Source organism: Macaca fascicularis, chromosome 9 (assembly GCF_037993035.2).
Source record: "Macaca fascicularis isolate 582-1 chromosome 9, T2T-MFA8v1.1".
In the NCBI taxonomy this organism is placed as follows: Eukaryota; Metazoa; Chordata; class Mammalia; order Primates; family Cercopithecidae; genus Macaca; species Macaca fascicularis.
In genome coordinates, this window is record NC_088383.1 from 31,430,213 (window position 1) to 31,502,104 (window position 71,892).

The window sequence follows — 71,892 nt, forward strand, 5'->3', positions numbered from 1 at the left end:
CCATCCTTTTGTTACCAGCTGTGTGATTGTGGGCAGTTAATGTCCTTTTCCCTTGCACCTCACCGTCTGCATCTATGAAGTGGGGATGAGAAGACCTCATAGAGTTGCTGTGGAGATTGTCATTCACCAGTTCGTCCATTCCATGAGCATCTGAGACCTGCTGTTCGCCACACATAGCTTTGAGTGCCGAGGAGATGAACATGAACGAAGTTTCTCTCTCCAGAGGCTGTCACATCCTAGTGAGGAAAGAGGGCTGTAACGGAGCGGGCGGTAGGGATGATGTTAGTGAGACCACAGATCGGGGAGGGCCTCAGAGCCACCGCAAGGGCTTTGGGTTTGGCGCTACTTGATATGTGGAGCCAAAGGAGGGTTTCAACAAGAGGAATGATCCATCTGCCTTACAGTTCAAAGTATTACGCTGGCTGCTAAGCGGAAGATAGACTTTAGGGGGCCAGGATGAAACCAGGTAGAATAATGAGGGGGTCATCCTGGTGACATAGGTGAGAGACGGTGGTGGCTTGAACTAGAATGATGGCAGCACAGGTGGTGGAAAGAGGTTATATTTTGAAGGTAACCAGGAGAACTTGCTGATGAGGTAGGGGTGGGGTTTGAAAGAAACAGAGGGATCAAAGGTGAGTCTCAATTTTTTGGCCAAGGCAACTCACAGCAGAGATTTGCCATAGGGAAGACTCCAGTACAAGTTGGAACAGAGGGAAGTTGAAAGTTCATTTTCTGGATGTGTAAATTTAAGATGTCTATTAGACATCCAAGTTGAAATGTCAAGAGCACCTGGGGCTCTGTATAGTGGGGGTGGGGAGGAGAACTCAGCTAAGAAGGCTGATGAGGGAGGTAAGAGACAGAAGAGGGGGGTGACGAAGTATCGACACTGCTGCACGACTCAGAAGTGGCTGCATTCTGCAAGATCATGGCTCGCAGCACCCAGGAGAGCCTGTGCACCATCAGTATCTGCTTTAGGCCTCTCCTCATCCCTCTCTCTTTTCCGTTTTGGATGGCAGATAACCTCACCCAAATATATGCAGGAGCCAACCTCAAGGATCCTGAAAGCCTTACTTGGAGAAATCCTTTCCTAGACCACTCCGCTTTACATGTACTAAAGACAAACTCAGGCCCTCCTGGTGAGGCTGGACTCACCCTGCTTAAAATCGCATGACTTCTGAATTGGGTGTCCATAAGTATTATGTCTTCAAAACACAAAAAGAGAAATTTGTAAACTTTCTGTGCTGTGTTGACTATGAAGAAGGAAGAAGATAAGAAGCAAGCATTTTAAAAGGCTTATTATGTTCTAGGAATGATACCTTCACATACATTTGTTTATTTCTTATTTATTTATTATGTTTTAGATACAGAGTCTCACTCTATCACACAGGCTGGAGTGTGGTGATGCAATCCTAGCTCACAGCAACCTCAAACTCCTGGGCTCAAGCAATATTCCTACCTCAGCCCCCTGAGTAGCTAGTTCTACAGACACGTGCCACCACGCTTGACAAATTTTTAAATTTTTTATAGAGATGGGGTCTCGCTATGTTGCCCAGTCTGGCTCAAACTCCTGGCTTCAAGAGATCCTCCTGCCTCAGCCTCCAAAAGGGTTGGGATTACAGGAGGCATGAGCTACCACACCTGGCCTGTTTGTTTCTTACTACATACAGTTGTATTTATTTTACAGATGTTCCTCATCTTATGACAGAGTTGCATCCCAATAAATACATCATAACTTGAAAATATTGCAAGTGAGAAAAATAAAGGAAACATTAAGTCAAAAATGCGCTTAATACACCCAACCTACCTCAGACATGCTCAGAACACTCACGTTAGCTTGGATTTGGACAGAGCCATCTGGCCATGCAGCACACTGTGGGGACGGGTCGTTCCCCCCACGGTTGTGTGGCTGGTGGCAATCTGGGAGCGGCGGCTCACTGCCTCTGCCCAGCATCGCAGGGGAGCGTCACACCACATACCACCAGCCCAGGAAAAGAACAGAATTCACAATTCTAAGCACAAGTGCTCCTGAATCCCTATCGCTTCCACAACATCTTAAAGTCAATAAATCTTACATTGTAAGTCTGAGACTGTCTATATACTCAGACTTTGAGTATTCTCCACCCTGGCAGTAGTCCTTTGGTTTTTGGCTGGTTCCATATCTCAGGTGTAACAAGCAAATGGAGTCCAGTAAGTCCCCAGTGTCTGTGTGGGATTTCCATTTTATAAATACTGACCCAACATGCTTCCACAAGCCCCTGATGGAGTTTGATGGTGATGCTGACCAAGTTTTATTCTTGCCAGTGAAGGTTATATTCAAAAAGTTGTACTGCACTTCGTTTACAAAGCCCTCTATTATACGGAAAGCGTTCAGCCTAAACATAACCCTGTGAAGGCGGCAGATTCGTTATGGGAACTTGATGTCATTTCTAACAGCAGGCGTCTGCTGGCCCCTCTTCCCTCTGCACGCTGGACTGAGTTGCGCTGCCTTCGTTCCTGGCTGCGGGTGATGTGCCAAACTCTTCCCATCAAATAAAAGTTGAGAAATTGGACCCTTTGTAGTTGGAAATGAAATGGCTCTAGATACAGCTTCACTTTTTATTTGCTGTGGGCAAAATTGATGTGATGCAGAGGATTGGGAGGTGGGGTGATAGTTTTAGGAGTAGCAAGGCCGGAGGATCTTACTGGAGAAACAGATCAGTCCAAGCCCAGACTGAGACAGAGGTCAGTACAATAGCGGTTCCTGATACCTGCCTGTCTCCTCCAACCAAAACTCAAACCAAAATGATTTTAGAAAATTAATTGATTATAACTCTTATTTTCTTTTAGAAATTGCTTTGAGCTGGAATGTGTTTCCAGCCTGGTATTTAAAAACTCTTGCCGATAGGATCATAAGATTTTGAGTTGGTAAAACATTGTAACTAGCCTGTAGAATTTACTTTTTTTTTTCTTTCTAAATTTTAAGAAGAGACAGGGCAGTAATCTGAGTGTTCCTCCTGTGACTTGTTCCACGTTGTTAAAACAACGTTGTCCTTACCCATGATGTTTCGCTAAAATACCTTCAGTCTGGCATAATTACTCGGTCACATTCCGCATGGCGTCATTACTCAATTGTGTGTCAAGAAATGAATGTGTGGATTGTATATTACCTTGACTACCTGTGGTATAAGGTTTTTAATGGCTGGGTTGATTTCTGATTCATCTTTGTCCTTCCTTAGCTTATTACTTGCACGAAGTAGGCGCTCAATAAACATCAGTAGAACGAACCCGAGTTAGTACTTGTAACTCTTGCGTTGGTTGCATTACTCAGTGATAACTATAAAAGGCAAGTGTATAATAGCAACTAAAATATAATCTCATTGAATTTTTTAGAATTTACTTTTATTATTCTCTTTATTTGAAATGTGTTGTTTTACATGGATGCTATTTTTATATTAGGTTATTTACCCATCTGCCTCAACAAAACTTAGGGAAATTAAGTTTCCTTTTATTTTTAGTCAGCTACTTACAAGAGAATATCCTGGTATTTTTGGGCAGAGTGTGATTATAACAGACTCCTTTATAATAATTTAAAATTACTTGGGAAAACACATGATTTACTGGCCTTAGATACATTTATTTCCACCTCTTGCTTTTAGTAGTGAGTCGAGTCACATGTCCTGGATATTCCATGAAGCGAATATAAACTCTATGGTAAAATGTGCTTATACATTTTCAAAAACCAGGGTTATTCTTTTATTTAATAGCATAATTTTTTTTTTAAGTTTTGCTTTAGGTTCAGGGGTACATGTGCAGGTTTGATATATAGGTAAAGTGCATGTCACCAGGGTTGAGGGTATGAAATATTTCGTCACCCAGGTATTAAGCACAGCACCCAGCAGGTAGTGTTTTGATCTTCGCCCTCCTTCCTCTCTCTTCCGTCAGGTGGGCCTTCTTGTCTGTTGTTCCCTCTTTGTGGCCATATGTAATCCACGTTTAACTCCCACTTATGAGTGGGGATTATTCTTTTTTTTTTTTTTTTTTGAGATGGAGTCTCACTCTGTCACCAGGCTGGAGTGCAGTGGCTCGATCTCACTGTAACCTCTGCCTCCTGGGTTGAAGCGATTCCCCTGCCTCAGCCTCCTGAGTAGCTGGGACTACAGGTGGCCCCCCACCACGCCTGGCTAATTTTTGTATTTTTAGTAGAGATGGGTTCTCACTGTGTTAACCAGGATGGTCTTGATCTCCTGACCTTGTGATCTACCCGCCTTGGCCTCTTTTTTTTTTTTTTTTTTGAGACGGAGTCTCGCTCTGTTACCCAGGCTGGAGTGCAGTGGCGTGATCTCGGCTCACTGCAAGCTCCGCCTCCCGGGTTCATGCCATTCTCCTGCCTCAGCCTCCGGAGTAGCTGGGACTACAGGTGCCCACCACTGCGCCCGGCTAGTTTTTTGTATTTTTAGTAGAGACGGGGTTTCACCGTGTTAACCAGGATGGTCTCGATCTTCTGACCTCGTGATCCGCCCGCCTCTGCCTCCCAAAGTGTTGGAATTACAGGCGTGAGCCACCGCTCCCGGCTGAGGATTATTTTTAATAAAATTCAGCCTTTAGATTTTAAGTTATAGTAAAATCTATGTGTATGTTGACATTTTAATAGAGATTATCTGTTTTTTGTTGTTGTTGTTGTTTTCTATTTTGTACACAATAGTACAGGGAAACCCAAACATGACTGGTTTCTCCAGAAAGATTCCGAAGGGGACACACCTTCACTTATCACCTGGCCGTCCAGGTACCCGCACGCTGGCCTCTGGGGTGTGCGTGCATGAGTGTTGCTTCTTCCCGCCTGACCTGCGGTTCCACACATCAGCTGACATCTGCTCTCCTCTTGCCCTTTTTAATACTGGTGCACTTGAAAATCATGTGGAAGTTACTTTCAAATCATTTGCTTTTCTCCTCCACATGCCCTAATCCATGCTGATAGTATCTCTCCTTCCTCCTCTTTTTCCCGCTTTCTTGATTGACAAACCTTTTATTTCACCTCTTACTTTTCCCTTCTCACCAACTCACATAGGACTGGCCAGTGAGGGGCAGTAGTGAGCGCCCAGCCAGGCCCTGGGCTGCTTTCCTGAGCTGACTCACACTCTCCAGCCGGCGTCCCCTCTGCTCAACTCCCCACTGCTCCCAGCCCTTCCAACCTCCTTGCTTTCATATCTCCTCATCTCTAAACCAGAAGTTAATTTTCAACAGTTAAATTTAGGGCATGTGGTTTTAAAAGCAAACAAAACCCCCTATCATTTCATTTTTAAGACTGAGGGCAGGGAGAGGCGGAAGGAGTCAGAATGAATAAGTCATGGAAGGACAAAGCTCCCCACACAGAGTTTCTGACAGTTATTTTGTTCTCAGCTGAGGACAACATGCAGATTGTCTCTGATCAGAAGTGCGCATTCCACAGGAGAACTGGAGCCGCGCTTCGGTCTCCTTTTGATTTTTTTTTTTTTTTTTTTTTTTTTTTTGAGACGGAGTCTCGCTCTGTCGCCCAGGCTGGAGTGCAGTGGCCGGATCTCAGCTCACTGCAAGCTCCGCCTCCCGGGTTCACGCCATTCTCCTGCCTCAGCCTCCCGAGTAGCTGGGACTACAGGCGCCCGCCACCTCGGCCGGCTAGTTTTTTGTATTTTTTTAGTAGAGACGGGGTTTCACCGTGTTAGCCAGGATGGTCTCGATCTCCCGACCTCGTGATCTGCCCGTCTCGGCCTCCCAAAGTGCTGGGATTACAGGCTTGAGCCACAAACGTTTTAAGTATGAAAAACTCCAACACTGGCTCATCTCTGAGAAAAATAACAACTCAGAATGTTTTCTTTTCCTGAGTTGTTCGTAGTCACCACCTATGTGTGTGTCTGTCTGGATTGTCCTTTAATGACGCATATATAGATGCCCTGCCTGTTATGTTAAAAAAAAAAAAAAATAGGAGTTTTTATCAAATTTAGCAGGATTCACTTGTCATTCAATAAACTATTCTTTTCCATACAGTGCACGTCATAAATAATTACTTTTGCCAATTAAGCTTAGGTAAAGTGTCTACATTCCTCTCCCCACAAGAAATCCCTTTTCCCACTCCAAAAGCCCTCTTTACTTTTAAAGCTGAGCCCTAATCAGTTTTCCATTCTCAAGTAGTTGGAATTGTGTCTCCTTTCCCACTATATGGTACTTCAAAAAGCAAAAATAAGAACTAGATAACACTATTAAATGTTTACTCTTTGCTCAGCACTAAGCCATGTGCTTTGCAAATGTCACATTACACTATGTCACTATTATTTCCATTTAAAAGGTGAAGAAACTGAGGCTTACTTAGGGCAAGTGAGTTGCCCAGCACCACCCAGGCCAATCTGACTGAGCCAGGATCTGAGCAGAGAGGTCTGACCCCACCCCACCGTCAGAGCTCTTGCTTTGTTTGTTTTGCAGTAATGGAGAAAGGTCTGTAGCTTTTGAAAAGGTTGCCAGTTTTGCTCTCAGACGTTTGAATAACTCTAGAAACAACAAGAGCAATCTCTCTTTATTTTTTTACTTTATTTTTGTTTATTAGGGACAGAGTCTCTCTCTCTATTGCCCAGGCTGGAGTGCAGTGGTACAATCATAGCTCACTGCAGCCTCAAACTCCTGGATTCCAGTGGGCCTCCTGCCTCAGCCTCCCAAGTAGCTGGGACAACAGGCACACGCCACTGCACATAGCTAATTTTTTGTTTGTTTGTTTTACTTTTGTAGTGACAAGATCTCACTATGCTACCCAAACTGGTCTCAAACGCCTGGGCTCAAGTGATCCTCCTGCCTGGCTGCCCGACCTCCCAAAGGCTGGGATTACATGTGTGAGCCACAGCGCCTGACCTCTCTTTTTGGATTTGTTTTTAACTAAGAATAACAGCAGTCCCTGGGAGTGGGGGGTGGTGGTGGGAAATACTCACTTCATTAATTCTTTCAGCAAATATCTTTTCTCTAACATTCTTTTGGTGCTAGAATTATTCATAATGATGCCCAAACTGGCCACTTGCCTTATGAATGAATGAATATACTCTGCATTGCATCAAAAGACTTGTGAATGTCTAGTTGAGTGCTTTAAAAGAGAGGCGATTATGGCCAGGTGCGGTGGCTCACGCCTGTAATCCGAGCACTTTGGGGGGCCAAGGGGGGGCAAATCACCTGAGGTCGGGAGTTTGAGACCAGGCTGGGCAACATGGAGCAACCCCATCTCTACTAGAGAAGATACAAAATTAGCTGGGCGTGGTGCACATGCCTGTAATCCCAGCTACTTGGGAGGCCGAGGCAGGAGAATCGCTTGAACCTAGGAGGCGGAGGTTGCGGTGAGCCAAGATCACACCATTGCACTCCAGTCTGGGCAACAAGAGCAAAACTCCGTATCAAAAAAAAAAAAAAAAAAATAGAGAGAGAGGCGATTATTGTATCTTGAGCTCAATAAAAAGCATAAATAATCACAAACTCCCTTACATTTTCAGGCAACAATGAAATTACCGCGTTTGGTCATTAGGTGTCTGTATGCCAGGAACCTGAACCACAGTCGGTGTTCCAGGCCTGTGCATGAGGAAAGCTTCCTGATTCAAGGGACCAGCCTCATTGTGCCCTAATGCATACTGGTGTTGTATATTAATGCATTTTTATGTGGCTTCTGGGTATTTATTTAGTCAGAAGGGACCCGTTCTCCCCCAGGATAGCACCTGACCTCTGCCAGCTTTTACAGGGGTTACAGTTAGTTTTGCACCTCCCAGGCATACATATGCAAATTGGAAAGTCAACTCAGAAGCATCTGACAAGTAGTTGGTTTCTAACATTAGACACCAAAATGCTTTTTCACAAGTTATTCTCTCTTGAGGTCGGTTTCCATTCACTGGTAATCTGTGATCACGCATGCTTTCCTCCTGTGAGGCTGTTACCGCACTTTGCAACTTAAATCCTTTTTCTTTCTTAAAGACTTAGAGAAAAATTGATGAGAGGAAAGTGCTCGAAACAGCCCTGAACTCGCCTCAGAGTCGGTAACTCAGAAGAGACACCAGCCAGCACCAGTCCCTTACCTGTCATTTCAGTCTGAGCACTCAGGCTTTGATAGGGTCCCCAGCAAGGCAGCAGGCTCTGCACGACGGCCAATCCGTGGCTATGTCCAACCCGCAGATACCGGTCACACCGCCAAGCTGGTGACGCCAGAAACCCCAGAAAATGTATCTGAGTGTAGCTGGGTAGCATCAGCCACCCAGAATGTCCCCAAACCTCCTACCTTGAAGGTTCTAGAAGATGACAGAAAGGATAGCCCAGTTCTCCATATCTGCAAGTCAAAAGCAGCAGCAGAAGAAGGAGGAGGAGGAAGAAAAGGAGGAAGAGGAGCATCAACTTTAGGTGATGCTTCACACACCCTCCAGCTGTGTCACTTGCACGTCCCGGGCAGAATAATTCACTCCTCGACCTGTGTTGTGTTCTGCATTGAATCATATTAGCTTAGCTCACAAGTGTGTGCAGGGCGACTATGCAGAAAATGGCTCAAAAACCACCACTCTGCTTCTGCCTACTAATGGGGAACTAGCGGATTGGGTCTCTGGAATGTCTCCTTCCTTACCTGCATGGTAGAGGCATGAAGAGGGGTTTGGCGGTGTCTGTGCCTTGACTCACAGAGATGCATAATCCTTTGCTGTCTTCTCTTTCTCTGTCTTCGTTTGCCTTCCTTATACTCTCTGCCCTTTGATTCTAAAAGCAAATCACGGGTGGAGAGGTCGGCCGAAGGACCTGGCTTGCCCACCAGTGTGGAACGGGAGAGAGGGTCCCGGAAACCAAGACGCTATTTTTCTCCTGGTGAAAGTAGAAAAACTTCCGAGAGATTTGCAACCCAACCTGTAACTTCAGAAGAACGAAAGGAATCAGATAGGTAGGCACGCGTATGTGCGGTTTCCTGGTCCAGGAACATGGCAATGACACGGGAGTTTTACCACACTGATGGCCTTGATGCTATTTATATAGGATGTTGGCGATTCCATAATTCTTCCATCTAATCTATAAGCATTATTTATTTGGCTTACTTAAAAGTCTTTTTAAAGAATGTTAGCCTTTACAGTGGTATTATGATACATACACAATTTTACGTTGCATTCAGATAAGAAGTAAGAAACATTATTTTTCTTCATTTAATGGTTTTAATGTTTTTTACCCCCTTGTTCAATTAGATTCCAGATTGCATATTCACCAGATTTTACAGTGAAAATAACTGAGGAATTTTATATTGGTTTTATAAATGTCCATCTACTTGTTGTATTTGAGTTTTATACTAAAGTGTCATATACTATTGCATAGAAATGGTAAGATTTATCTAGAAAATTGTCATCAGTGGTGTTTAATAAGTTGTTCTTGTGCCTGGTCTCTCTCCACAGGGTGTGTACTTAGCTGGGATTGTGTACACACACGCTCCAGTGTCACTTCACAACTGTATGTGTGTTTTCACAACTGGAATTGCTACCAGGAGGTTATTTCTTTTCTTTTCTTTTCTTTTCTTTTTTTTTTTTGAGACAGAATCCCCCTCTGTAGCCCAGGCTGGAGCACAGTGGCATGATCTAGGCTCACTGCAAGCTCTGCCTCCCGGGTTCACACCATTCTTCTGCCTCAGCCTCCCGAGTAGCTGGGACTACAGGTGCCCGCCACCACGCCCAGGTAATTTTTTTTTTTTTTTTTCGTATTTTTAGTACAGATGGAGTTTCACCATGTTAGCCAGGATGGTCTGGATCTCCTGACCTCGTGATCCGCCCGCCTCGGCCTCCCAAAGTGCTGGGATTACAGGCGTGAGCCACTGTGCCTGGCCAAGTTATTTCTTAGAAGAATTTAATTGTATTTTTATTTTTACTTTCAGTATGGTGTTTTGTTTCGATCTTCTGCTCCCACCTACTAATGTATTATTATTATTTGCTAATGTCTTTCCTAGGTGCACTTCACATTCAGAAATGCCAACTATTGATGGCAAGTACCTGTTTCCCTGTTTTTCATTTGTCTTTATTATCTCATCTAGACTGGATTTAATAATAAGGTTTTTGGCTTTTTGAGAGAATAACATGATGGAGCATCTTGTCTCCCTTTGCTGCAGGTTTTCATTCTGTGAATATAATAAAATCTAGTTGAAAATTTTCAGATGAGGTTTCCCTTCTTTCTGAGCGCAGTTAGAGAATCATACAGTGACCAGTATAAAAACAACTAATTCAAACCAAAGGAGCAGGTTCTTCTTGTTGTGCTGCTGCTACTATTTAAAACTATAAGAAAATGCCTCCATAAAATATATTCATGAAATATCGATCAGACAAATGTTAGAGTAGAAATCTCTGGACAGAGTTTGCTTTGGTTTGGCTGGGTTGAATTGCAAGGGAAATCAGTACCTTTTCACTGAGCAGAAAGAATGGGCTCCCTGCAAAGGGAAACTACCACCAATTCTTATTTTGGTGCACCTATTCTTGTACTCAAAGATTTCCAGGCCAGCCCTGAAAGACTTTTTGGAGACCAAACTTACCTTTTCTAATGATGTCCAGTTTTTAATTTGTGACTTTTTACAGATGAAGAAAAGGTGGATAATTGAGCCAAGCTGAGCATCACCCCTAAGAGGTTGCTTTTCAGGGTAAGCTGTACTAACATGCTTGAATAGAGATCATGACCCCTGGTGCAGTAATCCCAGCTACTTGGGAGGCCAAGGCAGGAGGATTACTTGAGGCCAGGAGTTTAAGACCAGCCCGGGTAACATAATGAGACCACATCTCAAAAAAAAAAAAAAAAAAAAGTCATAAGCCTTAGCTGGGGAGACTCTCATGGCCCCAGCCTACTTAATGCACCTCTGGGCATGCTAAGGCCCTCCCGGCTCTGGCCCACCTGTTGTTCTCTTCCTAGTCTTTGGCTGGTTGTGGCCACCTCATGCACACAGCATGAGTGTACGCTTCTGACAATGATACGAGGCTCTCATTAGTGGCCCCTCCTGTAGGTCCTGTTGGAGAACAGAGGGGAGACTTTTTACTGCCCCCATTTCCTTTCCTTGAATTTATATTCTTTATTTATTTATTTATTTATTTATTTATTTTTTTTTTTTTTTGAGACGGAGTCTTGCTCTGTCGACCGGGCTAGAGTGCAGTGGCCGAATCTCAGCTCACTGCAAGCTCCGCCTCCCAGGTTTACGCCATTCTCCTGCCTCAGCCTCCCGAGTAGCTGGGACTACAGGCGCCCACCACCTCGCCCGGCTAGTTTTTTGTATTTTTTAGTAGAGACTGGGTTTCACCGTGTTAGCCAGGATGGTCTCGATCTCCTGACCTCGTGATCCGCCCGTCTCGGCCTCCCAAAGTGCTGGAATTACAGGCTTGAGCCACCGCGCCCGGCCTATATTCTTTATTTTTTTAGTGACAGGTCTTGCTCTGTTGCCCAGGCTGGAGTGCAATGGCACAATCATGGTTCACTGCAGCCCCAACCTCCCCTGCTTAAGTGATCCTCCCGCCTCAGCCTCCTGAGGAGCTGGGACTACAGTCTACACCACTATGCCCAGCTAATTTATGCATTTGTTTTTAGAGATGGGGTTTTACCATGTTGTCCAGGTTGGTCTCAAACTCCTGGGCTGAAGCAATCCTCCTGCCTCAGCCTCCCAAAGTGCTCAGATCACAGGTGTGAGCTACTGTACAGGGCTAGTTTTTTGTTTTTTGTTTTTTTAATTGTTTATGTGCTTGCATTGGACACATAGATATCCTTCCTGAAAAAAAAAGTTCATCCCATTAGGTTACTGACATCCCAAAAGGACTCCATGTCAGTGCCCCGTTCTATGGACCTGCTGTTAGATCAGCTGCCTGCAGTTCCTCCTCCAGTTGCTCCTCAGTTTCTTGGTGCATTTGTAGCTAAGTATATCCTTGCACTCTCTAGGAACTCTTTGCAAATCAGTTTTATTTTTAAGTAAATATTTGAATGGTGTAAAATAAGAAGTAGCTACCCATGGGAGCAAAGCAGTAAATACATTTTTTAAAATCTCCTTTTTAGGCTCAATAAATCTACTTTGATGTGTCTATAGATTTTGTAAGGACACTGATACTTTAAAAAATTAGATTGAAAACCATATTCTAAACTACAGACATAATCTACGGATTTGCATAAAACAATACAGTGTAAGTTATAATAAGGGTTTTGGTTTGTGAGTATAGCACATTTGAATGTTAAAAGTATTGTTTTGGAGAATTAGAATCGTTCAGGAGTAAATGGTTAAAGCTGACTTTCTGTGTCTCGCATACAGGAGAGAAACCAATTGCCACGAAGCATTTTGCCGTGTGGGTAACCCTCCGGGAAGTGTAGCGTGCTGCGTATTTGCATAAATCCCAGTGGATTGGGTCACCTGCCTTGTGCCCACGGCTTGAACTCCCAGAGCTGCGCTGCTGGGGGCGAATCGCTGGAAGAACGTTCGCCTGAAGAGTTCAGTGCTGATGCTGCTCTTTTCCTTCCCAGGGGCAGAGTTTGGGGAGCCCACTTCCGAGCAGACGGGGACAGCTGCTGGGAAAACTGTTGCTCAAACCGCAGCCCCGGTGTCCTGGAAGCCCCAGGGTTCTTCGGAACAGCCACAGGAGAAGCTCTGCAAGAATCCATGTGCGATGTTTGCTGCTGGAGAGATCAAAACGCCGACAGGGGAGGGCCTTCTTGACTCACCCAGCAAAACCATGTCTATTAAAGAAAGGTAATGAGATTTGGTGAGCGAAAAGTAATTCTCTCGGGGAGGAGCTTACAGCTTGCTTTAGAAAACGATCTGGGTGATGGGCAAAGAGATGAAATCACACATTCAGCTTCTAACAGGGCTGGGCTGTTGTCTTGGAATAATTTGGGGAAGCTGAGGTGTTTGAGAGTGAACTGCCTTTGCTCGTGAGCCTGGTTCGGTAATGATAACAGGGCCGGTTCCAGACTCAGATGAGAAAACAAACAGAAACAGATTTCTGCTTTATTTATTTGCTTCCACTGTCCCAATGTCTTTTATAATATTAAGTTCTTGGACTATCTAGTGACAGGAGCTGAGATCTTGGCTCTTCCACTTTTAAATACACAGGATTCATATCGAATCCACAAACCACTTGTGGCTTTGTGTGAAGTATGTGTAGAGGGAGTGAAGATAAATGTACATACAAGACATACATCTTTGGGCTTAGAATCCAAGTTTTGTTTCCTTTACAGATTGTAAAATGGATGACTTTTCTGAACTGCGTTTAGAAATTGTATGTCAGGTAATAGCTTGAAAGATTGCATTTCAGCATCAAATAACACAGTAGCCTAATTTCTTTCAAAATAATGATGTAGGGTGCAGAGGAATATATTTAAATGAGACAGATACAGAGAATTGGAAGTAAATTACCTTGGGGGTATGTTTTCCTTGTGAACTTTTAACCACAGTTCAATTAAGCACCAAAAGATACAATAGTGGAAATAAATTCAGAGTTTGATAGCAGAATAGGGTGACTAAATAAAAATGTACTGTACTCAGGTGATGGACACAGCCTGAATACCCTGACTGGGTCTCTACACATTACATAAGTGTAACAAAATTTCTCATGTACCACATCAATTTGTACAAAAAGGAAAAAGTCTTTAGTAGGAAAAAAACATGATGGAATAGTGACAGGAAAACTGGGTGAAGAAAAGTCATGTCAACTCCATATTAGGAGAACCATTTCCAACACCTTTTCCCACAGTTCTGCCAGCCTCGACCCTTCCTTACACCGGCCACCACACAGAAGTCTGCGTGCTTTGTTAGGCACTGACCATGGTTATTTTTCTAGATACATTTCAGACTGCCTAAGACTATACCAAACCACAAAGAAAAGACTTTTCTTTTCTTTCTTTCTTTTTTCAGAGACAGGGTCTCCCTCTGTCCCTCTGTTGCCCAGGCTGGTGTGTAGTGGTATAATCACAGCTCACTGCAGCCTCGAACTCCTGGGCTCAAGTGGTCCTCCTGTCTCAGCCTCCACAGTAGCTGGGACAATAGGTGTGCACCATCATGCCTGGCTAATTAACAACAACAACAACAACAACAACAACAACAAAAACTCTTCCTGGAGATGGGAGTCTCACTATGTTGCCAAGGTTGTTCTCGAATTTCTGGCCTCAAGCAAGCCTCTCACCTCCGCCTTCCAAAGTATAGAGATTACAGATGTGCACCACCATGCCTGGCCCTTCTTTCTAGTTTTAAGCCAAGCTTCTTGAACATTATTTATAAAATAATAGATGCCATCTTTTTCAACTGACAAGTTAATAAGATGGTTAAATCTGATTGACTTTCTCCTTTACTTACTTAAGATTCATGAAAAGTTAGACCTGGCAGGCTGAGGGGCCTAAGGAAGGGGCAGAGGGGTCAGTGCAGTGAGGCAAAGGATGTCTTCAGTCAGGGAAGCAGTTGGGCCTATTGAGGCTTGAAGTTCTCTTCCACGAAAACGGGGCTCGAAGAGAGTTTCATCCCAGAAACCCAAGTGTTGATAACTGGTTTGGTGAGGAAGAAGGGAAATCATTTAAGGAAATTAACAATAAATGTCACTCATACACAAGTTCTGATGCTTTACACATGAGAAAATATCCCTGGGGTATTCCCCAGTGGAAAATACTAATATTATGCCCCCTTCTTTCAAAGGCTTTTAAAGGAGCCTTCCCATCTTTGGGAATATTCTGTCCATCAGGACTTAGGACTTTTGATGAAGAAGTCCTGTGTCTACCCACTAAGCAATAATTCCTGATTTACTTGCCTGTTTTTTGGTAAATTCTAGTTGATCTGTGTTTTTCTGAAAGTTTTAATCTTACTGTAAAATTCTCATTTTTAAAACTGAGACACTGGAAAGATGAAGCTTCTTAGCTTGGGCTTTGTGGACATCTGAGGCTTTCAAGGGTGGCTGTAAAGTTTCTGTGAATGGCCCGGAAGTGCATTCAGAATTGAATGCGTGAGCACGCACACCTGCCGGCTAACAGAAGCCATAACTTATCCTGGTCTCCAAGAGATCCCTGAGCCCAGTCTGTTCAGAATCATGATAGAAAGGAACGCTTGATTGATATTCAGCTATTCAGTTTGTTAAAATATGTTTAAGAAAGGACAAGGGACACTTTATTTAGCAGCTATGTTTGTAACAAATTACACTAATGCAAAATATATTGCCAGTGATCTTTTCCCACTTACCTTGACAGTACTTTTATTTGTACTTTGCTGGAAATAACTAAACTACATAGTTTATTTATATTTATTTATTTATTTATTTTTTGAGATGGAGTTTCACTCTTATTGCCCAGGCTGGAATGCAATGGCACAACCTCGGCTCACTGCAACCTCCGCCTCTTGGGTTCAAGTGATTCTCCTGCCTCAGCCTCCCAAGTAGCTGGGATTACAGGCATGTGCCACCATACCCAGCTAATTTTTGTATTTTTAGTAGAGACGGGGTTTCACCATGTTGGCCAGTCTGGTCTGGAACTCCTGACCTCAGGTGACCACCCACCTCGGCCTCCCAAAGTGCTGTGATTACAGGCGTGAGCCACCATACCCAGCCTAAACCACATATTTTTACAATTTATCTATGATAGCTTTTTCCTAAATGAGACTTTAATCTCTCCCTTTTGTGAAAATGAAATAATGAAGCTTAAACTATTTAAAATAAGAATGCTATTCCTACATTTATTTGGGCTTTACTTTTCTTTCTTGAGGAAGAAGTATATAAAATCATAGGACTTCCAGACTTTATTCTACATACCTCTGACTGCCTCATTTTACCAAAGGAGGGATTTAGCTCCAGTAGCCTCCAGGGCCATGTAGTGAATAGAACTGACCTAGGAGCCATGTCTCCAACTCTCTCCCCTGGTCCACGGCAAAACTGCAGTGTGCTCAGATTAATGTTAGAACAGCCAGCCCTGTGTACTCTATCCAGGAGAATATGGTAAGAGGACAGAAATTCCAGCTAGACAGCAGTGTTAGAAAGACACACGCTCTTTCTTCATGAATTTTCTCAGTGCACATGCTCTTAACATCGCTTATTCAAATTACACATCCACATTCACATTTCAGAGTCTAAGAAATAGAGCCTGGAATTTACAGATTTCCTTTATCGTTTTTTATCAATGGCTGTGCCCACTAAAGAGGGCAGGTCTGTCTGCTTCAGCCTTGTTGTGTCAGTCTCTCCCCTGTCCGGGGCCTGACGATATTGAGTGCTCCGTGCTCAGTGCTACCCAGCATCACAGACTGCCTTCCGCATTTTGCACGTGATACCTCCTCTGATGTTGAAGAGAGCCTTCAGAAGAAAGCAATATTATCCCCATTTGTAGACAAAAAGTGGAGAAATTAAGAAATTAAAGGAAACCCTCCACACCCTCCTTTTTTAGAAAATGTTTGCTGCTCAAGGAAATCTACCAAAAAGTTATTTTGCGGTTTTCATCTTTTCTGACATTGTGAATGTCAAATCTGAACCATAACCAGCGTAAAACATAGGATGCACTAGACTTTTCTCACTGGATTGGTAAAATTGTTGTTTTATAACTGTCTAAATTATTTGTGTTTCAATGATTCTTGTTTGGGAACTTCTTTGAGAAACATTGTGAATTAAATAATTCTTAAGTTATTTAGGGATAAAACCTTTGCTATTGCTTACAGAGTACGTTAGGCCTTTAGAAATCTGATCTGCACCATGTCAGAAACAGTGGCATCTGGGCTTTCTTATTTGGCGAAGAAAAATATTGGAAAATAATAAAAGAGCCTTTATTTCACTTCGGGAAATTGGCGGCGTGTAAGGACTTAGTGGAACTACCTGAACTGTCGCAGAATCCACCTCACGCCTCTGTGGAGTTCTGCTCCAGAGGGGCCGGCTGGAGGCTCCTGTGTTTCCTGCCTGCCGGTCCCCGCCCCAACCATCCACCCCTCCCCATCCCATCCAGCCAGAGGCTGTCTCCCTGTCTCCAAACTCCCGGTTCTTACCTTGTAGCTGGGAGATTTCAGCCACTACAGGGCCCCAGATTTATGTAGGAATAAAAATAGAGATGCAGTTCCCCTTTGCTCTCTTTCTTTTCTTTTTTCTCTTCTTTTTCTAGGCAGAATCTTGTTCTGTTACCCAGACTGGAGTGCAGTGGTGTGATCATAGCTCACTGCAGCCTCAGTCTCCTGGGACTCAAATGGTCCTCCTGCTTCAGCCTCCCAAGTAGCTGGGACTACAGGCGTGCACCACCACACTCAGCTGATTTCTTATTTTCATTTTTTTGTAAAGACAGGGTTTTGCTCTGTGGCCCGGGCTGGTCTCCACCTCCTGGCCTCAAGCGATCTTCCCACCTCAGCCTCCCAAGGTGCTGGGATTACAGGTGTGAGCCACCACACCCAGCCCTCCTTTTCTGATGTTTGATTGTCTCCCACTTAAAAGACACTTTAGTTCGTTCGTGTCTCCAACTTGTGAACCAGCCAAGACCAAGATCTAATATAAGTATTTATGTATGCTGTTCAGCCTTATGTGAGATCTATGGGGTGCCTATAATTCTCTAAAATGAAGGGAGAATTCTAAAAAAGAGAGAGAAAAAACACTCTTTATTTAATATTAGGGGCACATGGTTGTCGTGTCTCCTGTTTGACCCAGCCCTGACTGCTCTGAGTCTGAAGTCCTTGTTCTCACCAAGCAGGGCTCTCAGGCCAGCATTCCCTGCTGGAATAGTGTGAGGTATGGAAGAAGAGGCACCGTTTCCCTGGGTGGCCTGGCAGGCACCTGTCATGGTGGCCCTGGACCAGGCGTTGGGTGAGCGGGCCAGTGTTGTTCCACTCCCTGGATTTACACAGCCCCAGACCAAGCTGCTGCCCAGGCTCCCGGCATCACAGTCCTGCAAACAGCACTTCAGCTTGGCAGTTGTCAGAAGCGCTGACAGTTGTTTGAATTGCACCAGCAGGAATTTATGTCCTGTGTAGACCCAGACGTCGACTCCTCGACCCTCTCAGAGCCTGGAAGTCTGCGGTGAGCTGGAGGGCTGTGAGCTCACAGGAGGAAGGAACACATTTGGGAAGATCTCCCTCCCTCCTCAGCATGGTGGACACCAGTGAGGAAATCAAAAGGGACAGGAAGAACCCACTCAAGTTTTAGTGCGTGTTATTTACGAGTTATTCATCATGTGCTCCATAGGCTGGAGGCGAGGGCTGGCTCCAAGTGTCATGGGGGCTCCATGGAAGCACAGTTTCTTCCAGGTTATTCTGGTTACTCTATAGTCTTCGGAAGACCCTAAAGGTAACTCTGTCAGCACATGTAGAAGCAAAACTTTAGGGTTTTGGAATGGAGAAATTCTTTGGAGACCTTCCCATGGTGGGAGAAACCTTATAAGAAACCTTATAAGAAAGGAAAAACCTTGTAAGAATCCTATGCCATTCCTAAAACGGTGTGACAAAAATGTGTCTGGTCAGCTAATGTTCTACCGCAGTGAAACAAGCACAGGCAGGCAAGGGTTGCAGTCACGTCTCTCTGCCCACTAACATCGAGTGTGACCTCAGCCAATGGAATTCTTGACCCGGATGTTCCCATGTTCCTCGTCCGTGGGAATGGGGATAACAGTTCCCTGTGTCTCGGGTCACCGTGCAGATCGCAGAGTATAAAGTGGATGAGGCGGTGATCTCAGATGCCACAGCTTATGTTTTTCCAAGTCAGTTTTAGATGCCACAAAGCAACCACCAGGGAAACCGTCCTATGACACAGGTGCTGGTGTCCTTGCCCTAGACTTTTGAGAGCTTCTTTTTCAGAAGGTCTTCAAAGACCAGAGCTCATGACTTCTAATAAACTCAGGAAGATGAATTGGATTGTTTTTAAATTCATCATTTGGATCCAACCTGATTAACAAGGTGGATGGTCAAGAGGAGTAGCTGCTGGCCTGAGTCGAAGGTGAAGTGAGGGAAGCTGGTTCTGGGGCCAGTTTGCAAGGAGAATATCAGTGAGATGAGTGCCTGGCTCCACGAGATGATGAACTAGAAGGACTTCTTCCTTCTCATTTGGGTATTAAAGTGCTGGCATGCTTACTTTTTGAAAGTCTCGTTTATTGATGCTTTGAAAGCTCAAGCACAGCATGCAAATACCAATTTCTTTTAATGATTTCATTTTGTGAGATTATTTTATTAGAATAAAACTGACTCATTCAAAATAATTGGAGAAAAGATGAATCATAGTCATTATATAGTATGAAATGATGCGGATTAAAACTCTTGAAGGAATTTGGACTTTGTGTCCAAGCCCACGAACTAGCTCTTGTAGCGTGCAGGGTGTTGTTCAACCTTTGAGAATTATAGGAGTTAGGACTAAATGAGACCTTGACCAAAGGGATCTGCATGAGATTGGTAAGGCAGCCTTACCACAGTTCTAGAGAACGGGCATGTGAGATCGTATCTGCTGCCACTTAGGAGAAAGAGGAAAACAGAAAGGAAGGGAGGAGAAGGAAGAGATTGAGGAAGGGGGCAGGTCCAGAGTTCAAAACTCCTGCCTCCTTTGGGGAATTCCTTTCTTCACAGCTTACTTCCCATTATTTGACTGAGTGAATAGACAAGTATAGATGTAATTGTGTACACATATGTAGACGTCACTGGATTCTTAAATACAAAAAGTTTGTTTTCTTTTTAACTTAACAAAACATTTGTCATAGGATATATCTCATCCCATCTCCAAAACAAATATTTAATGGGAATCGGGAAGCTTGCAAGAAAGACCCTTAGAGATCATCTGGTCCAGTTCCTGATGTGGCAGATACGGGAGAGAGAGCTGAGGTACTCAAAGGGAGTTAGTGGCCAAATTGGGACAAGAGCTGATGTGCTGCTTTAAAATACACTGTTGTCTAGACGTGGTGTCTCACGCCTGTAATCCCAGCAGTTTGGAAGGCTGAGGCGGGTGGATCGCTTGAGGCCAGGAGTTCGAAACCAGCCTAGGCAACAGAGCAAGACCCTGTCTCTACCAAATGGAAATTTTAAAAATTAACCAGGCGTAGTGATGCACACCTGTCGTCCTAGCCACTATGGAGGCCGAGATGGGAGAGTCACGTGAGCCCAGGAATTCGAGGCTGCGCTGAGCCATGATTATGCCACTGCACTCCAGCCTTGGTGACAAAGTAAGACCCCATCTCTAAAACAAATTTATAAAAATAAAAAATACAACATTTATGGATTATGCATTAGTGATATTGAGAAGACCTGGCCCATCAGGTCCAGCACAGAGGGGAAGGGATCTAGTTATTTGGTTTTTTCCCTACTCTTTAAATTGTTTGAACAGCAGCTCAAATGAGTTTAATGATCATCATCTTTTTTTTACCTTTTATCTTTCCCGTGTTTGTTTGTCCAGTGCAAGTGCCTAAGATTTCTTCATTCATGGCAATACAGTTAGCTGAAACAGCCTCATGTTTGTGAAAAATAACCTCTCAAGATTCTAATATTCAAGCAAATTCCTAGCCATGCCATTGTTGAACTAAAGGGGGTTAGGTAACAACCTCAGTTAGTTAGATTCTTTTTTTGTATATGCCTTTCCTGTGAGGAAAGTTGAAGTGATAATTTTTTAAAAATGGGTTGGTAGAAAATAGTTTCTGTTTAAAGAAGACTGATTAGAAAGACCAAATTCGTTTGTAGGAAAAGAACAGGGCTTAGAATACCTGAGGAGAAGCAGTCATAAACACATCAAATTTTACCTCTAATTGAAAGGGATGATATTAGGAGACTGTAAGTGCCTCATAGCTTTAGGTTTTTAAGCCCACGTCTGCATTATTTTCTGCAAGTAGGAACTAAGATACAGCTTTAGTCCTTTCATGTTATTTCACCAAGTGAACAGAAGGCGTCACTAGAAGACATTTTTTCTCTGAGGACGGTTCTCTTGATCTCAGCCCAAGGGCAAGGGAAAACGTTCCTTGGCTGGGATGACGGTGCATCTTTTATCTAGCAAGTCACATTTCGGCTCTGTGTTTCAATCAACTGTAAAATCTTCGGGGCCATCTTAGAAAAGGGACTTTATTATTTTTCCAGACATGCTATTTTCAGAATAAATGAAATTCAAAATGTTAAAATGAGGTGGCTGTGGTTGTGTCTTGGCCAAAGCATTCTCACTTACCTAGATTATGGTTCCATCACAAGGAAGAGTTTGGTGCTGAACTCTTTGTGGCTGGCATGTTCTTCTCCTAGATTGGCACTGTTGAAGAAAAGCGGAGAGGAAGATGGGAGAAACAGACTCAGCAGGAGGCAGGAGGGCGGCAAGGCTCCGGCCAGCAGCCTGCACACTCAGGAAGCAGGGCAGTCCCTCATCAAGAAGGTAACGTTCCTCGTGTTAGGAAAAGCCTTCAGACGAACTTGGAAGTGCATCAAAGAGACAAGCATGTGCCACCTAATTCCTTCTCTGTGAAGCATTTGTGCCTTTTTGCCCTTAGGGTACACGTTGAGAGCCTGTCACAGAGCAGCTAAAATTGGGTGAAAGGCTGTGCCTGGAGATGTTTTAGAACTGGGATCAGCAACACACGCACACTGTGTCAGAAACAAGTGACTGAATTTTAAAGTGTGTACTTTTTCTTCAGTTTAAAAACCTTCTTAAATGAAGTCTGGCTTTAGAATGTTATTAAAGCCTTTATAATGAAAAAAAATTGAACATCTTTAAGTTGCATATAAAATATGGACTTGATTTTCCTACGTAGATATTTTAAACCTAAGTATAAAAAGTAAGGACTTAATTGTGGTTTATGAGTATTTAGTTCATCATTTAAGCGTGTTTCGTCAGTGACTATGCCTTTTATTGATAATGTACAGTAATATATGTTACAAGTTGAAACAAAATTAGGTAATGCATGGTGATCAATACTAGCAAGCATTTCATATGCGAAAGTATTGATGGATTGTTAAATTACAGATGTGATGATGACCAACTTTTGACCAGGTAGTGCACACTTTCAAACCTGATGGTGACTGATTTGCTGGCTGGCCCTGCAATTGCAAATGCACCTTCTGGCTGGAGGCGAAATGATGCACCAGTGACGCACTCCCTGGTCACTTTCTAGGATCAGAAGTCTTCAAGCAGAAAAGAAAGAGAATACTTTCAACCAGATGATCCCCAGGCCCCTTCTAGCTCTAAAATGAGTTAAGCATCTGTGGAAGGGAGAGATGATGAGTGTGACTTTCATGCATTAAGAAACTTACATAAATATGAGATGTGCCCATAGAAGGGTGAGTCAGGAGCTCTGACACTATTTCATCCGATACTTCTGTGTCTTCTTAGGTTACACTGGAATGGCAATTTGAATTCTCTTCTTTGAGACATATGTGGTGTTAAAGATAATATAACTAAAGAATTTAACCCTCGGCCTTTCGTAAATTCTCAAATATAACTAGATGTTTAGAAAGTATACCAACATGCACATATTTTTCATACACCGTGTCAAATTCAGGTTTCAAAAATGAGATCCTGAAGTGAAAGAAAATTCATCTGTCAAATATTGTATCCCCACTACCCACAAACTTTATTTAAAAGAATCTTGAAATCATTGCTCCAAAAACAACTTTAACACATTCCTCATTAGCAAACCTGCCAACTACTATGTCCTGGCACCAAGCAGCGCCTGGCCCCTTGTCCATCATTTTGGAAGGTGCAGAGACTCCCTGACCCATCAGGAACTGGGAGTCCCAGAGAGCCGGTGGAAATTTAAATGAAGCCAAAAAGCACAAAGCAGGAGAGGTTCCCGGTGAATAGTGAAATAGGTGCGTTACCCCCATAGAAGAACGTAGAAGAACGGAGGATCACCTTAGGTGTGGAAGCCAGAAGGCTTTGAGTGGAGGATGAGATCCGAACCTGCCGGAGGCTGGCTAAGGTTTTTAGAAGGCAAGAGAGGCCAGTTGGCTGCAGTTGCCCTTGGGGTAGAAAACCCAGTGACCTGAAGCCCCGGGGCTTCCAAGCAGGATGAGGCTAGAATGGGAAATGCCGCCTCTGGGCGCGTGGAGGCTGCTGTTCCTGCAGCAGCGGTGAACTCTCCCACTCTTCCTCAGTGGCCTGCTTCCCTTTGGCTGGAGGCAATAAGCTCTTTGAAGTTAAAATAAGCCGATCTGTCTTAGGCCCTTGTAGCCCACATTGGGCAATCTCAGGTTCTGTTGAGGGCAGGTGTTTCTCATTCCTTCCCAACGGCTGGCACTGTTTTCAGTCACCCCCTGGCTGTGCTCAAATGCGGTGGGTGAGGCGCCTTAAACCTGGTCTGTCTTAAGGGAGTCCCCCAATAGCTGAAGAGGCTTGACATGCCCAGTGCTTGTGGGGTGTCTGAATGCTGCCTTGGAGAAGGACAGACAGTCATGACACGTGGGGCCTGAACAGGGGCGCTTGCTGCACGGAGTAGCTCTAGCCTTGCTGATGGAGAGGTACCCAGGAGAGCAGGTGCCGGAACCTTCCATCTTTAGCACCAAGGGCAGAAAGGAGCCAGTGTTACAGTTACGCCCTTCATCATGCCCTTCACAGTTCCTGCGTTCCTTTTATATGCTGAGAGCCTGCTGCTGTGAGTGTGCAGTCTGTGGAAATGTAGAAGAGGCAGGAAAGAAATGGGACTCTAGAAGTTCCTTCCATTGTTCCTATGAAAATACATGCAGCATGGAAGTCAGCACTGTCCTATAAAAATATATAATGTGTGCCACATAGGTGATTTTGAAATTTTCCAGAGTCACATTTAAAAATATACTAAAGGATGCCATGAAAAATCTATAACTGTTTTGTCTCTGTCAATGGATTGGTCCAAAAAGAAAACATATTTGAGGTGCTCTAGCCAGCATCTCATTTTTGGTCTTTTTTTTTTTTTTGAGGTGGAGTCTCGCTCTGTCTCCCAGGCTGGTGTGCAGTGGTGCAGCCTCGGCTCACTGCAACATCCACCTCCCTCTCCTGTCTCAGCCTCCTGAGTACCTGGGACTACAGGGGCCTGCTACCATGCTCGGCTAATTTTTTATTTTTATTTTTAGTAGAGACAGGGTTTCACCATGTTGACCAGAATGGTCTCAATCTCCTGACCTCATGATCCACCCGCCTTGACCTCCCAAAGTGCTGAGATTACAGGCGTGAGCCACTGTGCCCGGCCCATTTTGGGTCTTTTATGTTAAGGTTTATATTGGGGCTGGGTGCAGTGGCTCACGCTGTAATCCCAGTACTGTGGGAAGCCAAGGTGGGAGGACTGCTTGAGCCCAGGAGTTTGAGACTAGCCTGGGCAACATGGTGAAACCTGGTCTGTACCAAAAAATGCAAAAAGTTTCCAGGTGTGGTGGTGCACACCTGTCATCCCAGCTACTTGGGAGGCTGAAGTGGGAGGATTGCTTGAGTCTGGGAGGTTGAGGGTGCAGTGAGCCATGATCACACCAGTGCACTCCAGCCTGGGCAACAAAGCGAGAAGAAAAGAAAGGAAGGGAGAGAAGGGGAGGGAAGGGAAACTCATTTCACCAGAGAGAGAAAAACGAAATGAAGCAAAGTCTCAAAGAAGTGGTTTGGCAGGAGTCTCTGTTACAACTAACTTTGGGTTATGTATTTATTTTCACCAAATAGTTATTTTCAATTCCAACCCCATTTCAGCTTATCCGGCATTAAGACATACATGGTGACCCCCCATCTTTTGTGAAGATAGTCATCCAGCAAATCAGACCTTTTCCAAGAAGCAAAAACCCTTCATAGACTTGGCCATTAAAACCCTGTGTCTGTTTCTGAATTCCAGATGGGAACTGGATATCCTACTGTGTTTCAGTAGCTGTGAGGTCAGTGCACCCAGCTCAGATCTATGACAGCCCCAGAACAAGTGCCTGAAATTTCAAGAAAACTGAATCTGGCACATTTATATTCTCTGTGTCTGCTGCCATTGAAATTCCAGATCGCAATTCAGGAGAATTTAAAAGTCACTTTAAAGTGCGAGGATGGGAGGGAGAGAAAGGCTGGTGGAACGCCCTCTAAACTCCAGATGCTCATTCTACAGTCAGGGAATGAGTTGGCCTGAGGTTCACATCACTGCATTGTGTGAGCACGTGCATGCTGCTGTTTGAACCCAGGCACGAAATACTCGAAGGCGATTGCGACACCCTGATGAGGCTCTTCTCTTCCAATACTCTGCAATGTTCCCTGTTTGTTTTAACCTGTAGGAAGAAGGAGGAGTTGCGGATGATATTGCCATTTCTAATCTGCTTTGGGTAAGCCTGACTCTAACACAGGTGTCCTCTAGATGGTGGCCAGTATTACACCTCACGTGGGTGTACACTTCTGATCCTGGGTGGTTCCTTTGTGCACCCTCCCTGGTGCTTTTCTTATCTCCAGACCAGATGCAGCCTTTGCCCGGAGTGGAGAGCTGAGCCCATGCCCTTAAACTATTTTTTAAATCATGTAATGAAAATACTTTTAAGAAGATATTTTCTGTTAAATGTTAAAACTGTCAATCAAAGTGATGGTTCCTCTCTCTGTAACTAACAATCTTCTATAAATTAACTCATTTAATTACTGCACAAAGCTGACTCAGGTATATTTACCGCGCTTGTGTGGATTTATTTTAGCATCAGCATTCAAGGGAGGACTCTCTTGAAAAGAGAACTGAAATTGCAATGAGTCAATTAACAGTCTGTTAGAAAAAATCATTGTTTTGTCTCTCCCTCCCCCATGTCCCTGCCTGGCCCTGCTCTGATATATCCTCTCTTTTCACCTTAAATCCTCTTGCTTTGCTCTGTAGGAACCTGTATATGCTTCTACTTATTCTCCTGCTATTCCTGCTGCCCATAAATACCTGTCTTTTGTGTCGATTAATTGGGTGGGGAAAAGCCACTCATGTTAAGCCTCACTGCAATTTCTGAGCAGCAGGGGAAGAACTTCTGTTTAATTTGGGGAATAATTTCTTTGCTACATTTCACTGTGAAAGAGGGGGATGTGTGTGTTTCAGTACTATTGTGTGTGTGTCCATGAGAATGTGCGTGCATCTATAAGAGAATGTCTGTGTGTGTATCATTGATAGTGTGTGTTTGTGAGAGTGTATCTATGAGAGTGTCTGTATGAGTGTGTGTGTCTATGAAAGTGTGTGTGTATCTATGAGTGTGTTTCTGAGTGTGTATCTGTGAGAGAGTGTGTCTGTGTCTGTGAGAGTGTGTGTGTGTCCATGAGATTGTGTGTGTATCTATGAATATGTGTGCTGAGTGTGTATCTATGAGAGTGTGTGTATGAGTGTGTGTGTGTCTATGAGAGTGTGTCTGTGTCTGTAAATGTGTGCACAGGTGTGTGTTTAATTGGTTCTTCATGTATTTAGGGTCAGTCACACACACACTGATCCTTGGCTCAGATTTTCAGGTGGACTTGGTGGCATTAATTCCCCTCAGTCATGAAACTGGTTTAAGGGAAGAGTGTCCCCTTTCAGCCTCCACGCTTGGATCCTGAGTCAGGAGCCCAGGAGAGGTGGCCGTGTTTTTCGCTCCGGCCCAGTGGGGATGTTGTCCTGCTCAGTTCCTAGAGGAGGAGGATATGGTGGAGGTGGTTTGGGGTGTGGAGGGACAGGGAGGAAGACTCAGCGAGGGGAGGTCCCTCCAGTGACCCTAATAAAGAACCAGAAGGAGCAGGTTCCAATGGCCCTATTAAAACTAGAGACCACGGACCCCCTGTCCCTTCCCTCCATCCTAGCTGTACTCACTCTGAACCCCACCCTGGAGGGGAGACCCGGCCTGGCTGAGCCACTCTGTAGGTGAATAACATGAGAAATGTGAACAGTTGTTTTTTTATTTCCCCATGGAATGTCCTTGGTGTCAAAACAGCTCCGCTTTTCCAGGAATGCCAGGCTCCCATCTCCTCTCTGCAGGGCTTTGCCCCGTCACTTCCCTCTAGGGCCTCTTTCCCCTCCCTCTAGGGCCTCTTTCCCCTCCCTCTAGGGCCTCTGTCCCCTCCCTCTAGGGCCTCTGTCCCCTCCCTCTAGGGCCTCTGTCCCCTCCCTCTCAGGGCCTCTGTCCCCTCTCTCGCAGTGTCTCTGTCCTCTCGCTGTATAAACAATCGGCAATTATAAACAAAGTGATATAAACATCCATGTGCAGGCTTTTGTTTGGACATAAGTTTTCAACTCATTTGAGTATCAAGGAGCATGATTTGCTTTATCACATGGTAAGAGTATGTGAGTTCTGTGAGAAACCTCCAAACTGTCTTCCAAAGTGGCTGCACCATTTTGCATTTCCATCAGCAATGAATGAGAGTTCCTGTTGCTTCATATCCTTGTCAGCATCTAGTGTTGTCAGTGCTTGGGTTTTTGCCATCCTAATTGATGTGTAATAGTGTCACGTTGTTTTAATTTGCAAATCCCTAATAATGGGATTTGCAAATTAGATATTCAGCATATTTCCATATGCTTATTTTCTATCTATATATCTTCTTTGGTGAGGTATCTATTTAGATGTTTTTCCTATTTGTTAATCTGGTTGTTCTCCCATGGTTGAGTTTTTGTTTTTGCTTTTGTTTTTTTTTTTGAGACGGAGTCTGGCTCTGCCGCCCAGGCTGGAGTGCAGTGGCCAGATCTCAGCTCACTGCAAGCTCCACCTCTCGGGTTCACACCATTCTCCTGCCTCAGCTTCCCGAGTAGCTGGGACTACAGGCACCCACCACCTCGCCTGGCAATTTTTTTGTATTTTTTAGTAGAGACAGGGTTTCACCGTGTTAGCCAGGATGGTCTCAATCTCCAGTGATCCGCCCGTCTCGGCCTCCCAAAGTGCTGGGATTACAGGCTTGAGCCACCGCCCCCGGCCCCGTGGTTGAGTTTTAAGAGTTACTTAAATATTTTGGGTAACAGTCCTTTGTCAGACATGTCTTTTGCAAATATTTTCTCCCATTCGTAGTTTGTCTTCTCATTCTTTTAACAGTGTCTTTTACAGAAGTTTTTAATTTCAGTGAAGTCCAGCTTGTTAGTTATTTCTTTCTAAGATATTGCCTTTGGTGTTACATCTAAAAACTAATCATCAAACCCAAAATAATATAAATATTCTCCTATGTTATCTTCTAGGAGTGTTACAGTTTTGAATTTTACAGTTAGGTCTTTGTGATCCAGTTTGAGTTAATTTTTGTGAATGGTGGAAGATTTGTATCTAGATTTTTTTTTTCACATGTGGATGTCTAGTTATTCCAGCACTCATTTGTTGAAAATAGTATCTTTTCTTCATTCTATTGCTTTTGCTCCTTGTCAAAGATCAGTCGACTATATTACATGAATCGATTATTGAGCACTCTATTTCATTGATCTATTTGTCTATCCTTTTACTAGTACCACACAGTCTTGATTACTGAGGCTTTATAGTAAGTCTTGAAGTTGACTGGTGTTGGTCCTCCAACTGTTTTTTTTTTTTTTTTGATGTGGAGTCTCGCACTGTCTCCCAGGCTGGAGTGCCATGGCACGATCTCAGCTCACCTCAAGCTCCGCCTCCCGGGTTCACGCCATTCTCCTGCCTCAGCCTCCCGAGTAGCTGGGATTACAGGCTCCCGCCACCACGCCCGGCTAATTTTTTTGTATTTTTAATAGAGACGGGGTTTCACCGTGTTAGCCACGATGGTCTCGATCTCCCGACCTCATGACCCACCCGCCTCGGCCTCCCAAAGTACTGGGATTACAGGCGTGAGTCACTGCGCCCGGCCCCTCCAACTTTTTTCTTCCCCTTCAGTGTTGTGTTGGCTATTCTGGCTCTTTTGACTCTCCACGTAAACTTTATGATCAGTTTGTCAATATGTTCAAAATACTTTGCAGGGACTTTGGAATTGCATTGCATTTATAGATCGAGTTGGGAAAAACTGACATCTTGACAAAATTGAGTCTTCTTATCCACGAACATGGAATGTATCTCCATATATTGTTAAGTTTAAGGGAAAATAACATTTGCCAAATACATTTATGTTTCATCACTTCAAAATTAAAATTTCAAAAAATTCTATATTTTTCTTCTGACCAGTTTTTCCCAGCCGAATGTAACTATTTTACATACCAAGTATGTAGCACTAGCTCATCTGTGTTCTCAGAGGTCAAGTCACTCCTTTTCTTCCCTCCAGCAATACTGGTGTCTTAATATTTAACAATACAAAGGTTCAGAGAAGAAAACAGAGCATTTACACAGCACACAGGCTCTGTCTAAATGGACTGTTTGTCTCTGTGTCAGGCTTCAGCCTGAATTCTCTTCTTTCTCACATGCCTCAGGACTGTACCAGAATAAGATTTCACTTTATTCCCTTCTTTTCATCTTAGGAGCTGGTAGATGGTGACAGGACTGGAAAGCAGTTACTTCGAGATCTGAGCCTAGACCCGTGATCTTCATCTTTTGTTCAGGCTACTTGAGGCTGTATGCAATGATGAGGGACTGAAATTTCTCTTAAGGAAGGTGCAAAGCTAAATTTCTTTCACAGTGTGTAGACATCGAAATGATGCTAGCGTTTTTGAAAACTGAAAAGTACAACTTTATTACATTGACCATTTTTCTATTGCTTAATAAGTGCTCTTATAATTTCTTCCTTTACAGTTTAGTTTAACTAGATGTGAATAAGATAAAAATTTAAAAACCAGATCATAGTATTTTCTTCCCATGAAGCTCTCCGGTTGTGGAGTTTTACCCTGAAATCTATCCTAATCCTTATAATACGTCTTAGTTCTACCCTCTCTTGTTGGATCACATCCCTGTGTGAGAAACATTAAGGGAGATTTGCTATGATTTCTCAGTCGATGTATAAAGAGAGAAGCAAACCCATCAGCAACATCACACAACCTAAAAGCATTCATGTTAATTCAGTCTTTGCATAGTTTCTAGCTGTGACCTACCAAGTCTCTGACCATCTTTGAAAGAAGACGGTCCTTTCTACCTGTTTCACTACCTTCTACACACACACACACACGTGCATACACATACACAAATACTCATTTTCTCCTCCACCCTCTCTCTCTGCCTCTCCCACCACATTCATGGGATCTATCTTTGAAAGGATAAAGGACAGATGGGGTAGAGATTTCTGTTCAGATTCTTCGCCTATTCTCTTACTATTCCAGTCAACACTCAACGTGTATCAGCTAAACCTGGGAAATGATACAGTACTTATTACTGTACATATGTCCTTCTCTAAACAAGGAAAGAAAAAATTAGAAGGAAAAAAACAAGACAATAATGAAGAAGCTAAAAAAAGCAAATGGACAAAGATATCCATCTTCTTTGTTTTCACATTTTGAGTTCTAAAATAGAAGAGCAAAGAATTTTTATTAAATTCTTTGGAGTATAAACAACCTATATTATTTACCTCTTTATAGAGCCATGTAAAGTCAGACAGCAGGAATTGGGGAGCTGTAAGCCAACCCTACTAAGTAGCAATGTTAAGTAGAAATGTTTAGAGAAACAAAAATGTTTATGTTTAATACTATCATTTAGCAGAGAGTGAAAATTATTTCTTCTTGACCTACATCTGGCAAAGAAATTGAAGCTTTCAATTTTAAAATGGTCATATCGGCCCAGGGTTCATATCCATCATGTACATGAAGGGCTCTGGGGGAATCCCAGTGCTTTGAAAAACAAAATTGTTGACTCAAGGCTACCATCTTTCTGAGTCACCATCCACACCCACTACCCCACCCTGGACTGTCAAGATGCCTCAGAGAATTCACCACAGAGTTGACTAAGTGAATAGTGAATCACCATCATGATGGCTGGACCTTTGGAGACGCCAACTTTCTTGGCACTTGGTATGTTTCTTGGAAATATTTGAAGCCAAGTGTCATCTTGGTTTGATTAAAATTCACTCCTGAAACTTCATTTTCAAAGAAAACATATTCTCTTTGTTGAATTTTGATGAGGTCTTTTGGGCAAGTGAACCTCATCGTTTATTTAAAAAGGATACATGATTCAGAGAGTTACTTGGAATTAGGGGTTTCTCGCCAATCATGAGCAGAAAAGTTAGGATTTTTTCAAAAAAATTAGTAAATCTTAATTGTGATAAAATGTTAAACTTATAGAAACATTTCCATTCTAGACAGAGCACTTTCATACCCTCCACCAGAACCACTCATCGTTGACATTGGCCCCTTCCTTCACTCTCCCTCCCTTCCTCTCTCCACTCCTCATCCCACTTTCTTTCTTTTTTTTTTTTTTTTTTTTTGAGATGGAGTCTCGCTCTGTCGCCCAGACTGGAGTGCAGTGGCCGGATCTCAGCTCACTGCAAGCTCCGCCTCCTGGGTTTGCGCCATTCTCCTGCCTCAGCCTCCCGAGTAGCTGGGACTACAGGCGCCCGCCACCTCGCACGGCTAGTTTTTTTTTTGTATTTTTTTTAGTAGAGATGGGGTTTCACCGCGTTAGCCAGGATGGTCTCGATCTCCTGACCTCATGATCCGCCCGTCTTGGCCTCCCAAAGTGCTGGGATTACAGGCTTGAGCCACCGCGCCCGGCCCTCATCCCACTTTCTTGCCTTCTCTTCCCCCATCTCATTTTTCCCACCCCAACCATATGCCAGTAGTTTGGAAACATTGTGCTCCTCTACCATTCAAGATTTGAGTGTGTATTTCCTAAAGTCAAAGATATTTTCTGCCATAACTACAATATGGTGATCAACATGAGGAAGTTAATGTTGATACAATATTTATCTGATCCACATCTGTCTTAAATTGTGTTAATTTCCTCCAATAATGCCCTTTGCAGCCCCCACCCCATCTAGGATTCAAGCCAGGATCATTGGTTGTCATATCTCTTTAAGAAAAGGTTTTTAACCCAATTTAAATTGGCAGGGACCTCAAAATCACTTCTGGCTATGAGGGTTTTATAAAAGAATCCTGTGAAAGAAAGATTTGTCACTTAGATGGTGGAGAAGCCCACGTTCATAGCTTAAACCAAATCTTCCCAGTGCAGACCTGATTTTGTGCTGCTGGAAATGAAGGGAAGGTGCCTTTCCTCTGTCAACCCCCATCATTCCAGGGCGTTAAAAAAGTGAACTGTCCCCATCTCCACTCTCTTCCTGTCTCTCCTGAATCAGGAAGTTCTCTCTCTTAAGGGAAGTGGTTTGCCATAGTGAGGAGGAAAGGGATTGGGGAAGAGAATCTCCGGGGTGGGCTTCACTCGGGGCTCTCCGAGTCCTCCCCTGTGTCAGCGTGAGACCTTAGGATCACAACGATTCATGGAAAATGCCAAGGAAAATGCCTTAGAAAGGCAGACCAGCTGGGAGACCTGCTAGAAGATGTTGAGTAGTGCTCAGAAGCAGTTTGAAAGCAGATGCCCTAGGAGCCTTCTGGGGGACCTGCTAGAAGAAGGTGTGGAGTGCTCAGATGTAGTTTGACGCTAGTGCAGATGCACTAGCAGCAATGGCCTTCCTCCAGTCTGAAAGACGGGGAAAGTGAGAAGCCAAAGCCAGGAGGCCATCTTCAGCCCCCAGAGCCCTTTCCAGAGGCGACCTGCAGGTGACAGCCAGGGACATGGCTTCTTCTCTAGAGGGGGCACCTTTCCACTCTTCCTTCCTTGGCATTAGCTCCATAGCCCCTGTGCTTCTCCCCTGCTCTCCACCCAGCCCTGTGCCTCACCATAGTCAGGGGTCTTGTGGTGCAGGGAGGGATGGCTTGAAGGCAGAGGGAAAGCAAACTCTGCCGGCCAGCGTTTGAGGACCTCCTGCCCTGATATCACCCGCGACCACCACCTACACTCTTCTCCCCAGTACACATCACTCAGTGGCGTAAGCCCTGTCCTCTGCCTTCATCCCTGCTCCTCTCCCTCCCTCCTCAGCCCCATCTCCCCATCCCAGGCCTGTCCTGAGCCCCTTCTCCTTTCCTGATGCCCTCTGAGTCCTCTGTAGCTTCTTCCCCTTCCCCTCCTGCCACATCCCCAACTGCAAGTCTAATGAGCATCACCAAAGGCTTGGAAATGGAAGAAGCAGATATCTCCAGAGACTTTCCAGTCAGAAACTGTTGAAAGCATTTTCAGTAGAATGTTATCGTGCATGTAGGTTACGTCTACAGCATAGTTCATCTTCAGCGTCAGATCTCTCACAGCTTAAAGCCACTTCCGTGGGCTCTCCTGGTTGCCTACCTGCCCGCAGAACATCAGTGACTGCAGGAAAAAGCAAACAGAGTCCCAGCAAACTTTCCCCTGCCCCTTATTCCTAACCAGCCTCCCTCCTTCTAACTGGGCAAGTTCCTTGCTTGCTCATGTGGATAAAGTTTTCTAGATCAATCATGTTCTTTGTGAGTATATAGGGATAAAAATCTCCCAGTTAACAGAGTTTAACTAGATGGGTTAAGACAGAGAAACTTTAAAACCCTGTAGAGTCCAGGGCATGAAAACAATCTATTTTGAACTCTTTGTGTTTGCAAAGGATTTTTTTGGTGCTCCAGTGCCCCAAACCGGTAAGTCACAGGACAAAGGTGTTCATCTAAAGTTTCAGTATCGCCAGTGGTTATCTCCGACCCAACCTGGATGTAAGGAAGCCGAGCCCATTTCAGATAGAACATTTTTGAACATCTTTGGACAATATACTTACTCCTCTTTGTCTACCTGCTTTTTTCACTCATGAAATGCTGCAGGCTGAGATCCACACCGCTGTCATTTCTCTCTCCTGTTTTCTGTTCTGTACATTTATGAACAGCGGGTCACAGAAAGTCGAGAGAGCCAGATGACGATTGAGGAAAGGAAGCAGCTCATCACTGTGAGAGAGGAGGCCTGGAAGACGAGAGGCAGAGGAGCGGCCAACGATTCCACCCAGTTCACTGTGGCCGGCAGGATGCTGAAGAAAGGTCAACGTGTGTGTGTGCCTATGTATGTGTGCCTATGTATGTGTGTGGTGTGTGCACAATGCACACCTGTGAGCACACTCACCCATGGAGGGCATGGTGGTACATGATAACTCAATTTAAAAGAACAAACCATGGTCTCTTTAATTTTTTTATTAAAAAAAAATTTTTTTTTGAGAGATCGGGTCTTGCCCTGTTGCCTAGGCTGGAGTGTAGTGGCTCAATCATGGCTCACTGCAGCCTCAAACTCATGGGCTCAGTCTTCCCACCTCAAACGCAAACTCAAACTCAATCTTCCCACCTCACCCTCTCTAGTTGCTGGGACTATAGGTGTGCAACACCATGCCTGGCTTTTTAAAACTTTTTTTTTTTTTTTGAGATGGAATCTCACTCTGTCGCCCAGGCTGGAGTGCAGTGGCGTGATCACAGCTTACTGCAAACTCCGCCTCCTGGGTTCAAACAATTCTCGGCCTCAGTCTCCTGAGTAGCTGGGATGCCCGCCTCCATACCCGGCTAATTTTTGTATTTTTAGTAGACGAGATTTCACCATCCTGGCCAGGGTGGTCTTGAACTCCTGACCTCGTGATCCACCCACCTCGGCTTCCCAAAGTGCTGGGATTACAGGCGTGAGCCACCGCGCCTGGCCTTTAAAACTTTTTATGTAGAAATGGGGTGTCACTGTGTTACCCAGGCTGGTCTCAAACTCCTGGGCTCAAGTGATCCTTCCGCCTCAGTCTCCCAAGTAGCTGGGATTATAGGCATGAGACACCATGCTCAGCCTTCTTTAAAAGTTTTAAACTTACTGACATTCTGTACATGTCTTTTGGGTAGGTTCTGTGAGATAGTCCTACTGAGTATCTTTTCTTCATAAATAATGTCATCTTCAATGTAAATGCATATTTCAATTTGTCACTATCTCAAAACTTACCCCTTTGGAATTGAGTGCAATTGTAGGTTTCAAAAGCAATTCAGATCTGCTAGCAAATATTGGTCCTTTCCCAGAATTACTTTTAAATCATTTCCATTTCCTTGTGACCCAGCAACCACATACCCTAAGTCAGCCTTTCCCAGTAAAGAAGTTTATCCCCTCTTCCTTTTAGGTTAATTCCTAGGTCCTTCTCCATGAAATCTGATTTCTCTGACTGACCAAGCCAATTCCGTATATGCTTTAATAAGTGTCTAAAAGGTGTGCTCAGTTCCAAGGCAGTGGGGCGTCCCTGCTGCAGTCCTCTGCTGCTGAGCTCTTGGAACTGATTTGATGCCTGTATTCAAACATGTATGAAACTGACTTACATATGAAATGCTTAGTAAAGTCACCTGAGAGCTTTGAGTCTTCATAGGAGTGTTTGGGGCTTTATTTCCTATCCTGCAGGAAAATATTAAAATTTGGGGTCCCTTTGTCACCTATATGCACATACCATCATTTTCTAAGCTATTATTTAAAAGCAGATTTCCCAACTTAGTGGTAAACATTTTCACATTCACTTCATCTTAACATCTCGTCATCAGCTTTATAGGCTTAGCTTTCCTTTTTCTCAAAACCTTCAGAGAATCACACTTTCATGAATAGGACCTAATTCATTATAGGTACATAATAAATGTCTGCAGAAGGAAAGGAGGGGAAATCCCTGAATTGTAACTAACTCAAATCTTAGCAGGAAATCCCTTCCAGTAGATCTCTTCAACCTCATCTTGGAATTGTGAAAAGATAAGAAAAGATAGTTTACTCTCACATTAAATTATTTGCCAATTTTCTGCATCAGATCACAGAACTGGATAATCGTGTTTAAACTCCTTTAACATGAGCCCCAACCCTTCTTTAACAGAAGCACCTCCTTAGGCGCAGAGTGACTAAGTAGAACTGGAGCTGAGAACTTGAATTAGACCTCAGGTTTTCCAACTTCTAGCCCAGACTTTTATCTTGAAGACTTTCTGCTTTGGTTTCTTTTTTCCTCTTCCATCTTAAAAATCCTAATTTATTTGTAAGTGAGTTCTTACTACCAAATTCCACTGCCCTTGTCCGCATTGACATAAGAGGATATAGATTGGCTCTTATGCAGGTTTGGAGAAGGAACAGTTCCCATTTCTCTGTGAATGAGTTCGCTTTCATATTTTCCTGAATATATCAGGGAACTTGATTTAACAGGTGCTATATGGCTCACTCAGGAAATTATCTTCTTATGCTTTATAATTAATGAAAAAACTGTTTCTTATATTTCTAATATTTGCCATCACCTCCTGGGTTATATGTTTCACTTGAGTCATTAGCTCTTTTTGATTTGTAGTGATAAGGCATCCGATTTACATTCACTGAAGAATAAAATAACCCCCTACACAACAGCCTGGGTTCCTACCTCCTGGGAACATCAGGCAACCAGGAGTGACCACTTCTCAGTGCGTTGCCAGGAGGCATCCGGGGCCTGACCTTCATTCTCTCACCCCAGAGACCTCTCTTCTCCTGCTAGTCTCCTTAGGACTTTCTCCCTTTTTTATATTCCTCAATTCTGTGTAACAGCACTCCACAAGGTTCCTGTGGTATTCTAGGTTTCTTCTGGAAGCCAAGTACTCCAGCCACACCTGGAGTAAGCGAGATGTGACAATGTTCCCGAAGAGAGTAGGTGACTGGTTGCTGTACCTAGAATTCATCGAAAAGAGCTACGGGGGATCTTTGTTTTAACGTTTTGTAATTTGCATCTCTATGCCCTGAGCCATTCATTGCCTAAGGATCCTTATCTCTAGCTGGGAGAAGAGCTCTTTTGGATAGTGCCACTGCCTGAACCGCCAGCAGGGGGAGCCATGGCAGCCGGGTTTGCCTGGCACCGGCCAGGACGGGGAGGGATTTCTCCGGTTGCTTTGGAAACCAACCTTCAGAGTCAGCCCTGTTTATTAGCTGCGGAGTTAACGGCTTCTGTGCTAAAGAACTCCTCTGATGTCTCTTAAGCATCCTTCTAGTGAGTGATGGTTTCCCTCCCCACCCTGTGATACCAGATTTTATTTATCTTTATCATCTTTCAATAAAGTTTACTTTCTCGTGGATATAAACCCTTTGCAGTTCTGGCAATTGAAACAAATTTTAAAACTTTTATTGACATCATCAACCAAATATATGTGCAAAATGAGAAGTACTTCTAGGATGTTACCTGCAACTTGAGTTTTAAACCATTTAATGGTATTTTTTATTAAATTTTTATGCTGTAATACTTCTCCCATTCACAGGAGGAAGGAGCAGAATCATTCATTCATTTGGTTTTCCTTGTGATAGTGATTGGCATATTCTCTGGATGTTGTTCATCCAGGGATGCATTGTCATCTAAGTGGCAATGTCATCTAAGGATTTCACATTTATTACAAATGAGTACAGAGAACATTCACATCTCATTTTGTTTTTTGTAAATGCACTAGTTTTCTTTCCAATGCCTTCCACTTAGGTTAGGGAAGCGATACTCATCCTTCTCTTTACTAAGTTTTCTTCTTCCAGCTGGATACTTTCTTCATGCTGGAATTCCTCCCTTTCCCTTTCGTATGTCTCTGACCATTTGCCCTTTTAAAGATTCCTCACCCTGCTTCTCAGTAAATATACGAGGAAAAGCATTTCCTGTTTCCGCCCACATGGGAGATGGACAGGACCTTCCAACACGCACAGTCAGTCCAGACCTGCCCTGGTCTGTGGTTTCTTCTGAAAGGTTTGGTCCTCCTTGGGTTACTGTCTGTGTAATGTCCCCAAGGCCACTGTCCCTCCCTCCCTTCAGCCTGGAGGAGAGCTTCAGTGCTGAGGGTCACTTGCTGGCGAGTGTGACACAGCTCATTCTGCAGATGGCACTAAAGCACTCTCAGCTGCCCCCGCCATCCCCAGAGGGCCTCAGAACTCACAGCTGCATTTCCTCAAGTTTACATGTCACGAATATGTTTTCCCACGTCTTCAGCATTCATTTTGGAATATCAGCTTGTCAGCCACTACGATCCTTGGAAATAATAAAATCCTGTCTACATTTGCAGTTGGTTGTCCCACAGTCGCTGTACCTATGAAGTGCGTGTGTGTGCGCCTGCATGTGTGTACATTCTTATATGTTGTGCCGTCTACCCTGGGACTCCTGGAGATCCATCAGGGTTCTGGACATTTCCAGAAGTGACCCTGAGATGCTCAGTAGCTCGTCTGTGTGTTCCGCAGGTTTGGCGTCACCCCACTGCCATAACCCCAGTAGCCTCACCCATTTGCAGTAAAACAAGAGGCACCACACCCGTTTCCAAACCCCTGGAAGGTAAGTCGCCAAGGCCCCGGCCATGCCAAGCCTGATCAGAAGAGGCCTCAATGATGTGGTCTCACTGACAGTTTCTGCTCACCTAGATATCGAAGCCAGACCAGATATGCAGTTAGAATAGGACCTGAAGTTGGACAGGCTGGAAACGGAATCGGACATGAAGTTGGACAGGCTGGAAACCTTTCTGAGAAGGCTGAATAACAAAGGTACCTACCAGAAGCCAGAAGGTTTTGCTCTCAGAATCTCTAAGTCCAAATTCTGATTGCTTTTCTTCCTCAGCTAAATTGTTTTCTTTCCATTATGGCTTTACTAAGTCATACTGTAATCATTATCTTTGTTGTTATCTTCAAAAAATGAAGTTTTGGTCAAGACTGATTAGACTATCAACCCCTGATTCACTTGATAATGTACTAAATTGGGGGCCCCAAAAACACATTTGCTCTTGAATCTAAACTCTTGGGATGCCATCCAATCGGAATTGTGAACTGAGTGATTTTGCTTATAACTCTGAAAGCAGATTATTATATGTCGGCCAAATCAACATGATCTTGGGCCTGGTGAACTTTAAATTGTATGTTATCAGTTTCCAATAAGCTAAAAGCTGACGTTATTTCTTATAATCACAAATGATTTCTAAAAGAAAATTATGGCAAATGAATATTGAAATAAATATTTCAATATAAAAGTCAATGAAATACACAAAATAAAAGCAATATGCAGAAATTGCCTTTTATCTCTTGATTAAAATGTCCAATCCAGGAAACTTACCAAATACTAGGCACTGGGAGCCCCTCCTATTGACAGTGACCACTAAAAGGTTGAAAATAATAAAACCACCACTGAACAGAAATATGAAAGTATAATATAATCACTAAACTAGCTAAGAAAGGAATACCAATCAGCAAAGCATTTATTACAAATGTGGAACAGTGATCTAGCCTTGGGTTAGCAAGCAATGGCCATTGCCAAATCCAGCTGCCCACCTGCTTTTGTTTTTTGTTGTTGTTTGTTTTGTTTGTTTTTTAGAGACAGTGTCTTGCTCTGCCACCCATGCTAGAGTTCAGTGGTCCATCATAGCTCACTGCAGCCTTGAACTCCTGGGCTCAAGCAATCCTCCCACCTCAGCCTCCTGAGTAGCTCCAACTATGGGTGTTCACCACCAAGCCTGGCTAATTTTTTTACTTTTTCTCTTTTTGTAGAGATGGGGTCCCACTATGCTGCTCAGGCTGGTCTTGAATTCCTGGGCTCAAGCAATTCTCCTACCTTGCTCTCCTGAAGTGCTGACACTATAAGCCTGAGCCACCATGCCCAAACCTGTTATTGTAAATAAAGTTTTATTGAGACACATTCATGCCAATGTGAGCTTTTGCATTATAACAGCAGAACTGAGTAGTTGCAACACAGGCCCCATGTCGCCCCTCCCCATGCAAAGCCTAAAATGTTTACTGGCTGGCCCTTTTCAGAAGAAGTTTGCTGACCCTTGATGTAGAATGAGGCCGAGGCTGGTTCATCCACCCTCAGCAGAAGCCAGTGCAGGTTCAGAAGCGTTCAGTGGGTGGGTGTGTGCAGTAAGGTCAGCCTCCCTCTCTCCCACCATGTTACTGCAGAAGATTTGTTCAGGTGGGAAGTCCTTACGTCAGAGATAGGTCAGAGATTAAGTAAGGGCCTGGGAAGCAACCACAGGACCCTGTATATCACAATCATGTTTCCTCCACTCCGGGAACTTAGGAGGAAATAGAATCTTCAAACTATTGTGAGGCATAATGGGAGTCCTTGTTTTTATAAAACTCTTAAGTCATTTGCTTGTTTGTTGATAGTAAGCGGGATGCAAGAAACGGTGCTCACTGTCACCGGCAAATCTGTGGAGGAGGTGATGAAGGCGGATGATGATGAAACCTTTGCCAGATCTTACCACAGTGTGGATTATAATACGCCCACAAGTCCTGTGGAGCTGGACGAGGACTTCAATGTCATTTTCAATCCTTATGCACCCAAGTGAGTTATTTGGGTCTGCGTCTTTCCTCCACTGAGAAGGGCTTCCTTCGCCTACACACAGCATATCTACCAGGCTCTTTCCCCATGTGACCTCCTTCTCCTTCTAACTCCATCACAGGGGCGTTAGTATTCTAGAGCCAGGGCACGCTGTTGCAGGAGCCAGGGGCACAAAGCCTCCCAGCAGATAAAACATGCAGACGGCAGACCAGATGTGCAGGCAGGCAGACCCGTGTGCCACAGGTGCTTGTCCTGTGCCATAAAGAAAGTGTCAATGGATTTTTCACATAACTTGAATACTGTTTTGCAGTTTTTAGGTTTACATCACTTAGCAGAGTTCAACGCCTGTCTTTCATTTGACATATTTAATTCTTACTCATAACTTTGCAAAATATTTGGATGAGATGGGCTCAAATTAGTACAGCTCACTAGAAAATCAGTAAGGCATGTTACTTAGCTTCCAATCATTTACAAAATCAATAGATCTGCGGGTTTTCTCAGTGATGACTAAGGGTTTCTCTTCCCACGGGAACATGACTAAACCAACTAGGAAAAGTGATTATAGTATTAGGAGTCCGTCAATCTCAAGTGCCAGAAAAACATCCCAATTCAAACCGACTTCAACCAAAAAGAAAAATGAGAGGGGTTTACTGGCTCACTGGCTGAACAGTGCGGAGGGGTTTACCAGCTCATTCGCTGAACAGTGCGGATGGGTTGACCGGCTCACTCGCTGAACAGTGCCGAGGGGTTGACCGGCTCACTCGCTGTAAAGTGTGGATATGGCCTCGGGTTCTAGCGGCCCCTCAGAACACAGTCTGTCTTGGCTTTGGGCTGGCCGCACTCTCCGTCAGGCAGTGGCCTGACGGCAGATGGACACCCCAGCTCTAGAGTCACAAGGCTGCCTCCCTGGCCAGCCCAGCACAGGTAGCTTCTCTTCCCAGTAGTCCCAGCAGAATTTCCAGGTTTGATTTTCTTGGCTTCAACTGGAGTCCCGTGTCCATCCCTAAACCAGTCACTGTGGCCAATGGGATGGAAGATGCCGACTGGCTAAAGGCGGGTCCCTGGGTCTCCTCTAGAGCCACGGTGGGGGCGCAGGGAGGTGGTTTCCCCAAAGGAAAATCCAGATGCTATTACAGAAGCAGAGGAGGACACGCTGGACAGGCTCCACCCACGGCAGTCCACCACGCCCATCGGGTCTTTCCTGCGAAATTGTCAGAGTGACAATCTCTTCCATTATCATATATTTAAACTGCTCTCGAGATATTTTTTGCATGTTTAAGTTTGTTCAATTTGTTTCAATTTGCATATTTTAATTTCCTACCTTAAAAAATGAACCCTTTGCCATTTTCCACCTCAAAATAGTATTTTGGGTATTTGCATACGTAGCTATTTAACCACTTCGCAATCTTCCACCCACCTAATGTCACTGTTTAAATAGTTGTATATCATAATTTAAACATGTATGTATGTTGACACACACATATGACACCATGGTATGTAAAGAGGCCTTTCGGGCACAGAGGCCCGCGCAGTGGAGGTGGAGAGTGGCAGCGGGAGTCTGTTGGGAGATCGCTTCGCTCGGTCTGCTCACCTCCCCGGGGCTGGTTTTCCACCCCAGAGTTGTGAGAATGTGGGGTGGTCACAGATGGTTGCGGGCCCATTTTATTTCAGATATTCTTCCCAAAAGTGGTTTTTTTCAGAGGGGGGCAGTGAGTTGAGTGAAAGTTAGTCGTGGAGAGACAGTAAGGGGACGGAAAGCTATTGCACAGGGAGAAAGTTTAGTCGGAGCGAAGAGGATTACATCAAGGAGCCGTGGTCTGCAAATTCCCTAGGGGCTTGCGGGAGACAGACAAATAGACATGGGTGTATGATTCCAAAGTGAGAATTAGGACACGTGCATGGGCGCCGTAAGGAGAGGGAAGAGCTTCCTAACCCTTAGAGCTGTCTAGCAGAGCCATGAGCCGCCCGGAAGTACTCCACACCCTTCCAGGCAGAGACCAAGGGGCATGAGTGAGTAGGGGCGTCCGGGCGTGGCTGAGATTTGAACTCAGTGGGCTTGCATCCCTCTTCCATCTCCAAGATTCTGCGACTCCATGTCAGGGGAGTGGCGGTGGGAGGAGGAGTTGCAAGACTCATAACAAAATCAGGAAATACCCTGTGGAGTCCAAGACCCACAGGTCATCCAGGGGCGGTGTCGCAGACTGGGACCGCGGCTCTGCTTCCATCCGCAGATTGACGTCTTCTGTGGCCGAGCACAAGCGGGCAGGTAGGCACAAGCGCCGGGTTCAGGCCTCCAAAAATCCCCTGAAAATGCTGGCGGCAAGAGAAGATCTCCTTCAGGAATACACCGAGCAGAGATTAAACGTCGCCTTCATGGAGTCAAAGCGGATGAAAGTAGAAAAGAGTGAGTATTTGAACCCCCACCCTGCTTCTGTGCTTGGGAATGGTTTTTTCCGAAGATTTACTCATTGCTTGGTTTTCTGCCTTGTGAAGGCCAATAATGGTGCTCAGAAGACCCTCATGAAGTAAAAAGGAGTAAGTTTGCACGTACATGTGCACGCTTACCTAGACTTTAAAGATTTTTCATGGAAATTCTCACAGTGTGTACCACCTGTTCAACTGGTTAATTCAGATTATCCTGGGGTTTGGTTTTTGTTTTTGTTTTTAAGAGACTGGGGTCTCATCCTGTTTCCCAGGCTCATCTCAAACTCGCTGGCCTCAAACAATCCTCCCACCTTGATCTCCCAGAGTGCTGGGATTACCTGCACGAGCCACCATGCCTGGTTACAAATTACCCTGTTTTGTTGAGTTTTCTTTCTGGAAGTTAGAAGAGATGGATATTTCTGAGTATGGTAATTCAGCCATTTTCAGCTCTGTAGATCCTGAACACAACCATTCTTCATTTAATCTTATTCAAGAGCAAGTCATTTGATCTCTTACAGTAAAACACCTCAAATCACTGCGGTTTCTAATCCTAGATTTTTTTTTTTTTTTTTTTTTTTTTTTTTTGAGACAGAGTCTTGCTCTGTTGCCTAGGCTGGAGTGCAGTGGTGCAATCTCGGCTCTCTGCAACCTCTGCCTCCCAGGTTCAAGCAATTCTCCTGCTTCAGCCTCCCGAGTATCTGGGACTACAGGCGCACGCCACCTCGCCCAGCTAATTTTTGTATTTTTAGTAGAGTTGGGGTTTCACCATGTTGGCCAGGATGGTCTCGATCTCTTGACCTCGTGATCCAGCTGTCTCGGCCTCCCAAAGTGCTGGGATTACAGGGGTGAGCCACCATGCCCAGCCTCTAATCCTAGATTTTTATATTATTAACTAACACATATGCCAGTGCTTTTCAAATTGTTCTTGGTAGGACCCTGAGCTTCTCAGAATTGGGATGTGGGCTGAAGGGAGCTGGCTGGGGGCAATGAATGGAGGCGAGGAGATGGGCTTCAGGCTCTCACTCCCGCCGTAGGCTGAGCCACACTGTTCTCATCTGCCCATTAATGTGGGGTTCCATCATTCTGAAACAGTGATTTTCTTGGTTTGAGGTGATAGCATGCATAATCTTGATTTGTGGAATAATCTTGCTATAATTTTTGTTTTCCCATAACATAAACCTATTTCCTCATGTTTTTCTTAGAAATATAGTATTTAGATGAAGTGGTTGAGTCTTTTCATTATAACTAGTTTACTAAGAAAGTATATTTCAGGCTGGGTGTGGTGGCTCACACCTGTAATGCCAGCACTTCAAGAGGCAGAGGCAGGAGGATCACTTGAGCCCGGGAAGTCAAGGCTGTAGTAAGCTGTAATCACAGCACTGCACTCCAGGCTGGTGACAGAGTCAGATTCTTTCTTAAAAAAAAAAAAAAAAAGGCATATTTAAAAATCACAACACCACAATTAATTGACAAATATTGTCATATTTCTCCAAACATAATCCCAGTAAAAAATGTTCTGAATATCTCTCCAGCATATACATTTTTAAAAACAATAAGTTGGAGAAATAAAGATTTGTTAGCACAAATCTTACATGCATTTCCTGTGCTTGCAGTTTTGGGGGGCTCAGGGGTTGGATTAGTGATGACTGACTGACCCATAGATGTTTGCACTGAAAACCCGGCATCTTATAAATACAATCTTAACTATCTTAACTCTGAGAGCAGTAGACCTCAAGATAACATCTAGTTGATCACTTTGCTTCAGCAAAAGATTAGAACCTAATCATCCCTTACAGAGTGCCTACTTTTTTTTTTTTTTTTTTTTTAACATATAAAGGGTTTTGGTGAAAACTGTCTAACAGTCATCTGGCATCTGTACATTCGGGCATCTAAAAGTTGTTAGGATTTATAACAGCTTTCAGTGGAATTGCAACAAGTGAATCCAGCTCCTGGTTTTGTACTAAAGTGGCTGGTCCACATCATCACTCAATTCCTGTCCCTCTGCACAGCGCAGTGTGACACTTGTCTACAAGCAGTTTATATTTTCAATGCTGTATTTAATTCTTAACAAAGTGGTTAAGCACTGAATTGCACATTTAATCAAACTTGATTACGTTTTCCCTTTCAGGATTCACTTGAAAAGGCAAAGATGTTGAGTCAGTTGTGAATAATTTCTGACTGCAAATATTGTCACTGTAACTGAACCTCCTGCGTTGTCTTTCCTTATTCAACCCACCCAGTGTCTTCCAACTCCAACTTCTCAGAAGTCACCCTGGCGGGTTTAGCCAGTAAAGAAAACTTCAGCAACGTCAGCCTGCGGAGCGTCAACCTGACGGAACAGAACTCCAACAACAGCGCTGTGCCCTACAAGAGGCTGATGCTGTTGCAGATTAAAGGTATTTCAGAGCAGCCTGGCAAGGTGACTCAGGGCCCGTGGTTTCTGTCTGGTCACATAAAGCTTCCTGACTGTGTAATTCATCGCCTGTGCCGGGAAGGGAACGCACGCTTTTTGAGAACCTACTGTGTGTTCCTTGCTATGCAACCTCTTGTCTCTTAAGCTTCCCCCAATCCCATGACATAGGAAGTATTCTGCCCATCATGGCTTCCAGAGGCAGGAATGTGTCTGGGGTCCCAGCAGCTACTGGGTGGCAGAGCTGGATTCGAACCCAGGTCCCCCCACTCCGGAATCCCAGCTTTTGCTCCTGGTGCCCCGTGCCCCATGTGGTGGCCAAACATCCATGCAGTTACCAGAGGTGCCCTACGTCATCAGAGGGGCTCTCTGCTCCCTGCCCAGTCCTCCCCGAGTCAGTACAGAACCGGGGAGGAAGACACAGCTTGGGGAAGGAATCAAGGAAAAGTGGATGCAGATGAAGCCCACCTGCCTTGCACTCCAGTGCCCTTCCTGTCCGTAGCCAGGGAGATTCCAAAGACGAACCAGGGGGCTCTGGGCCATGAGGAGGGAGACTCGGCTGCCTCCTGGCGGCCACTGTATAGATGAATCTTCCAGATGTGAATGGAGGAAATAGCCTCTCCCTCCAGGAGGGTTTCCCAAGTCTTTCTGCATGACCGCTGTCCTATTGTGAGTGTTTAAAAAGACCAGTGACAAACTCAAATAACCGATCTCTGTCCTGAGTCCTAACCCAGAGACTACACGATCAGTGTAATTGTGGAAAGCTCAAAATCAACAAATATTTAGGAGAAGGTGTTGAAAGCCACAGAAGGTGGTGGCTCCATCCTTCCTGTTGAGAGGCCCCTAGGGTTCTTAGTGGAAACTCCCCAGGGAAAGATCTGACCCTTCCGGAAGGCGTGGCTTCCCTTGCCTGGGCCACAGATGTAATTGGGTGCAGCAGGTGGCCAGGGGAGAGAAAGGCCCCCGGAGAAGAGTGAAGGAAGGAAGAGGAGCCTGTGCGCTCATCTCCCTGGAAGGGGGAGCCCTCATTAACCCACACACGTGACACTGATAATGGTCCTGAGAAGCGGGTGACATTTGGGAAAGCACGAACCACACAAGCAGCCACTAGTGCCATCATGATGCCCTTTCTAAATCCCGCTGCTGCCACCCTGGGCATGGGCACTCTTATCAGCAGACAAGACTCTTTAGAAGTGAAAGTGTCTGCAGCAGAGATGCTTCCAATGTGGGTGCGTCCTGTCCCCGTTCTGTCTGGAAAGACGGTGATTGTCTGCCTTGTGTTCAGGAAGAAGACACGTGCAGACCAGACTGGTGGAACCTCGAGCTTCGGCGCTCAACAGTGGGGACTGCTTCCTCCTGCTCTCTCCCCACTGCTGCTTCCTGTGGGTAGGAGAGTTTGCAAACGTCATAGAAAAGGCAAAGGTTGGTACCTGAAAAATAAAAATGCTTTAGCTAACCTCTCCTTTACACACCAGTGGAGTGTTCTTCCTGGCGTCAGTCACAAAGCTTCTTAAACGCCAGGTGTTGCATTCAAATGAGAAGGGATAGGTAGGATTTCTTGTCCTGAATGTCTCTCAAACAAGCCTTCATTACGTGTTTAAATGGAGTGTTTGAGGACTATGACCTACACCCAAGTGTTTAGGTCCTGGGTTTCTTCTTACTCCTGTGTAAAAAAGGACTTTAAAGGAAGCGACTTTAAAGTCCTTTATCCCAGGTAGCTGCGAAGTTCTGCCATAGACCTAGTGAATGAGACTGTCATGGGGTAAAGCCCAAAGAATGATGTTTTTTTAAAGCATCACATGTGACCTATTGAAGATGGAGAACTGTTGCTCTAAAGAATTGATACTCCCTGGTCTTTCAGTTACATTTTCTTGAGGTCATTGAAAATACCCAGTAACCAGTATCCACCCACACCCATGATCACAAGGCTTTCCTTGCAGGCACACACTGTTTCTCCCTCTGGTTTTGACACGTGCCACTCTGTCTAGCCAAGGGCTTCTCTACCCAGATAATTGTATTCCTTTCTTTTCTTAGGCCTCAGAACTTGCAGCTTTAATTCAGACAAAGAGGAAGTTTGATTGTAGAGCTACTTATATCTAAACCATCGAAGAAGGAATTAACATACACACTCATGCAGCCAAAGACTTCTGGAAGCTTCTGGGTGGCCAAACCAGTTACCAGTGTAACACTTTATTGCACTTCAGAGATTGACAAGGCTTGAATCTGCTTTCTCCTCCCTTAGCTCATTCTTCTAAACCAGCTATTTTGCAACGTAAAATGTGATGCCCTCCTGTTGTTCTTATCCCCAAGCTGCTGGAGACCCAAAAGAAGATGAACTCTATGAAGCAGCCATAATAGAAACTAACTGCATTTACCATCTCATGGATGACAAATTTGTTCCTGATAACAACTACTGGGGGAAATTCCAAAGTGCTCCCTTCTGCAACCCAAAGAGGTACAGCCCATGGGCTCTGCCCTTCAATGAGAAAGCACATTGAAAGCACTCAGCACAGGCTGCCCAATAAATTAGAGAGTAAGTGCCCAATAAAGGTTAGCCAGTGTCAGTACCCATTGTAGAACATTTACAGTTTTTTAAAAGATTTTCTTTCTTTCTTTCTTTTTTTCTGAGACACAGTCTTGTTCTGTTGCCAGGCTGGAGTACAGTGGCGAGATTTCGGCTCACTGCAACCTCCGCCTCCCTACTTCAAGCGATTCTCCTGCCTCAGCCTCCTGAGTAGTTGGGACTACAGGTGCACGCCACCACGCCCAGCTAATTTTTGTATTTTTGGTAGAGACAGGGTTTCACTAAGTTGGCCAGGATGGGCTCGATCTCCTGACCTCGTGATCCAACCACCTCAGCCTTTCAAAGTGCTGGGATTACAGGTGTGAGCCACTGTGCCCAGCCAGAATATTTGTTATTTCAACCCATTACTGACACCTTAAATGCTAATATGGAATCCAGAATATTGTTCAAAGGTGGCATGGATCATTGAAAGCATCATAGGCAAAATGTAAATATTAGCCCTATCTCTTACATTTTGTATAAACATTAACTAGAATATTTTTCAGTCCTTAAGTTTGAGGAACAATAGATGCATATATATATATAATTTATGGATTTTTCAATTAATATGCTGTTTTTGTCCTATCACACCAGAAAATATTTATTAATTACATATATTTCCAGTACCATTAAGTATACTAAGTGTTGAGAAAGTGGAAGACACACAGGCCCTTAAGTTTTATTGGGTGGAAGAGTATTAAAAGGAATGTAATCTGGAGCAAGGTTGACTGTGTGATATGTATGGGCATTTACATGGAGGAAAAGTCACAGAAAAAGAAATCATCAGGAATAATTTTCAATAGAAAGTGAAATTGAGCGGAGTTTAGAGTTAAGCAAATTTGAATTGCTGGAAGTGAAGGGAGAAATCGAAAGAGTAAAACAAACTGTGAAAATAAGAAATAGCATTACATTCATGTATTCATTCAGCAAACACTTAGTAATCAATCCCTCCTGTATGTATTACTATGATCTAATCCCTGCCCGTAAGGATCTTGGAATTGTGTACAGGAGGGAAGACACCACTGGACCACGAGTGCCTGGCATATATGAAGTGGCCCCTATGTATATATTAGTGAATGAGCACATGAGGGGGGAGGAATCGGGGAGAGAGGGAGGAAGTCGACAGGACGATGTACCTAAAGAACTCTTGTGAATTGCAAGTTGTTAGCAGTTTGAGAGTTCAGAGGTGGGAACATTATCTTGGCCACTTAGGACACTGGGAGGAGGAATCATGCCCCCAGGGCAGCGGCTGGCTTGGCGGGGCAGTGCCAGCTGAGATCTCCTGGCGTTTTTGTGTCTGCGTTGGTTGCCCCATTGGGATTTCTGTCTTCCTCCCGTTTGAGTCGCTGTCAGCAGAGACCCTGTTGCACCTGATTCAACTGTTGCACGTTCTTGAAGTTAACAAATTCTTTTGTGCCATTTCTCCCAGGTACTGGTGTTCGATTTTGGTAGTGAAGTTTACGTATGGCATGGGAAAGAAGTCACATTAGCACAACGAAAAATAGCATTTCAGCTGGCAAAGCACTTATGGAATGGAACCTTTGACTATGAGAACTGTGACATCAATCCCCTGGATCCTGGAGAATGCAATCCGCTTATCCCCAGGTACTCCTGCCGCCACCTGGGGACGGCTCCCCGAGCGAGCTGATTCCCTTCGATCCCTCCGTTCTCACCACAGTCCTCTACTCTCGCTCTTTATAGGGTTCAGTTTTCATAAACGGTTATATGCAGCGGACTGTGAATAGTCACAAAAGGAACCGTTCTTTAACTTTTATCTAACTATTGTGGAAATATGGATGCTGTAGTCTTCTGGAAGAGGTTTGTTACAGTTGATTTAATGAAATGAGCAAGAAAAGCTGCCAGTTCCCCTGCGGCGTCCCAGGTGCTGCTGTGGCAGTCGAACAGCAATTGTTGAAACAAATGCATGCAGATCTGAAAGGCTTCCCGGGTCTGGAATTCAGCCATTGATCTGAAAGTGCAAAAGCAACATGCCTCCTTCTAATTTCATACCTTCCCAGCATCACCCTCAAATTCCAGGATTTATTTGGCAGCAGATGATGTTTATATCTTTATACCTTTGGGAAGGGAAGAGGGGGAGAAGATGGTATTTAAATTATGATTGCAATTTTAATATTCCCTGCATGTACTGGACTCTAAAGTCATTTTGGCAATTCAATAGAATATGTACAAACTCTGAAATTATGATTATGAAAAAAAGAATTCTTACATGCAAAGGATTGCTGTTGTTCTTTCAACTATTAGACCAAAAAAAGTAGGTTTTTAAACTATGTGTGCCATTACAATAGATTGAAACCGATGAACCACCAAACAGCGTAGAATATTGGGCATCACACAACTGCATTTTAATGTTTTCCATTGAACTGGTATATGAATTTCAACTTTCCTGCCTAGGTTCCTGCTTTAAAATCCAATTATTGATTTCCTTATTAATTATTATAGAAATCATTAAAATTATGTCAATGTGGTAAGAAGTTTTAAAATCCTTGTTAAGCAAATGTACTAATGTTTAACATCAGTATGGTAACAACCGTTGTTTTAAGGACTGGAACTACAGCTCAAACGATTTTATTTGGTATAGCAAAGGAAAAAAAAACCAGGCTAAAGCATAAAATCTATGTGATGGCCAACTGTATTTAATAATGGCATAATCACAGATCTGGAAGTAGATGACGGAGCTCCTAACCCACTGGTTTTCAACATCTGAGACAGAATCACCTGAGGGGCCTTTAAAAAGATGCGTTTGCTCAGCCCAGCCCCAGAGATGTGTTTTCAATCCATGTGAGTTAGAGCTTACATGTCAATATGTCTTAAAAGCTCCCGGGGATTTTAAGATGCAGCCAGGATTACACACCCAGCCCTTCTTAGCAAACGAGGCTGAAACCACTGAGCCCAGTTCCAGCTATAAGTCAGGGAAGGGAGGAGAGAGACACACCTGGCTCCTGGCCCAGGTTCGTCCACCTCACCCTGCAATCTGCCACGTGGCTTGCTCACGACACTTCAAAACGTAAACGACAGATTCTAAAGCAGAAACCAAGAACCCTTTCAATCATCGTCTTAGCAAGCCTGCAGAGTAGGACTGACATAAGAGACAGGCATTCAGATATTTTCTGATAAAGACCACAGCCTTTCAAGACCGCGTGCATTTTCCATAGGTGCTTATGTTTGGTTCGCGAAGTCCCACAAGAGCACGAGGTGGAAGTGTCTGTGTTCTACGATTTATCCGGCAGCTTTCTTTGAATCAGGCAGCCTTTTTGATGTGCCTCAGCTGTGACATCAGCAGCTGTGGTCTTGACCAAGCAGGAAGCCACTGAGGCAGTAGCACAGCAGGGCACGGGCAGCAGGGCTGGTTGCTCTAAGGGGTGGCTGCATCCCGGCCCGGATTCACAACCGAAGATGGATGTGGAGGGATGAGATCGTGCATATTATTCCAGGGCTACGCCCCCCACAGCACGCGTATCTTCTCTACCTTTTCTTTTCTTTTATTTCTTTTTCTTTCTTTTTTAAAATTTTTAATTAATTAATTAATTTTTTTGAGACAGAGTCACTCTTGTCGCCCAGGCTGGAATGCAATGGTGCTATCTTGGCTCACTGCAACCTCCACCTCCCGGGTTTAAGCGATTCTCCTGCCTCAGCCACCCGAGTAGCTGGGATTACAGGCACCCACCACCACGCCTGGCTAATTTTTTATTTTTGGTAGAGACAGGGTTTCACTGTGTTGGCCAGGCTGGTCTTGAACCCCTGACCTCAGGTGATTCACCCGCCTCGGCCTCCCAAACTGCTGGGATTACAGGCATAAGCTACCACACCCAGCCCTCAGCTCTACCTTTTTCTAAATTACCTGTGTTCTTGGGGACAGCGCAAATTCTGAAATCTCAAGCCCACACAAGACCTCCAGTTGGGGCTGTGCCATTTTCTTTCCTATTTCTCTGTGCTCTCCTCGTCTGCTGCCCTGGCCAGTCGCCTAGAAATAAGTGTACAAAAGGGCACTTCAAGAAAATGAAAGTGTGTTCATTTTAGTGACAGGAGAATCTCTGTACTCTGGAGAGCTTTGCTGTAACATGAAATAAAATAGTGGAGAATTGTGGGGAGGGGAGCTACGTCTTTCCTACGTCTATTAATTAATTGGAGGGAAACTTGGTGAGCATTTGCAGGTGACTGGGTGGCATAGAGTAGATGACAAGTGAGGTTTGCCCGCAGCTCCTGCCATTGCCAAAATCTCCACCCAGCATGCCACCCCGAGGGCATTCCAAAGACAAGAATTTGCTAGAATGTGGCCAGGCACAGTGGCCCACACCTGTAGTCCCAGCACTTTGGGAGGCTGAGGTGGGAGGATCGCTTGAAGCCAGAAGTGCAAGACAGCCTGGGCAACATAATGAGACCTGGTCTCTATTAAAAAATCAGCCAAGCATGGTGGCACACATCTGCAGTTCCAACTGTTTGCAAGGCTGAAGCAGGAGGATCACTGCAGCCCAGGAGTTCGACGCTGCAGGGAACTGTGATTGTGCAATTGCACTTCAACCTGGGCAACAGAGCAAGACCTTATCTCAAAAAAAAGAAAAAAAAGACTTGCTAGATTGTAAAAAAAGTCTAGTCCTGACATGGTTCATGTCACATTTAGGCACATCAAAAACTCCATGGACACAAAGCTTTGCAAGACTTCAGACTAAAATAACAAAATGTCATTATTTGGTAACATGCAGGAAAATAAACCATTTGTTCTATACACCACTTACGTGCTTTGAGATTTTTTCCAGTAGCCGCATGTGTTTTAGATTCCTTTGTTTAAGCTTGGCTTAATCTTGGTTCTTTTCCTGTCTGTTCTCCCAACCCCCACCCCCACCCTGCAGAAAAGGACAGGGGCGGCCCGACTGGGCGCTATTTGGGAGACTTACTGAACACAATGAAACAATTTTGTTCAAAGAGAAGTTTCTGGATTGGACAGAACTGAAGAGAGAGAATGAGAAGAACCCTAGGGAACTTGCCCAGCACAAGGTATTCCAGTGACCAAGTCTCAAACCTCAGGGCTTGGTTCGGGTCCCAACAAACGTGGCCTTGATGTAAAATGATCAAATCAGGATAGTTTGCATGGTCATCACCTCAGATGTATCATTTCTTTGTGGTGAGAACATTCAGATCTTCTCTTCTAGCTCTTTTGAAATATGCAATACAGTATTGGAAAACAGTCACCCCACTGTGCAGGAGAAAACCAGAGCTCATTCCTCCTCTCTCGTTGTCATTTTGTAACCTTTGGCCAACATCTCCCTATCCTCCCTCTCCCGTCTCCTTCCCACACCCCTTCCCCATAAAACAGATGCATGTATCAACACATCAAATCATACTCATAATAATGTGTCAACTAAAATACTTTTTTAATTAAAAAAAAAAACCATGGACACACACACACACACACACACACACACACCCTTAAAGCTAAGAGGCCTTCCCAGGAATCACTGGTAGAACAGCAGACAGGCCTCCAATTCTAATCTGACTCCGGGAGGTGAAGAGTCTGGTTTGCACCTGTTCTCGGGCATCCATGCGCTGTTGTGGCAATGGGTGTTCAGACCTCTCAGAGTCTTTCTGGAAATGCAGCCTTTCCCTGACTGCAGTTAAACATCCGAGGATGAGATAGAGGATGGAAGCTGTATTTTTATGCTGTCCCAGGAACAGCTGAAGCAGCGTTGAGTGTGACAAGGAATGGCTGTGGAAACAGGCAACTGAACCGATGTCTTCATGTTCCCCTATAGGAAGACCCCAGGGCTGATGTCAAGCCGTACAATGTGACACGGATGGTGTCCATGCCCCAGACGACAGCAGGCACCATCCTGGACGGGGTGAACGTCGGCCGTGGCTATGGCCTGGTGGAAGGACATGACAGGAGGCAGTTTGAGATCACTAGCGTCTCCGTGGATGTCTGGCACATCCTAGAATTTGACTATAGCAGGCTCCCCAAACAGAGCATCGGGCAGTTCCACGAGGGGGATGCCTATGTGGTCAAGTGGAAGTTCATGGTGAGCACGGCAGGTTAGTGAACGCTCATGGTTTCTTCCAGCTGAAAGAGGTCGGCCCAGCAGCCCTGCAGGAGCCAGCTTCCCCGATGAGCCCTGTTGTGCTCACTGCTGGGTGTGTGCAGTGGGGCACTGCAGTCATGTGCCTTTGAGAGCCACCTAGTAAACCACAGAGATGAAAAGAAGTAAGGCCGAATTCCTAACAACCTAGCATTGCCAAGGCCGCTGGTGTTCACCTGTAGAAATTGAACTTGCACATCAAGTCTTCTCGGCTCCCTCTCTCTCTCCGCTGCTCCTGTCCCCAGAGCTTTTCTGGGAAACAGAAAAGCTCTAAATGATGGCCTCTAAATGATATTTCCCATGTGACTGTGTGCTGCTTCAATTAAAGTCGTTAAGTACAGCATATCTTCGTGATTTAAAGCTGGAACCAAATGGGCTGTAACATTATAGTAAATACATGCACGGAAGATTGATTTGAAAAGTGAAAGAGTCTGTTTCTCCTGAGACTGAGCGCACGCGTGGTGCTTTGTGGGTCTGGTGTAGTAAATGCAGAGTCTAAACTCTCCTCGGTTCCTGATGGTGACATACCGCATTGCAAAACACTGACCTGGATGCTCTGGAGAAATCACCCCTTTCCTTGCCAAGGAGGAGCCTTTCCCACAGCGCTCCTCACCCCTTCCCATTTAGGAGAGCATGCAGGTCACAGGTCTGTGATTTCAACTCAGAAGAGAGTTTTTTCGCCTCTTTACAGCCCCCTTGCTGTGCAGGTGCACCTGCCCCCGGGGCCACAGGAAGCACAGGCAGCTGTTTGCTGATCAGAAAACTGCAGGCTCAGAACCACGTGATTTCTTTCCTGGCTTATATAAAATGCATATGTTCATCAACTGACACCATTTCCTGAGCACCTACTCTATGGGAGACACTTTTTGTAGGGACCAAGTAACTATTTCAGATCCTGTCTCCAAGACAGTTATCCATGATGTAAAGCAAGTGCAGGAACAGCCAGCAGGCGGGCCTCGCTGAGTACATGGCCAATGGGGTTGTGTGCTGTGCAGAGCCAGGTTGTGGCCCAGAGGTCCCCCTGCCCCCTCAGGGCACGATGCGGGGGGCTTTATCCTGCCTCTAGCTGAGTGCCTCCTGGGCTCCCTGAGACTTGTTCTGTTGTGATGCTAATTTCTCAGATGAGGAACAGGACCATAAGATCAGGGAACCTGCCTGAAGCCACACAGCTAGCAGGGAGCAGAGCCGGACACTCACACCCAGGCCTGCCTCTTTTCAAACCCAACTGTGCTGTTAACCCACTCTGCAGGCAGGGAGTCAGAGTGGGGCTCCAGCACAGGATGTGGGGAGCCATGAGTTTGGTTACAAGGATGGGCCGAAGAGCCCAGTCACCAGACCGTGGAGCAGGTCAGGGTTGAACCAGCGGCAAGGCGACTTGACGTTGAGCCGCTGAATGCATCAAACTTCAGGAGCTTCTTAAACAGCAGGCATGGGCTCTTCCAGGGCCCAGGCAGCTCCAGCCTCTCCTTCCAGGGAGTAGTGGGGTGTCAGACAAGGACCCCCAGTGGGAGGGACTCCCTTCCCTCCCACTCCCCTCCCCTCCCTTTCCCTTCCTTGACAGGGTCTCACTATGTTGCCCAGGCACGCACTTTCTTTCTTCGTTTCTCTCCTTCTTTTCTTCCTTTCTTCCCTCCCTCCTTCTCTCCCTCCCTCCCTCTCTCCCTCTGTCTCTTTCTCCCTCCCTCCCTCCTCTCTCTCTCCTTTCTTTCTTTCTTTCTTTCTTTCTTTCTTTCTTTCTTTCTTTCTTTCTTTCTTTCTTTCTTTCTTTCTTTCTTTCTCTTTCTTCTTTCTTTCCTTCCTTCTTTCTTTTTCTTTCTTTCCTTTCCCTTACTTCCTTCCCTCCCTCCCTCCCTCCCTGCCTCCCTGCCCCTGTCTCTCTCTCTCTTTCTTTCTTTCTTTCTTTCTTTCTTTCTTTCTTTCTTTCTTTCTTTCTTTCTTTCTTTCTTTCTTTCTTTCTTTCTTTCTTTCCTTTCTTTCTTTCTTGCAGACTTACAACTTTGGAAAAGTCCAGCTTTGGAGAATTAGGATAGAGCAGGGAGCGTTCAGATTCCAGACCATCCCTCCAGCAGCAGAAGCACAGCCCAATGGCACTTGCAGTCACTCTGTAGCCAACGCGGAAGCTCTGGCGCCTTGGTGACACTCGTCCGGCTCCTCTATCACTTGTGCCCACAAGAGCCACACCTGCAATCAGGACCGAGTCAGAGCTCAGGCAGCACTGCTGGGAGAGGGTCAGCACACCTGCACACAGGACCGAGTCAGAGCTCAGGCAGCACTTCTGGGAGAGGGTCAGCACACCTGCACACAGGACCGAGTCAGAGCTCAGGGAGCACTGCTGGGAGAGGGTCAGCAAAAAGCAGCAGCTGCACAGGTGGTAGAGCCTCCGCTTGGCTGATGCTGGCCGGCCTGCTGGGGTCAGTGTCCTGGCCCGGCGCCTGCAGGGTAGGGTTGCTTGCACTCCAGCAGGGTCAGGGGACAGCTGCTCGAGGGGCCCAGGGATGCTGAGCCAGGCTCCTCCAGGGCACGATAGGGGTTTAATTTCTATAAATAGGTGGCTCTGGGGCAAGGATACTTAACCATAAGCAGTCTTCACACCTCTGTTTTCTGTTATTCCTAAATAGCACTACTGGTACCAAACTTATTCTTGAAACTGCTTTGATGGTGTAACATGTCCACACTTTATATATCTATTTATCTATTTATTTATTTATTTATTTATTTATTTACTTACTTACTTACTTATTTAGAGACAGAGTCTCGCTCTCGCTCTGTCACCCAGGCTGGAGGGCAGTGGCGTGATCTCGGCTCACTGCAAGCTCCGTCTGCCAGGTTCACACCATTCTCCTGCCTCAGCCTCCCAAATAGCTGGGACTATAAGCATCCGCCACCACGCCCGGCTAATTTTTTGTATTTTGAGAGAAGCAGGGTTTCACCGTGTTAGCTAGGATGGTCTCAATCTCCTGACCTCGTGATCCATCTGCCTCAGCCTCCCAAAGTGCTGAGATTACAGGCATGAGCCATGGCACCAGGCCCTGTTTATTTATTTTGAGACAGAGTCTCGCTCTGTTGCCCAGGCTGGAGTGCAGTGGCGCAACCTTGACTCACTGCAACCTCTGTCTCCTGGGTTCAAGCAATTCTCCCTGCCTTGGCCTCCCGAGTAGCTGGGATTACAGGTGCCCGCCACCACGCCCCGTTAATTTTTGTATTACACTTTAAATTAGGCAACTGATCAAGGCTGTGAAAAGAATGGCTCCGGATCACGAGGTCAGGAAATCGAGACCATCCTGGCTAACACGGTGAAACCCTATCTCTACTAAAAATACAAAAAAAAAAAGAAAAAGAAAAAGAAAAGGAAAAGAATGGCCCCATAAGTTCTTCCCACTAAAAATTGAATCTTTACATTGCTAAAATTAAAAATGAATACACATATGAAAAATGAATTTGTATATAGGACTACATTTCAATACGTGAAGAAAAACTCTTAACGAAAATTAGTGAAATGCCCATTTTGTAAAATATCTTTAAAGAAATAGAAGTCTAGGCTTGCACCTGTAACCCCTGAGTTTTGGGAAGCTGAGGTGGGAGGATCACTTAAGGCCAGGTGTTCAAGACTACTCTGGGCAGCATAGTAAAACCTCATCTGTACAAAAAATAAAAAAATCAGCCCAGTACAGTGGCATCTGCCTGTAGTCCCAGGGCTTTGGGAGGCTAAGCCAGGAGGATCCCTTGAGCCCAGGAGTTCAAGGCTACAGTGAGCTATGGTTATACCACTACACTCCAGCCCGAGCAGCAGAGCAAAACCCTGTCTCTAAAATAAAAATACTTTTAAAAAGAGATACAATTGTATTTTGGATATATACGGTCAAGTCTATTTAGAATGTTAGGACATGATATTGGTTATTTAAGTGTAAATGTGTATTTACACAATGTATTTGAGTGCTAAAAATGTCTAGGTCTTTATAAACTGTTATGCTCTATTTGAAACATGCCTTTCTTTCCCCAGTAATCTAGTTGGTGCAACACATTTTCACTACTTTGAGGAATAAGATTGCTAATCAAAGGCAAAATTTTTTGCTAAGTTAGCAGAAATTTCAGTTGAGTGGCTTCCAAATTAATTTTAGGTATTTATAATGTAGTCATTGATGGTTCCTATTTTATTTTGCCCTCTCGAAAACATACAAACTTAGCCAGTTCAGATCTACAGTGGATGGTAGGAAAGGCCATTTTTAGTGAAAATACTTTAAGAAATTATTAGAATCATTTATGGAACCTATGTTACAGATACTTTACCAAAGAAATGGCTGAAAACATCAAATAAATATGACCCCTGAACTTTTAGGAACTTAAATGAATTTTCTTCTTCCTTTCAAACCCCAATACAGTTGTAATGTTGGAAATGGGATTGAAGCTAGGAAAAATTGAGGTGATATAGAAGCAGAGACTCCAGTCTTTTTTGTTTGTTTGCTTGTTTGTTTGTTTTGTTACGGAGTCTCACTTTGTTGCCCAAGCTGGAGTGCAGTGGCCCGATCTTGGCTCACTGCAGCCTCCACCTCCTGGGTTCAAGTGATTCTCAGCCTCTTGAATAGCTGGGATTACAGGCATGTGCCACCATGCCCAGCTAATTTTTGTATTTTTAGCAGAGACGGGTTTCACCATGTTGGCCAGGCTGGTCTCAAACTCCTGACCTCAAATGATCAGCCCACCTCGACCTCCCAAAGTGGTGGGATTACAGGCATGAGCCACTGCACCTGGCCAGTTTTTACTATTACAATTTAACAGGTCTTCTACACCTCGAAGCTCAGATAAATTCTACCTGTTTCCACAATGCTTTGAATTATTTCTTATTTTACATTCATTCTTCATCTGGAATTTACTTTAATTCCTATGGTATCTTTAGCTTTGTTCTCTTTTCTTTCAAAGATCCTGGAAGTTTTAACTTCGCACCCCGCCTGTTCATCCTCAGCAGCTCCTCTGGGGATTTCGCGGCCACGGAGTTTGTGTACCCTGCCCGAGCCCCGTCTGTGGTCAGTTCCATGCCCTTCCTGCAGGAAGATCTGTACAGCGTGCCCCAGTCGGGTACCGCTTGCAGGCGGCAGCTATGACACACTGCTAAGCAGCTATGACACATTTCTGCTGCTAAGCAGCAGAAGACACACCTTCCATGTGCTTCTGCACACCCAGAACATATGCTTATCCTCACCCCTACACCAAAAGGAAGGAGGGTGAAATCAGCCACACATTATAGCATAAGAAACGAGGCTCAGTTACTTAAACCACCGAAAGACGTCAGCTAAGAACAGGTTGAGCACCACAGCGGCAGGCCTGGCGTCTCTATTCTTCTCCCAGCCTTGCTCTCAGTCTTGTTGCTGCACGGTCACTGGTCGACTGCCATTGCTCCAGCCATCATGTTTGCATTCAAGACAGAAAGAGAAAGAAGGGTGGTGGAAAAAAGGGAACTTAATAGCCACATCTCTCTCTTTAATCAGATAAAAAAGACGTTTTCCCAGAAATCCCCAGCAGACTTCTGCTTTTATCCCATTGGCCAGAGCTTGTCACATGGCCAACCCCAGCTGCAAGGGAGCCTGGGAAAGCAAATGGCAGGGGAGAAGAGTGTTGAGGTAACAGCTACATTAGCCAGTGAACGGGGTCTGCCATACCAAGTCTCCACAGCAGAGGCAAGACTCCAGCCCAGGTCTTCTGATCCCAAGGTCAGGGCTGTTTCCACCAGGCCACCACCTCAAGACAGAAACCTCTGTGCCCTCATTCTGGCTGGGAAAGTCACAATAGACTGGGCTTGACAGCCCGTCCCGCCCACCCTCCAGTGAAGCCAAGGTCAGCTGCTTCTCAGTTTGTGTTTGTTGCTTCTCACATTACAAGAGCCTGGAGCTACAGCCAGGGACCTCACCTTGCACTGAGAGCCCAGGACACCACTGAAAGTTTGACCAGTGCACATGTCATGCTTGGAAAATCTTAGCCATCAGAAAGAGAGGCTGTGCCCACACCCTTCATCCTGGGGCTCAGGGAGGGTTATCAACCTCCACTGGGCTTCTAAAATGTGGCTTTCACAGAATCCTGAAACACATGCTGGGAAAGGACACACGGTGAGCCGACCAGCAACAGTGAGAGGCGTTTTGCCCCGTGGAGTAAGAGTCAGGCTGACAATTTGAGGAGGAGAAAAAGTTAGGATGAAAAGGCAGTAGAACAATTTTGATTTTTATTTCATTTTATATTTTTTAGAGGCAAGGTCTCACTCTGTCATCCAGGCTGAAGTGCAGTGGTGCAATCATGGCTCACTGCAGCCTCAAACTCCTGGGCTCAAATGATCCTCCCTCCTTAGCTTCCTGAGTAGCTGAGACTACATGCATGCACCACCATACCTGGCTAATATTTTTTTTTTTTTGTAGAGATAGGGTCTCATCATGTTGCCCAGGCTGGTCTTCAACCTCTGGGCTCAAGCAATCCTTCCTCCTCAGCCTCCCAAAGCACTGGGATTACCAGCATGAGCCACCACTCCTGGCCACAGTTTTGATGTTTAAAGCCCATTTCTCTGTAAGAGAACCATGAGCTCACCTCACTGCTAAGCAGTCGTGCGCAGGGCAGGAATGCCTCTGACCTGTCTGCCGTGAGATGTGTGCTCCAGTGTTGATTGTTCTCTTTGGAGATACGTGGTGCTAACAGCCCCTTGAGTGGCACATGCATTATCCCTTCCACTCTTAGCACAGTCCTGCCAGTATCCAGAAGGGCCAGGAGCTTGAGCTGGGGCAAAGGGAGGAGGACCTGGAGGACGAGGAATGAAAGAGACTAACTCCTTGACGCCACCTCTCTCTGCCTAGAGGCTTCTCCCAGTTGACCTTTCAAAGGGCTGGGGTGTCCTGGGTTTCTGTTTGCCTCTTTGCCCCTGGTTTGACAGCCAAGGGGGTTTCCCCCATGACACAGCAGCGGGGAGGAACAGCATCCACTAGGTTTGGGGAGGAGTGAGCTGGAAGTGTCCGTGAAGGAGCTCCTGACGGTCGGGGTCTGTCCCTGCCCTCACAGTGCTTTTCCCTGTTGACAATCACCACGAGGTGTACCTCTGGCAAGGCTGGTGGCCCATCGAGAACAAGATCACTGGTTCTGCCCGCATCTGCCCTGCCTCTGACCGGAAGAGCACGATGGAGACCGTACTCCAGTACTGCAAAGAAGAGGCCTCGCCAGCAGCTCCCCAGAGCCCTAGACCCTCTTTCTCTTCTGCATGGGTCAGCCAGTGTCTATAAAGCCTGGCAGGTGGTAATGAAACCCATTTTTCCCCCCTTTAATTTTTTTGAGATTTATTAATTTTTAGATTAGTGCATTCTCAGCTGCCAGCATGAAGAACAACTAGTTTTTCTCTCTGGTATTATGAGGCCATCTAACATGTTACCCTCAAGGATAAAGGCTATATTGTGGAACGCCCCAGGCAGATTAAAACCCTGTTGTACTCCGGGTTGATCACGCTGAGAGACAAGTTGGCCTCTGCCATGTACATTATCTGCAACCACTACCATGCTGTTGGAGAATGAAAGTCTCCCCCAAATGGTGAATGGCCATTGCCAACCTTTTTATTATTTATTATTATTTTTAGTATTACATCCTAAAAGTAAGTTTGTAGTTTTTCATATACCATCCACATGAAATTTCTGGTCCTTTATGTAAAGTGAAAATACCAGTAATTAATATCACATTTTTATGGTTTCATTGATGCCATTAGTTTAACATCACTGAGTATGTGCAATTAATTCTCTTCCTGAAGAACTGTTCAGCAATAAATAACATATGAAACCTTCCACCCAATGTTATAGTAAACGTAGATGTATAAGATGCTGTCATTCGCTGTCAGCCATATTGGAGTTAATCCCGTGGTAGGAAGGCAGAGGGAAGCCGCTACAGTGAATTCAGGAGGAAGAAAATGCTCCACCCAGAAGCTGCAGACAGAGGAGCTCTCCCTTCCAGGAATACAGAGCGTTTTGTTAGGTTCAAGAAGTATAGACTCAGGTTGATTATAGGTCACTATTGTAGTCACAGGCATGAAACTAACATCTTACATAAACATTATCCATGTGTGGTTATGAACTACTCGTAACTTGCATTTTAAGCATGAAGTCATGAGTTCCGACAAAGAAGAAAAGATTTCAAGGGAAATCAGTGAAAGACAGGGTCTCCCTCTCCCTTGGGTCTACTGACGTTGCATTCTGTGTAACTACAGGGAAAAATCTCAAGAAACCACCCCCCAAGTCTTACCTTATCCATGCTGGTCTGGAACCCCTGACATTCACCAATATATTTCCCAACTGGGAGCACAGAGAGGACATTGCTGAGGTCACAGAGATGGTGAGCACGCTTTCCTGCCCTGTGAAGGTGGCTCTTGAGCCTTTTGGATTGTGGGTTGACTTTACTTTGGGGAGAGCATCCAGTTGCACTGTCAAAGTGGGAAAATATTTTTTATTTTGCAACATGATAACATGTCATAGAATTCGCTTAGGAAGAAGAGAAGTCTAACGGGAAATCAATTGAACTATTTTAGTAATTTTCTACACAGTGTACCCAAATTTTAAAAACTTAAAAGCAAAGGTGAGTTTAATCATGCTGACTATATATGTACATAAAAGCTGCGAACTCTTCATTCTGTTTGCCAAGAACCTGTTGCTTGGCATCGCTTGTCTCCAGTGTCCATGTGATGTGCAACCAAACCCTTATGTTTCAGACGTTAACCTTGTGTAGAGGAGACACAAACAAAATCTGATGAATTAGTGTGTTCAGATAACTGAATGAATGGATGTACTGCGACTCACTTATGAGAAGATTTGGCTCAACATCTCATTCATGTTGTCTTTTATGAGACCACCTGGTATTTCCATATGAGCCATTTGTCATAACTTCTATCTACTGAAATATATTGTTATCCAGAATGTTTTCCAACCACACAGAAAAGAAGTTACCTATAATGATGTTGAATTTCTTATTGATGAGCTATTAGCATTGCTGGGAATAGCAGTTCCGAGGATTTGTTTTGGTTTGATGGGAGATGGTGTTTTTTCGTTTTGATTTTTTTTTTTTTTTTAACCATGTAGGAGAGTTGCTTTGATTGGGGAAATGACCCAAGTGTATTTTGTTGTCTCAAATTTGTGTCTCTGACTGACTAAAATTAGGTTGTTTTACAGCAGGGAAGAAATGTAACCATGTTTGGGAAAACAGGAATGAAGGAGGGTTGAGGAAGAGGAGGTGGTCAACAGGAAGCAGGGAGTCAGTTGGGCATCATGAAGGGTGAGGGGCCTGGTAAGCTTCCATTTTTTCTTTTCTCTTCCAGCCCAGGCTGGAGTGCAGTACCACAATCACAGCTCACTGCAGCCTCCGCCTTCCAGGCTCAATCAATGCTCCCAGATCAGCCTCCCAAGTAGCTGGGACTACAAGCACACACAATGCCCAGCTAAGTTTGTATTTTCAGTGAGGTTTTGCCATGTTGTTCAGGCTGGTCTTGAACTCCTGGGCTCAAGCCATTTGTTGGCCTCAGCCTTCCAACGTACTAGGATTACAGGCTGGCTTTCCAAAGTGCTAGGATTACACTGTTGGCTTTCTGATACTCTCAGAGAGGCCTGATGGTTGATTTCCTGAGAAAGTAACTCAGATAAGACAAATATAACTTTCTCAAGTTTCAAAACTGGGATAGTCAAATTTTTGATGTTTATTCGAAGAAACCATAAACATCAGCTCTGTGGGACAGTTTAGCCAGTTTCAGAAGGAGGTAACTCACCATTCTCTCTCTGTATTCACTATAGATCCTGGGGGTTGGCAACGGGGCTGTTTACTGTTGTGCGGGCCCATGGGATTCCAGCCAGAAAAGAGTCGGGCTTCCCATGCCAGCAAGTTATACAAATAATTAACACTCACCAAGTGCTGATTCTGCACTAGGCATAACTCCAAGCACTTTACACTGATTCTCTCGTTTAATTATCACAACAGTTCATCAAGATCTATCTTCTTCTTATTCTCATTTTACTGGCGTGGGAGCAGAGGCACAGAAACGTGAAGTGACTTTCAGCGAGTAGAAAAGTCAGTACTCAGATGCAGGCAGGATCACTCAAACACCTGCCTTCGTCTTGCTTTTTTTGAGACAAGGGCTTGCTGTGTCACCCAGGCTGGAGTATACTGATGCCATCATGGCTCATTGCAGCCTGGAACTTCCGGGTTAAAACCATCCCCCTGCCTCAGCCCCCTGAGTAGCTGGGACTATAGGTGTGCACTACCATGCCCAGCTGATTTTTGTATTTTTTGTAGAGATGGGGGGTCTCACTATGTTGCCCAGGCTGGTCTCAAACTCCTGGGCTCAAGCAATCTCCTGCCTTGGCCTCCCAAAGTACAGGGATTATAGGCATGAGCCACCATGCCCAGCCCAAAACCTGCCTGTTGACCAGTAGTCCCCCCATATATTTGTGATTTGGGCAACAGCTATTAGTCATGCATTCCCATCATCCACCCACCCAAAAAGAGAGAAGCCAATCTGGGGTCCCAAGTTTGATGGAGGAAGAGAATTTACCCAGAATAGCTTGTTCAGATTAAATTCACACAATGGTTTAAAAGCAAACTTGATTCTGCTCCAAAATATTCTGGATGCACTTTCTGACCTTCTTTTTCTATTGTGGATTAAGAAGGTGCTGAGGCGGGCGGATCATGAGGTCAGGAGATCGAGACCATCCTGGCCAACATGGTGAAACCCTGTCTCTACTAAAACACAAAAAATTAGCCAGGCGTGGCGGTTCACGCCTGTAGTCCCAGCTACTAAGGCGGCTGAGACAGGGGAATCACTTGAACCTGGGAGGCGGAGATTGCCGAGATCGCGCCACTGCACTCCAGCCTGGCGACAGAGCAAGACTCTGTCTCAAAACAAAGAAAAAACAAGAAAAAAAATAAATGAGGCCGGGGAGGGGAGGAGGGTGTGATTTCTTTTCAGTTTAATTATTTTAAAAATATTTTTAAACAAATTCCATTATTTGGAGGTCTCTGGTGTTTAGACGTAAAATTTACTAATCTTAGTCTGTAATTCACTCATGGTGAACGTTTTTCCAGTGGCAGTCCTGAGATAAGATTTGTTTGAAACTCTGTGATAAGTTGAGAAAACATCTAAAAGTCAGAGAAACAAGATTCCATCTCTACAAAATATTTTTAAAGTGTATTAGGCGAGCATGGTGGCATGCATCTGCAGGCCCAGCTACTCAGGAGGCTGAGGTGGGAGGATCACTTGAGCCTAGGAGTTCAAGGCTATGGTGAACTATGATTGCACCACTGCACTCCAGCCTGGTGACAGAACGAGATACTGTCTCTAAAAAATAATAATAATAAAAGGGGGCCAAATGCAGTGGTTCACACCTGTAATCCCAGCGCATTATCAGGCTGAGGTGGGAGGATCACTTGAGGCCAAGAGTTTGAGACCAGCCTGGGCAACAGAGCAAGAGGGGAGGGGAGGGGAGGGGAGGGGAGGGGAGCGGAGGCGAGGGAAGGGGAGAGGAAGGGAGGAGGAAGGAAGGAAAGAAGGAAGGAAGGAAGGAAGGAAGGAAGGAAGGAAGGAAGGAAGGAAGGAAGGAAGGAAGGAAGGAAGGAAGGAAGGAGAAAGAAGAAAGAATTAACCGGACATGGTGATGCACATGTGTAGTCCCTACTACTTGAGAGGCTAAGGCAGGAGAACCGCTTAAGTGCAGGAGTTCGAGGCTGCAGCGAGCTGTGATAGTGCCACTGAACTCCAGCCTGGATAACAGAGACCTTGTCTCCAAAATATTTTTTTTATTTAAAATTTAAAAATTAAAAAAATTAAAACTCAAGGCAACTGCAGGGCTTTGGGCAATCCCTTATCTTTCAGAGCCGTTTCCTCCTCAGTGGTGTGGAGCCATGCATCCTCAGGCTGTGTGCAGATGGCACAGGGCTGTGTTTGCAAGCACTTAATGAAACAAGTTCAAATGTAGGACACAAGCTCTCCTCTCTGCCCCCTCCTCTTCTCTAGGACACGGAAGTTTCCAATCAGATCACCCTCGTGGAAGACGTCTTAGCCAAGCTCTGTAAAACCATTTATCTGCTGGCCGACCTCCTGGCCAGGCCACTCCCGGAGGGGGTCGATCCTCTGAAGCTTGAGATCTATCTCACCGATGAAGACTTTGAGGTAAGCAGTTCTTCCGGTGGGGTGGGGACGGGAGTAAAACAACACATGCATGCCCGGCTCCTTTCACTGAGCCGCGGGGCGCTTCTCCCAATGTTTCCAGTTTGCACTAGACATGACAAGGAAAGAATACAATGCCCTGCCCTCCTGGAAGCAGGTGAACCTGAAGAAAACAGGAGGCCTGTTCTGAGTGGGGAGACGCCACAGGAACCTCGGAGTCACGTCCAATACCATCACACCAGGGAAATGGGTATATATTTTTGGACTGGTGGGGTTTTTTTTGTTTGTTTGTTTGTTTGTTTGTTTGTTTGTTTTTTGAGACGGAGTCTCGCTGTGTCTCCCAGGCTGGAGTGCAGTGGCCTGATCTCGGCTCACTGCAAGCTCCGCCTCCCGGGTTCACACCATTCTCCCGCCTCAGCCTCCCAAGCAGCTGAGACTACAGGCGCCCGCCACCACGCCCGGCTAGTTTTTTGTATTTTTAGTAGAGACGGGGTTTCACCATGTTAGCCAGGATAGTCTCGATCTCCTGACCTTGTGATCCACCCGCCTCGGCCTCCCAAAGTGCTGGGATTACAGGCTTGAGCCACTGCGCCCGGCCATGGACTGGTGTTTTCCACAAAGTATTTTTCAATCAGAGTTTTCAGAACCTGACATTGTTAAAGATACTACTTGTCTGGGAGTTGTGTATTTTGTAAACGTTCAAGGGAACTATTTGGGAACTTCTTTCCACCATTCAGCAGGTTATCAGAATTAATAAAAGTATGTTATGTGCACTTAAGCCGCAGCTGCTGTAGATAGCACTGGGTTCTTGTTCCAATTAAGCAATGCTTTTTTCTTTTTTCTTTTTTTTTTTGGAAGCAGTTCTCTTTATAAAGTGTTATTTTGATAGTTTGTGGATTCTAAAATATATGTATACTTATAGAAACACCATAAAAGTCAAGTAAGTATTTAACAAAGCAGTAAGTATTCGTTCACTTTCAAGATTTTTTTTTAATGTCAAAATAATATGAAAAGGTAGATGGAGTTGCTTCTGTTGAATTAGCTCTGCCACCAATGCGTATCTTCATACACGTTTGGAAACGTTTCCTGCAGCATTAGGTATGACTTGTTCTGAGTACTGCTTCCGGTGCTAAAATGAACAAAGAATTTGTACTTAATGGCATGGACTCTGGAGAATCTATGCGAATCAGCCTTTCTACCTTAATATCTCCCCCGAAATGTATAGTGCCTTGTTTGATGTACAGTTTCTATACAGAACAGTTTGCTCTGCGTCTTTGATGATGGTTTGGAACATTACCTACGATTTTACTCTCAAATAGTCAAAATAAAAACATCTCAATTTCTAATACCTCTTATAAACAGTACACATTATTTTGTGATACAGGACTTTTGTCTTGTGCTTTTGGAAATAATAGCATCAGAATAAACACAATAAACACAACAATTAATCGATGGGTTCATATTCAATTCCAAGCATGTTCCTTTCTGGAAATTTTTTTTTTTTTTTTTTTTTTTTTGGTAAATGTTAACCTAGCACCAATATTGTATCATTAAATATTAATGGCTATACATTTGAATTTAGTTTAGGGCAAGATTTTATACAAGGTCATAAGATTAAATAAAGAGCTATTTGCCCCGTAAAATTAGTACTCAGTACTATATTGCAGACATATTTTTGCAAATCATCATTCAACAGAAGTTCTTTTCCTTTTGCTTTTTTTTTTTTTTTTTGAGATGGAATCACACTTTTGTTGCCCAGACTGGAGTGCAATGGCACCATCTCAGCTCGTTGCAACCTCTGCCTCCCGAGTTCAAGCAATTCTCCTGCCTCAGTCTCCTGAGTAGCTGGAACTACAGATGCCCACCACCACGCTTGGCTAATTTTTTGTATTTTTAGTAGAGACGGGGTTTCACCACGTTGGCCAGACTGGACTCGAACTCCTGACCTCAAGTGATCCACCCTCCTTGGCCTTCCAAAGTTCTGGGATTACAGGCTTGAGCCACTGCACCTAGCCTCAACAGAAGTTCTTTACCCCACAACTCTATCTACATTTCAATTTCAAGATCTCAGTGCCTTAAAAAAAAAAAGTATGTGGATAAGACGTCTAGAAAACTTAAAAATGAGTTAGAAAACTCTTCACGAGCGTATATGTTCTTAAAATACAAATTCATGGGTTTGAAGGTATTCTGTAGGCCTATTATGAGTTGTTACAGCCCTTCCTTATTCTCTGTTAGCCTAAGTTTAACACATTCCATCACAGCACACTTGCCTGAAACTTCAGAACTTACGTGCCCCACCCTTTCACTGCACCAGGGTGGGGACCTGTAACCTGCTCCTGGCCTCACCACTTTATGATTGTGTAATATTGGGCTATCACTGAACTTCTCTGCCATGATTTCCTTTAAAAAGGAGACACTCCTAGCTATCTCACCTGCATCACAAGATTCCAAGGGAGGATCTAGTGGAAGCTCTTTGAAAATTGCCAAGTGCTAGATACCTAATGGTATTAAGATCATTGTGACGGTAGCTGAAATAGGAAAGCAGGGGGGTTAAGTTAGGGAATGTTGTCACGCACCTAGAAATGATGGATTAAAGCAAAGCAAGGAGAGGAAAAAGGAGAGAGAGAGGTTCAAACTCTATGTCCCATAGATAGCACGCAAAGAGGCGTGGAGAAAAGTCACTAGGGCAACCTGAGGGTCCGAAAGAGAGAGGCAGGGTTGCAACCTCTGCAGCAGGTTCCAGTAATCACCTGGATCCTTAGATACCCAGGACATAGCTCGAGTTGCTACAGGAACTTCCAGTGGAGAGCTGCTGTAATCAATAAACAAGACAGGTGTCCTCATTAATATCCATTAACACCAGATTTTCCCAAAGTGCTTAAAAATCATGAATATCTACTTGTGTTAAACATTGTCCCCCAAAATGTGCTGTCCGTTTGCTTCTCTTGGTGAATAAGACACCCCAGCTTGTAGTGCCAGTTTACTTTTTGCCTCTTTTCCTCTGAATTGTTTCCTGCATCTCTTTCCTGCTTATAGAACCAGATTCTATTTTCCTATTTTCCATGTTTTTTTTCTGATCCTTTTCCTTCCATAACTGCAACCTTTGACCTTTGTGCACTGGGAAGCTGAAACATGCAAATTGCTAAACCTTCAAGTCTCAGCCCTTGAATTGACACTGGTGCCTGGGGCTTTTCTCCACAGTCCTCCAAACTCAAACCCCTGCTCTCACTACATGCAGCAGGGGCAGGGAAGTGGGATGTCCTTCATTTGCTGCCCGTGAACGAAGGGACTCATGAGAGGGGTGGATGTTTGGGTTGAGATCGATGTCAGAGGTGCCGCGGGGCAGACGGGATGTTGAGCGTGTTCCGGAGCTTTGGATGAACTGTGCGAATATGAGCCACTTCCAGAGTGGGACAATCGTGCCCCTTTGTTCCCGAATCCGAGGAGGGGAAAGGCTGCTGCGAGCCTGCTTCTTCTCTCCTACTTTACGTTTCCTGCCCCACTCTTAGAATTCCCATTTTGGTAAGAGGAAACGTATTCCAGAAACAGTTCCAGAATTCATTTTGGTCCTTTGGTTTTGTTTTTTTGATTATAAAATTAGCCGTGTGTGTCCACACAGAGACCTAGACACAGATGTTCATAATGACATTATTTGTACTAGCCCAGACCTGTAAACAACCCACGTGACTGTCAACTGAGGAACAGAAAAACAAAATGCAGGACCTCCATGCGATGGCGTCCTCCCCGATGGCAAAGAGACAGATATTCCTGCGTATACATGATATACAGGTGATACTCACTACGACATGGATACACCTCAAAAGCATTAAATGAAAGAAGCCAGATACAAAAGGCCGCATATTGTTTGATTCTTTTTATTTGAAACTTCCTGAAAAGGCAAATCTGTGCACACAGCAAGATGAGTGGTAGCTGGGGTTGGAGATGGGAGTGGAGGTTGACTGCAAATGGCATGAATGATCTTTTTGGGGCAATGGAAATGTTTTAAAACTAGATTGTGGTGATGGTGGCACAGCTCTATGAAGGATTAAAACTCACTGATGCTGGGCGCAGTGGCTCACTCCTGTAATCCCAGCACTTTAGGAGGCCACAGCAGGAGGATCGAGCCATGGCCCAGACAGAGAATTTGGCATCATTTTCACAGGCCTTTCTTGATCTCAGATCCAGAGTAAAGCACATATGTTTCAAAACAGGCCTCTGTGCAAATCCTTTCTGAACTAATGTAGCCACTAATAACGGGGGGCCATTACCAAGAAGTCAATCAAGAGTACTGGTGCAAGTCCAGGGCAGCGGCTCATGCCTGGAATCCCAGTGCTTTGAGAGGTTGAGGAGGGAGAATCACTTGAGGCCAGGAGTTCAAGATCAGTGTGGGCAACATAGTGAGACCCTGTCTCTACAAAAAATTTAAAAATTAGCTGGGCATGGTAGGGGCATGCCTTTAGTCTCAGCTACTCAGGAGGCTGAGGCGGGAGAATCACTTGGGCCCAGGAGGTGGAGGCTGCAGTCAGCTGTGATCCTGCCACTGTACTCCAGCCAGAGCAACAGACCAAGACCCTGTCTCTTAAAAAAAGTACAGTGCTCTATTTTCAGAAATATCAAGGTAATTCAAACGCAAATAACTGAGAATTAACTATATTGGTACGGCATTTGGCCCAAAGAAGCCTTCCTCCTTTTGAAAAGTAAATACGTTGCATTGCATGCATTTGCTCTTCTCCTCAGAGAAAGGATGCTGGGCTGCTTCAGACCTCTGACAATGGATGCACCCTGAGGATTAGATCAGAAAGATGGACCTGCCAGGGAAAAGCGTCCGAGGCTTCTGTTCCTACCATCAGTACCACGGATGCGATGAGAGTGTGGAGCCTGCATGGAAATGCCCCACGGGTTTCACAGTGTCTAAAGCTGACCCTTGGGGACTAATAGAGAAGAAAGATTAACAGACCAGCATCCCTCGTTTCTAATACTGAACTGGCTTCTACTGAGCTTTTGTTGTGCAGCTGGGATTGGAAAGGAAGCCGCAGGAGCAGAAGTGAATGCAAGCTAACAGAAAGGAAGGCAGCGCGGAGGACGCCGCAGCCCCAGCGCCCTCACAGTCTCAGCAGAGCTGTGGGGATTGTTCTTCACATCTGACGCCATGGGGTTCTGGAAGTCTCTTAAGGGATATATTGGAACTGACTTGTATTATTTGGAAATCGACATAAATTGTCTATTATTAAATCTCACTGAATTAAGTCCAACTTTACCATCTGAACACCGTTTTAGCATTCATCGTGCAATGGTTGGAACATGATTTGTTAGCTCCATAAGGGTAAAGAAATATTAGCTGGGTGCAGCAGCTCATGCCTGTAATTCCAGCACTTTGGGAGACTGACATGGGAGGAAGGATTGAGCCCAGGAGTTTGAGACCAGCCTGGGCAACATAGTGAGACCCTGTTTCTACAAAAAATTAAAAAATTAGCCAGGTGTGGTGGCACATGCCTGTAGTCCCAGCTTTTAGGGAGGTTGAGGTGGGAACCTTGTTTGAGCCTAAGAAGTTGAGGCGGCAGTGAACTGTGATTGCGCCACTGCACACCAGCCTGGGTGGCAAAGTGAGACCCTGCCTCAAAAAAAAAAAAAATATTGAGCAACTACTGACCAAGAGCCCGTATTGAAGCAAAGAAAAATAAAACAAGCCTAATTTTTAGTAGTGGTTTCTACATATGGAAGACAGCAAGTGGCAGAAGAGTGCATTTGGGATTGCAGGACTTGGTTAGTGTCAGAGCCCGTCCTAAAAGACGATGATGCAGCAGGACCCTACTTCTCCTTATGACTTCCTTTCTTCCTCCACGCTCACCCTCCGTGCTTCCTTCCTGAAGGAGGCCATTCCATTATTAAAATCAGGAACTGCAAAGAGCTCGCAGGGAGCATCGTTGGCCAGTGAGGACATCTAAGGTCCCAATGGGGAAGATTTTTTTTTTGGTTGGATGGGGTCTTTCCACAGATTCACATACGGTCATCACAACAGCCACAGCATCTGCTGAAGTCTATTTCTAGCATCATGTTGCACATTCCAGACCCCTCATTATTTGCAGTGGTCCACATTCATTCATGAATACTTATATTTACTACTTGTTCGTTCAAATACTTATTGAGTGTGTGCTTAGCTTATGGGTCAACAGAACACAAATACACCTTATATCTAGGCTCTGATGCCCCAAGGGATCTGCATGCCAGGAGAGGTGAAAATAATGATAATACACCAAGAAGTATAAATAATGATGCAGGGTCAGACATGGTGGCTCACACTGTAA

The 71,892-nt window shown here is 44.7% G+C and overlaps 2 protein-coding genes across 2 annotated transcripts in view; both read left to right on the forward strand.

The window, feature by feature from the left end:
• LOC107126516 (supervillin-like) overlaps positions 1-4,810 on the forward strand; it is a 16,945-nt gene extending 12,135 nt beyond the window's left edge. The window contains exon 3 of the mRNA XM_065520012.1: positions 4,682-4,810. Within this exon, the coding sequence (XP_065376084.1) occupies positions 4,682-4,799 (118 nt within the window). The 3' untranslated portion in view covers positions 4,800-4,810. The remainder of the gene's footprint in view (positions 1-4,681) is intronic.
• Positions 4,811-12,406: 7,596 nt separating this feature from the next.
• On the forward strand, positions 12,407-53,773 carry LOC102129023 (supervillin-like). The gene is given in 16 exon segments (XM_065520476.2): positions 12,407-12,694; positions 21,140-21,266; positions 25,094-25,141; positions 33,549-33,704; positions 37,862-37,952; positions 38,039-38,158; positions 39,770-39,947; positions 42,176-42,348; positions 44,609-44,764; positions 46,064-46,200; positions 46,813-46,960; positions 47,089-47,199; positions 47,202-47,233; positions 48,771-48,946; positions 52,210-52,354; positions 53,110-53,773. Coding segments are annotated over 16 exon segments (2,328 nt in total). The 5' UTR covers positions 12,407-12,446; the 3' UTR covers positions 53,392-53,773.
• Positions 53,774-71,892: the final 18,119 nt, after the last annotated feature.